The sequence below is a fragment of the Macaca mulatta genome, chromosome 1, assembly GCF_049350105.2.
Source record: "Macaca mulatta isolate MMU2019108-1 chromosome 1, T2T-MMU8v2.0, whole genome shotgun sequence".
NCBI lineage: Eukaryota > Metazoa > Chordata > Mammalia > Primates > Cercopithecidae > Macaca > Macaca mulatta.
This window is the reverse complement of record NC_133406.1, coordinates 104,868,062-104,929,009: the sequence shown is the minus strand read 5'-3', so window position 1 is coordinate 104,929,009 and position 60,948 is coordinate 104,868,062. Positions and strand designations below refer to the sequence as shown.

Below are 60,948 nucleotides of genomic sequence, written 5' to 3'. Positions count from 1 at the left end.
GAAATGATGAGAGGAGTAGCAGAACAGAGCAAGGAAGCCAGTGTGACAGAGAGGTGAAGGGATCAATGCCACAAAATTAAAGAGAACATGGGGGTCAGCTCATTCCAAATCCCCCACCAGGAAGTCCCTATCAGGAGGGGAGGAGGAGCTCTTAGGAACTGAACTGGGATGCAGCCCAGTTCAGTTAGAGAACATTTCTAAGAAACACCAGACCTCGTCTCCTTCCGGGAGCGGGATCCAACACCTGGCCAGACATATCGGTGCTAAACAAAAGTGCACTGGGGGCTGATTTTAAATTTCTTCTTTATTTAAAAAAAAGCATTTTTCTGGGTTTTTAAAACTTCTCCAATACATTAAAACTTTTTTACCGCCACACAGCACTTCTTTCTTGCCTCTTTCACTTCTGCTCCTAGTGTTGTCTGCCTCCTGCAAGACCCAGATGAAACCTTTTCAATGGGCAAGATCTGAGACTTGGAGCTGGAGGGGCTGAAGGCCTGAAGGAAGGTGGTTACTGGTCAAAAGGAGAAGTTCACTTGCACAAAAATATAAACTGGGGAGGATGAGACCAGCACATACACGTATGGATTGATCTACAATCCATATAAAAAAATATACCGAAATTGTCATTTTACATTTGCAATATTATACAAAATAATATATATTTTTAAAACAACACATACCCACCTACACACACGTGCGCACACACACATACACACAAGGTGCTAGTGACCCCTCTGTGCTTCTGCTTGTGGGGACAAGGGTATCAGTAGGCAAAGATGACGTGGTAGGTGACCTGGTGGCCATTGTCCCAGGCATAGAGCAGACGGTCCTTGGGGTTGTAGTCTATCTGGGTTGTATAGGAATACTCATTTTCAAACAGCAGCCTGGGGACGATCTGTGTGTTGGTGTGGGTGTCGAAGGCGTAGGAGATGTTGGCGTTCCGCTGGTTGTAGCTGTCCACAGCGTACAGCACCCCACAGATGACGAAGCAGTTGCCATAGAAATTCCTCCGGAGCCCCGTGCGCCATGTGGTCTCTTTCTGTGTGCTCAGGTCCGCGGCATTGAGCTTACTCAGGACAATGACCTCCTGGCTGAAGCCCTCGTCGTCCAGGGCTGGGTAGATGAGCCATAGGCCATTCTCGTCCACAGCAAAGTCCACGTCTGAGTGTCCCTGCCATCGCCAGGGGGTGGCCTCCTCGTAGGCCACATCATGCAGCATGGCCCAGGCAGCCACGTAGCGCTGCTTCAGGTCATACTTGATGATGTTGCGGGTGAAGGCGCGATTGTAGTAGAAGGCGCCATTGTATACCACGTGGCCTGTGCCGATCCAGCTGTACGGGAGCTTGTAGGAATTGCTCCAGCGACCTGCAGGTGGGGAGAAAACAGGAGGCTTCAGGGTGGCATGGCAGAAGGTGGGCAGCCCATGTGATTAAGTGAGTGATGATCAACGAGGGGTCTGGAAACCCAGGTTTGTGTCTTGGCTTTGCCACTTTCTAGCATCCTGTAGCGTATCACTCAACCTGTCTGTGCCTCAGCGTCCTCATCTGTCATAGGGAAGTGACAATTCCCATCTACCTCTTTCTTTCAAGGATCCAGGAAGCTAATATACATGAATGTGGTTCGTAAATTGTCAAGGGCTATGGGAAAGGGAGGCGGTCTTCTGGACTGCAGGTCTTCCATGTCCCAGGAGCTCGGGAGGAGGGGAAGAGCTGAGAGGCAGAGAATGTGAGGGAGTGGGGAAGGGGGACCGCTCTCCAAGGAAAGGTCCTTTAGTCATCAGAAGAAAGTGTCACCTTCCTAACTGCCATTACCACCCAAAGAGGCCCGGCTGTGATAAAAACAGAGGACGTGGGGAAGGGAAGGAGCCACCTGGGTCGGATCTTTATCACGCACCTTGTTTGAAGTTCTCCAGGTTCCGGAACTCTACCAGGGTGTTGCCGTAGTAATAGTTGGTTACGTAAATCCGCTCATCCTTGGCCAGGGGGTCCTTCATCCAGGCCCCTTCATTCCGCCCGTATGTGTTCTGGGTGGTTGGCCCCGTGATTGTGGAGAGAGTGTCCTTGCACCTTCCTGGTGGAGAAGAGGCAGATGGAGGTTTTGGGCTGATCTAGTGATGCCTCACCCCTTAAACCTTTACTGTTCCTCCTATTTAGAGTCTGGACTCCATGGCAGGCTTTAACAGCTCTGTATAACCTGACCCCAAACATTTTTCCATACCATCTCCTGCTACTCCCCTGATCCACCCTACACTTGACCCTACACTTGAGCCTCCACCATGCCCATCTTTGGCCACCTTCACACCACCATGCTTTGCTCCTGTTCTGACTTCTTAGTCCTATCCTTCAAAGACCTAAGATCCAGAGTCCTTTTATGACACCATGCCCTCCTCTGGGGACCTATTCTATTTTATTCCATTCAGCTCTCAGGGTATCATGAATGCTGCTCTCTTACAGAGCATGTCATCCTGCATCTCCACAATGCTTGTGCTTCTCTCTCCTCCCTCCATGCCCACCCCCCAACTGGAGTGTAGGCACCAAGGGATGCGGGAATGTGGCTTTTCCTTATTACATTCTCGGTGCTCAGAACACAGTATCTGGCTTGCTGCAGGCACCCAAACGTCTGATCACTGGGTGAACATGCAGCATGAGAAGTACGGCCAGAGGAGAGGACTCTACTGGGTGTAACCAGGAACTCAGCTCTGCCAGCTGCTGAGCCGCTCCAGGCTGTGGGACTAGCCCTAACAGAGCAATGGCTATTCATGTCCCTGAGGCCCACCTGCTGTCCTAGAGAGCTGTCCCCAAGCCTATGCCCTTGTCACTACTGGGAGCAGGATGCCAGGGCTCCCTGCTGAGGAATTGGTGGGCAAGATACCAAGTTCTTGAATAAGGAGCTGACTCTGGGTATAGAAGCCTCCTTCAGAGATCAAGTCGGCCACGATGGGACAGGAACTCAGCAATATCCTTCTGAGTGGCTCTGGACCCGGTGCCCAGGAGAGGTCCTAAAAGGCCACTGGAACTATACTGGGTTCTAGATGAAGTTGACAGTCTGCAATGCTCATATGCAGTATTATTATTGAACATAGCCTTGAATGATAGTGAAGTCACATGTGACTACTAAGGGCATGTGCTCTTCCTGTCTTCACACTTGTGGATTATGGAGGAGGTGGGAAGAGGGCAGTGGAAGGGGGCAGTGAGAGAGCCACATGAATCTTACCCTCACACAGCTTCTTTACCGCCTGCTGGCAGCTGGGGCCAGCAGAACCCCTGCCCCACCTGCCATCAAGACTGACGACACAGATGGGTGATGAGAATAATTGGTCCTTGACACTCACGTGGGACAAAAGTAACAAAGACCCTACAGTTTGGATTCCAGAGTTCTCTAAATTCTAGGCCACCCTCATTTCCAAACTGTTCCAATCCGTTCCATCTATTCTGCTCCCCACGAAGTGGACTGAAGAAGGAGTCTAAGCCCTGTAGCTGACAGGACAGGGGCAAGCAGCTGGGTCCTTGGCCCTGGGTCTGGGGCAGCTGGGGGTGGAAGTGTCATGAACACTGTTTTGCAGGCAGGCCCCATAGCTGGGTGCAGTTGGCAGGGTTTAGGCAGCTCAGTGTGGCGTTTATTAGGTCCTGATCTGACGGAGCGGGGAGAGGTTCAGTCTCCATAAGACAAACAAAAGAATCTCCCTGTCAATGCCTCATTCCCCCAGAGCTGAGCTCATCTGTTCAAGACAATAAAATAGAAAACTCTGACTGAGCCCTGGCAGCGGAGATCTGATGGAAAACCTCTCATTCCCTGGATCTAGGCAGGGCCCTGGCTGCCAGTGAGGACGCCACGCTCCTTCTGCACTGAGGTGAGCCTTAGCATGCCATCACTGGGCAATCCTCTGCCCTGGCAAAGCTCAGAAAGGACACCAGTTCCCTGTCCAGAGGCACCCCTGGCTCATGCCCCTAAGCCCCACAGATAGACATGAGGTGAGGTGTTTTCTGTCCGGGGATTGCCATGGCCACACCACCTCTCTGACCAAACATAGAAATTGCAGATGGACTCTTGAAAGCCAGGACTCATCTGTGCAGCTCCAGCAGCCCTGAAAATCCCTGCAGGGTCCCGTCTCACACCGAGGCTTTGCAGTGGCAGGGCCCCAATGCTGGGCTATAGATGTGCCCCAGGCTTGGGCCAGAGGCCTGGCTCTGGTTTTGGCCCAGCCACCAACTCCAAAGTCTGTGTTGCCACTATAATGTCAAAAAGTTTTAATCTCTTCAGAAGTAAAATGATTGTAATGCATTCCCTGCCTCCTTCACCAGAGTGCATGGAGAGTTCCCTCTGAAGATGATGTGGTAGGCTGAGTAATGTCCCCTGGAGGGGACAAATCCCTGGAGCCTGTGACTGGGACAAAAGGAAACAAAGGGGACTTTGCAAATCTGATTACATAAAAAAATTCTGAGATGGGGAGACTATAGTGGAGTATCTGGGTGGTCCTATTGAATAAATACAGTCACAAGTATCCTTATAACATGGAGGCAAAGGGAGATTTGACCACAAGAGAAGGGGAAGCAATGTGATGAAAAAAGCGAAGACTGAAGAGATATGGCCACAAGCCAAAGAATGCTGGCAGCCACGAGAAGCTAGAAAAGGCAAGAAACGGATTCTCTCCTTAAGCCTCTGGAAAGAACCGGCCCTTCTGATACCTTGATTTTAGCCCTGCAAGACTCATTTTGAATTTCTGGCCTCCAGAACTGTTACAGAGTTCATTTCTGTTTTTAGCTACTAAGCTTGTGGCAATTTGGAGGCATAGGAAATGGATAGAGATGGAGTCAGCTTCTTGGGTTAGGGCATCCTTATTTCTGTAGGAAGAGGCGAGTCCCCACTTGCAGCTTCATTGTCCTGGTACTAGAACCTCAGGCTGTATTTTCACATGCCTTCAGAGACAGTAAACACTACTGCCCTGCGGACAAGCCCAGACAGGACAAATGCAAACGATTTCAGAGCATCTGAAGACAGGATCAAGGGAAGAGGTCAGTAAACCATGAGACCCAGACACATCACTGTGCTCTGAGAATCTGGGGCAGCTCAGATGCTCCCACACTTGGCAGTAAACCATCAGCCTTGGAGAGAAGACACTGCATGTTGACAACTCTTCAAGGGGGATGACAGAAAGATGGGAGAAAGTTCAAAGGAACTGCAGAGAGGAGAGTGCAGTCTGCATCGCATCTTAGGTTTCCCCAGAGTAGGGCTGCCAAGGATGCCAGTGACGCTGACATTTACTATGCACTTTCTATGTATTCCGTCATTTAACCAACAGTCCTGGGAGGCAGCTGGCCCTGTTTCAAAGGTTACCTGGGTCTGAAAAGAAGGGGTCCTTCCCCTCAGCATGTAAACCTCCTCGAATCTCAGCATTCTAAAAGAAATAAATCAGCAAGCAAGAGCCTTCTCGGCCCTCCCCAGCTCTCAGCTCCGGTGCTCACTTGGCAAGCCTCCCCAGTAGGGTCCTTAGGGCATCTGCTCCCCGACCAACCTCGTCAGCAATGCCTCTCAGCCCCTCAACCCGACTGCTGCCCCTCGGGGTGCTCTCCAGTCCTCTTATTCTAGTCAAGCCTCTGCTTTTTGCTTGGAAACTGAGGTAGCCACCCTCTGCTCCCGCCGACACCCAGCCACCCACCTCAGAAGGCGTTTCCTTCCTCCCTCGGCTTCCACTACCACTCTCTCCTGGTCCCGCCTGCTTGCCTGGCCTTCTCCAGCTCTTTGGCTAGTGCTTCCTCTTCTGCCTGCTTTCAAATGTCACCCTCTGGAGTTCTACCTTCAGCCTCCTCTCTCCTCATTCCTCCTGCAGACTCAGCTCCTGCCGACAACTCAGCCCAGGTCCTGATTCTGAGCACCATGAATCCATCCAACTACCTACAAGGCGCTTTCCTTCTGGGTGTCCTCCTGGCTCCTCAAACTTAAAGGACTGAAAATGGAAATCATTTGCTTCAGTTCACGGCTTGCTCCTCCTGTATTTACTGTCCCAGAGAAAGCCATGGTATGCCTTCCACCAACTGAGCCAGAAACCTAGGTCATCCCTGACATCCCCTTTCCCTTCACCCACACTCCAACTCAGCACTGAGTAACATCTTGACCCTGATCCTCCACCTGTATGGCATAGTTCAGACCTTACCACCTCTTGCCTGAATCACTCCAATTGCTCCAGTTGGTCTCTCTGGCTCATCTCTGCCCCATCTCTGCCCACTTCTAACTTATTCTCCCCAGTATTCCCTGGCTGCTTTTCCAAGATGCACATCTTCTTAAACCCTTAATGACTCACCATCTCCAACCACCACATGCAGCCCAGAGTCCCCATCCTAGCACATCAACCCTTCCTGCATCACCATTCTTACTTGTTGTCATCTGCCTTCATTCAGAGGTCTCAAACTCAGATGCCTACACGGGTCAGGCAGGAACTGAAATGATGAGTCAGGCTGAGTGTGAGACAAAAGGTGGCAGAAGACACTGTGGTGAACTGGAAGAGCTGACCTGAAGGCATTCAGACCCAACATAAAAACACATCTTAGGATGAATTTGGCCCTCAGGCTGTCAGCTTGAGATCTCTTGCCCATACCTAGCTGCTTGTATTCACCATAGTTGCCAGGGCTATGGTATTCACCATAAACCCAGGGCTGGCCTTATGGGCATATGATCTGTGCAATCACAGAGCACCCTTGCTCAGAAGGGCTGCCCTTCATTTAATGATCTGCTGTCGCCATCTTGAACATCTTTTTTCACCCTCGAACTTGTATTTTATGTGAAGTCTAACAATGCAGCCTGAGCGTGAGCAGAGGAGAATGCAAGATATGTGTGGTCACCTTCTTTGTCCCCCACTTGCATATAGGGTTTGCTATGCCTAATGAGCACAGAATTGCAGGTAGACCCACTACATGCCTGAGTTCAGTGAGATTCAAAGTGAGCACAAGGTAGGTGTGTTGCCTCAGAGGCCACATTTTCCATTTGAACCAGATCGTGCTCCGAAAGCAGAAAGAAGGCAGTGGTGTTCTAAGAAACACAAATGGTCAAGGAACCCTATCATATTCTTTCTTGTGTTATTTCCCTGTATTAGACAACAACTTATGCTGAAATTGATACAGAAGAAGAGGGAAGGATAGGGCAACTCATAGTTCCTTTTCTTTTTAGTCCTTCCTCACTCAATAAGCTGAAGGCAAGGAGTGCTGTTAAGATGTTCATATATCAAGTAAAACAAAAACAGATGAGTTAGTTTTCTGCAGTGTTTCCACTATTCTAATAAGAACAAAATACATATGTATGTAGGAGCTACAAAATACGAAATGAGTCATTTTGGTGGATTCTGCATAAAAGTTGAAAGATCTTATATTTGCATTTAAAACTGACATTCCACAATATAAAGATGAATGGTATAATTCATGCTAGTAAATTAAATTTTTAATACAGGCATACCTCAAAGATATTGTGGGTTTGGTTCCAGACCACTGTAATAACGTGAATATCACAATAAAGTGAGTTTCATAACTTTTTTGGTTTCCCAGTGAGTATAAAAGTTGTGTTTACACTATACTGCAGTCTATTAAGGGTGTAATAGCATTATGGCTAAAAAAATGTACATACTTTAATTTTAAAATAGTTTATTACTAAAAAACACTAATGATCATCGAAGCCTTCAGTGAGTCATCATCTTTTTGCTGGTGGAGGGTCTTGCCTCGATGCTGATGGCTACTGACAGATCAGAGGGGTGGATGCTGAAGGCTAGGGGGCTGTGGCAATTTCTTAAAATAAGACAATGAAGTTTGCTGCATCAATTGAGTCTTCCTTTCATGAAAGATTTCTCTGTAGTTTGTGATGCTGTTTGATAGCATTTTACCCCATAGTAGAACTTCTTTCAAAATTGGAGTCAAGCCTCTCAAACCATGCCACTGCTTTATCAACTAAGTTTATGTAATATTCAAAATCATTTGTTGCCATTTCAACAGTGATCACATTGCCTTCACCAGGAGTAGTTTCCATATCGAGAAACCACTTTCTTTGTTCATCAATAAGAAGCAACTCCTCATTCATTCAAGTTTGATCATGGGATTGTAGCAATTCAGTCCCATCTTCAGGCTCCACTTCTAATTGTAGTTCTCTTGCTATTTACACATCTGCAGTGACTTCCTCCACTGAAGACTTGAACCCCTCAGGGTCATCCTTGAGGGTTGGAATCAACTTATTCCAAACTCCTGTTAATGTTGATATTTTGACCTCTTCCCATGAATCATGAATGTTCTTAATGATGAATCCTTTCCAGAAGGTTTTCAATTTACTTTGCTCAGATCCATCAGAGGAATCATTATCTATGGCAGCTATAGCCTTATGAAATGTATTTCTTAAATAATAAGACTTGAAAGTCAAAAGGACTCCTTAATTCATGGGCTTCAGAATGAATGCTGTGTTGTCAGGCATGATAGCATTTATCTCCTTGCACATCTCCATGAGAGCTTTTGGGTGACTAGGTGCATTGTCAAAGAGCAGTCAGATTTTAAAAATAATCTGGCTGGGCGTGGTGGCTCACGCCTGTAATCCCAGCACTTTGGGAGGCCGAGGCAGGCAGATCACTTGATGTCAGGAGTTTGAGACCAGCCTGGCCAACGTGGTGAAACTCCATCTCTACTAAAAATACAAAAAAATTAGCTGGGCATGATGGTATGCGCCTATAATCCCAGCTACTCAGGAGGTTGAGGCAGGAGAATCACTTGAACCCAAGAGGTAGAGGTTGCAGTGAGCCGATATCGTGCCACTGCATTCCAGCCTGGGTGACACAGCAAGACTCCATCTCAAATAATATTAATAATAATCTCTTTTTTCTGAGCAGTAGGTCTCAACAAAGGGCTTAAATTATTCAGTAAACCATGGTGTAAAAAGATGTGCTATCATCCAAGCTTTGTTGTTCCATTTATAGAGCACCGGGAGAGTAGATTTAGCATCATTCTTAAAGACCCTAGGATTTTTAGAATAGTAAGTGAGCACTGGCTTTGATTTAAAGTCACCAGCTGCATTAGCCCCTAACAGAAGAGTCAGCTTGTCCTTTGAAGCTTTGAAGCCAGGCACTGACCTCTCCTCTTTAATTATGAAGGTCCTAGATGGCATCTTCTTCCAATGGATGGCTGTTCTGCCTACACGGAAAATCTGTTGTTTTGTGTAGCCACCTTCATCTATGATCTTAGCTAGATCTTCTAGATAACTTGCTACAGCTTCTACATTAGTACTTGCTTTTCACCTTGCATTTTTACATTATAGAGATGACTTCTTTCTCTAAACCTCATGAACCAGCCTCTGTTAGCTTCAAACTTTTTTCTGCAGCTTCTTCACCTCTGTCAGCCACCACAGAATTGAAAAGAGTTAGGGCCTTGCTCTGGATTAAGCTTTTGCTTAAGGGAATGTCATGGTTGTACTGTTTTTCTATCTGGACCACTACAACTTTCTCCATATCAGCAATAAGCCTGTTTCATTTGCTTATCATTCGTGTGTTTACTGGAGTAGCACTTTTAATTTCCTTCAAGAACTTTTCCTTTGCATTCACAACTTGGTTAACTGTTTGGCACAAGAAGGCTTTCAGCCTATCTCAGCTTTTGACATGCCATCCTCACTCAGCTCTGACATTTCTAGCTTTTGATTTAAAGCGCGGTGGCTCAAGCCTGTAATCCCAGCACTTTGGGAGGCCGAGACGGGCGGATCACGAGGTCAGGAGATCGAGACCATCCTGGCTAACACGGTGAAACCCCGTCTCTACTAAAAAATACAAAAAACTAGCCGGGCGTGGTGGCGGGCGCCTGTAGTCCCAGCTACTCGGGAGGCTGAGGCAGGAGAATGGCGTGAACCCGGGAGGCGGAGCTTGCAGTGAGCTGAGATCCGGCCACTGCACTCCAGCCTGGGCGGCAGAGCGAGACTCCGTCTCAAAAAAAAAAAATAAAAAAAAAAAAAATAAAAAAATAAAGTGAGAAGTGTGGGATCCTTCCTCTCACTTAAACACCTAGAGGCCATTGTAGAGTTATTAATTGGCCTAATTTCAATATTATTGTGATTAGGAATTACAGAATAGGGAGCTCCAAAAAGCAGGAGAGAAACCAGGGAATGCCAGTTGGGGGAGCAGTCAGAACACACACAACATTGATGGATTAAGTTCACTGCTTTATATTGGTGTGGTTGGTGATGCCCCAAAACAATGACAATAGTAATATCAAAGATCACTGATCACAGATCATCATAACAGATACAAAGAAAAAGTTTGAGATATTGTGAGAATTACCAAAATGTGACACAGAGACACAAAGTGAGCACACAGGGTTAGAAAAAGGTGCTGGTAGACTGGCTTGACACAGGGTTGCCACAAACCTTCAGTCTGTAAAAAATGCACTCTCTGTGAAGCACAACAAAGCAAAACACGATAAGATGGGGGCACGCCTGTTTCTTTACTTAAAATAGCATGGAATAGCAAATAAAAAACACCATGAAGGAGAGAGAGAGACAGCGAGAGAGGCACATACACAACATGAATGGAAGAAGAGGAACTTTATATTTACTACTTTGCATGGCACTTTTACCCTGCCTTTTGAACACAGGCCCTATGTTGTCATTTTGCACTGGGCCCTGGTGCTCTTGTTGGCTCTGGTTCTTCTCATTGCAATGCCCCCTTCCTTCTTTGCCTGGCTAATTTCCCCTCATGCTACAAGACAGTTAGGCCAGCACCTCTTTTTGGAAAAGGGTCCTGGGCTGCCTCAGTCTCCCTCTGTGACCCACTGTGGCCTGTGCCCTCCAGTGCTCACCACCCTGGTTGAAGTCATGTGTCTGTGTCAGTCTCACATACAAGCTGTGCAACTCCAGGACAGGGCCCCTGCCGTATCTGTCTTTGCATCCCTGACACCCAGGGCACTCACACATCCTGAGTGCTCAGCACTTAATACTGGGCCAAATCCGAGTATTGTTTCCATGCTTAGAGCCCTCTCTACCTCTTTTAGCATCGAGTCCCTACTTCTCACGTCCTTCATCATCAGGCCCCGGCTCCCTACTCTGGAATTCCATCACTCTCCCTCATGTGTCCCTATCTGTGCTGGCACACTTGGGCTGCCTTCCATTCCCTGCCCACCTCGGCCCATGCTCTTGGCTCTGCCTGGAGAGTTCTTCTCTGCCCTCTGAGCCTGGTGAGCTGGGGAACAGCCTCAGAGAGGAGCCACATCACAGAAGTGATGCGACGCCCCTGGACAGTGTGCATCCATTGCCGGCCACACTTCCCACCTGCTCAGCCACTTCAGTCACTGCTGCCTCCCTGAACCTTTGGGAAAGTGACCACTTCTTGCTCACTTTGGATCTTTGCAGCCGAGCACGCTGTAGTGCTGGATGAATTATTAATGCTAGTTGACTCTTTATCCTTATCAAGAGGCTTAGACTTTAATCCTTTACCACCTGCAAGGATATATTTTATCCATTTTATATCCTTATTTCTAGGGCCAGAGGCCCCTGTGTTATACAATGACTGGATTCCCAGTGGTTTGAGGGAGTTGGATTAGCAGTGTCAGCAAAGAGACTGAGACCAGTGGAGCTGGGGCCGGGGGAGCTGCCTGTCTAGTGACTTAGAGTCTGGGCTCTGCAGAGGCTCTGGAAGCTGCCCCAGCCCACGTCAGCATCGCTTTCCTTGTGCTGCCCCAGACCAGCCTCCCTGACACGAGACAGGCAGGACTGGCCATCACGCCCCATGGTCAGCGCAGCTGGCCAAGCCTCAGGGTGGTTACAGTCATCTGCTTTGTGGGGGAGACATTCTTCATAGTTCATGGTATTTCCTAGATTCAAATAGGAGCCAGGCTCTCTCTGGTATTGTCATAAACTGACTGTCCTCTTTGTCTGCTGCTCCTACCCACCCCCCCCCACTCCAAACCAGCCCCTTCTACAAAATGCATCAGGAATTGTAGTTGCAAAAGTTTGGGAATCTGCAGAGCCTTGGCCACGTGGCAGTTTCATTTCGCTGCAGTAGCCTGAGCTATTCCCAAAGCCAGGGCTGTCGGGAGCAGAAGCATCTTCTGGGATGGTACCAATCCTACCCAAACCCCGGCTCCAATTACTGACAACATTTTTCCTCTCTCTGCCCTAGAGCTATACTATGGCCAAATGCTTTGTTTGCACAGCCAAAAATAAATTCTGATTTACTTGTTTTTGGATTTTTTTTGAACATTTTATAACTATCCTGAGAATAATGGTAGACATTTTAGGACATCACAAAATCAGGATTGGAAACTATGGGATAAAATCTTTCTTTTAAAATTAGCCCTGTTTACAATCACATCTTAAATAGCTCAAAAATCAAAATTACTGGATTCATCAAACAGCAAACAAGCTTTCCCAGGTAGCAAATCAGTGGCCCGTGTCTATTTCAGCCAAAAGCTTTTTATTTTACTGATGACTGGGAGATGTCAGCACATCACAGTCTTCCTTGGCCAGGCACAGGCAAGTCAGGGGTCTGCAGAGAATGTTAGGGTAGGAAAATCCCATCCACACCAACAGCAGCTGGAGGGAGGCACTTGGCAGTGATAAACTATTGAAAATAATTCCCAGAAACAAACTTGTCAAAGTTCCGCATTGCCTAGACAGCCAAACCTTTCTTCTTCTCTGGGCCACCCCCTCTTCTCACCCCTTGGCATTTGAAGAACACACTACATCTGTGTCCATGTCTATTTCTTCTGTAGTCAACATATGAGGTGAGAACCCCAGCTCCTCCGAAAAATGCCACGGGTTAGTCTTTAAGCAAACCTTCCATCCTCAGCATGAGGATGCTATTCTAGTTAAACAGAATATTGAACAAGAGAAAATGTCATTCCTGGCCGGGCGCGGTGGCTCAAGCCTGTAATCCCAGCACTTTGGGAGGCCGAGACGGGCGGATCACGAGGTCAGGAGATCGAGACCATCCTGGCTAACACGGTGAAACCCCGTCTCTACTAAAAAATACAAAAAACTAGCCGGGCGAGGTGGCAGGCGCCTGTAGTCCCAGCTACTCGGGAGGCTGAGGCAGGAGAATGGCGTGAACCCGGGAGGCGGAGCTTGCAGTGAGCCGAGATCCGGCCACTGCGCTCCAGCCTGGGCGACAGAGCAAGACTCTGTCTCAAAAAAAAAAAAAAAAAAAAAAAAAAGAAAATGTCATTCCTACCACCAGGTAAATGGCTGCTGGGACACCAGGCTTCTCTGGGCATCAGCATCTCAGTCAAGCTACTGGAGGGGGAAAGAGTTCTAAGTGTCCCTGAAAACAGCAGGAAAGCCTGCTGGTGGCAAAGCCCTGGGGGAGGCAGTTGGGGACAGGCTGGGTTCTGGGACCCAGCTTGGTAGGTTATGGAGAGAGTGGATACCTCACTCTTGGCTAGCAAGTCACCGAGGGAAGAGGCTCCCAGGTTGGCAAACACCATTGCCTGATGGCATGCAAGGTGTGTGGGTCCTACCTGCAGCCTGTCTTCACTGTTAGCATTCTGGAAAACCGTGGTACGGGTGACAGGGGCCAGATTTCTAAATATTTGGAGGGATGTTCCCACTCACCCAAGGGTGACAGGAAGCTGAAATGGTGAAGTATGGGGGCCCGGGGAAGTTCACTCCTATGGCAGAGGGGGAGATGGAGTGTTGGGCTCAGGGCCTGTTCTCAAGAGCGCAAAGGCCAGGCTGTCCAGAGCTGGTGCACAAGTGGCAGCCTCTGCTCTGACCTCAAGGCAGTCTGCAGAAATACAGCAGGACCCCCGCTTCAGAAACGTAAACATTCTCTCCTGCTCCCACCCTCACCTCTGAGGCCCAAGAACTGCCTTCTTGCTTAGCTTCCTCCAGGCAAGCGTTCATGAGATTTTTCCCCAGGGTCCATTTTAATGGGCTATTTCACTGCTCTCATTCTGCCATTATTCTGAAACTTCCACCCAATAAGAATCCATTGCTGTTTCATGACCTGGTAAACTTCCCGCAGAAAACCATAGCATATACTGAGACCCAGAGAAGGCAGAGACTTGGCCAAAGTCACACACAGTTATCAATGGCAGAGAGCAGAGTGTCTGACTCCCGGCAGGTGCTCCTTCACCACCCTGTCTCTGGCAGCAGCTCGTACCTTATGCTGAGGAGGGATTGGGAATGAGACTGCAAGGGCAAGAAAAATGGGAGATGGGAAAGATCCGTATAAGGCAGGCCATATCCTCTGTCAAATCAAGTGTATTTTTCAACAAACATCTGATGAAATTATTACTCAATAGTGTTATTTTTCAGTCATGATCAGTGGTGATTTAATGAATGTTTGGTTTAGTTCTTTCTGGAAGAGACATTTATAACTAGCTCCCATTTTTCCTTTTGTAGTTGCCTTTTTTCTCTACTTTACTATTTCACTGCTCTGAGTTCTCTTGGGCCATGGAGCTCCCAGGCACAGAATAGGGCTGCATTCTCCATGCTTCTGGAACATACCTTGTTCTTTTAGACCTAACAGTCAGGAGGCTTCCCTTCTCTGCTTAGAAGACTCCTCTTCAGGCCGGGTGCAGTGGCTTACGCCTGTAATCCCAACACTTTGGGAGGCTGAGGCGGGTGGATCATGAGATCAGGAGATCGAGACCATCCTGGCTAACACGGTGAAACCCCTTCTCTACTAAAAGTACAAAAAATTAGCTGGGCATGGTGGCAGGTGCCTGTAGTCCCAGCTACTCAGGAGGCTGAGGCAGGAGAACGGTGTGAACCCAGGAGGCGGAGCTTGCAAAGAGCCAAGATCGCACCACTGTACTCCAGCCTGGGTGACAGAGCGAGACTCTGTCGAATCTCAGCTCAAATGACACCTCCTTAGATAAGTTTCCCCAGCCTTCCTGGCAGCCAGGCCAAGCTAATATTCCTTCTTTCTTTCCTCTGTTTCTCCATTCCTCTGCTACAGCACTTGTCACATGGTGCCATGATGTTTCTATGCTCTCCACGAGTGGGGTTCATGATTTTGCACTGAGGCCCATTGCACTGGCTATTCCCCGGCTCTCCCTCTGCTACAAATCTGAGACTTTTCCCCCAGTAAAAACCCTTTGTTCTTTTATGACTTGGTAAACTTACCACAGAAAAATTCACTTATTAATCACTGGATACCCCAATAGCCATCACAAAGCCTCATGTATGGAACGCCCTCAACAAATATTTATAAAACTGACTCCTGAAGCCAAATCTTGGCTCCATTAATTTATATATCTATTTTAGGAAAAAGAGTCCCACTCTTGCCACTGGCGCAGTTTCAATACATAAACCCTAGATGTTAAAGCTAATCGGTGGTCAAAGGCGTCACTCCATTTGCCATAAAGAACTTTGACCATCTGGTCCCTCCGTCTCCTTTCAACATATTTCCAGACTCAGCCTTTTACCTGAGCTGATCAGGAGACCAAGGCCAGGTACAATGAACTTACCTATGACATTCCGGATGTCATCTTCTTCTTCGGGGCTCAGCGTGGGGCTGGCAGGGGTTGTTCCCTGCCCAGCAGGAGCATCTTTCCCCAGCGAGTCTGTTCTGACTGTGGTGGGAGGCACTGGGACTGTGTGCACAGCTTCCATCAGTGCCTCCCTGGGAGACGCTGCTGGAGGAGCCGGGGCTGCTGGTTGCTGGGTGGCTGTGTGGGCCACGGTGGTGGCTGGTACCTGAGGAGAAGGCCGCAGGACTGACTCCCTCGTGGGATCTGGAGACACTGAGGTTGTTTGGAGTGTTGCTGAGAGTGGTTCCACTGAGGCACGGTTGGCAATGCTAGGAGCTGAGGTTGAGGGGTCTGGCAGGGCCGAGGACCAGGGTACGATCCGAGCGTTCAGGTCAGTTGTCACAGCAGTGCTGTGTCCCTGATGGGTGGCTGTGGGCCTCTGGGTGGCACTGGTCATCAGGTCATTGTGTCTCAGGAGCTGATCTTCAATCAGCAAATCCACTCCATTGTCACCGCTGAAAAACTCATCTTCTGTGAAACAAACACAAGGTTCACTGTGGCACGGGAGAGAAACAAGCTACAGATGACAAGAGCACATGGCAATGGGCAGGTGAATTACAGGGTGCCTTTCCTTAACACGATGGCCTGACTTAGAGAGGGGGCCTGGCTGGGATTTCAGAAGAACGTGGACAGGAGCACAGGTGGAAGGACGTTGAATTTCCAGGAGGTTTCTCTGAATTCACTGCAGCCATGCTCCCCCCAGGACTCACTGGCAGGACGCATCGGGGTCCTAAACCCTGATGGCTGGGAGTAGGTGAGTCATCTAATCCATCCATCCAACACATGTTTATGGAGTATGGATAACAATAGCGAGCAAAACAAGGATCCTTGACCTCATGGAGCTTCTATTTAGTGGTGGAGATGCTAAATAATAGACAGGATTGTGCAATTGAAGGTGCTATGGGGAACAAAAAGTAGGGTAAAGAGGGTCAAAAAAGCTAGAAGGGAAGGGAAACTTGCAGAGAAGAATGAAGTGGTGAGGATGAGACTCACTGAGCTAGGGAGATGAGCAGATGCCTGGAGGAGGTGAAGGAGTCAGTTGAGCAGCCATCAGGCACAAAGATTCCAGGGGTGATTAACCACAGAGCAAAGGCCCTGAGGCAGGACATGTGTGCAGTGGCCCAGGAGCAGCGAGGTGGCCAGCGTGACTGAAGCAGAAGTGAGGTCAGAGCGAGGACAGGCACTGGGCATGCATGACTACAGGCTGTGTGTGGAGACATGAAATGGGGGAGGCTGCAGGATTTTGAACAGAGATGGAACATGGAGAGGCAAACATTTCTTACAGAGGACACAAAGAGCTCTAACCACAAAAGAAATAATTGGTAAAATAGACTTCATGTGCTCATCAAAAACACCATTAAGGAACTAAAAATGCATGCCATAGGTAGGGATAAAATACTTGCAATACATATGATGGCAAAGAACTTGTAATCAGAATATGTAAAAAACTCCCACAAATCAACAACACACACAAAAAAAAGACCAAAAAGCACAGTTAAACATGGGCAAAATGATGATGCCAGCTACTGGGTGGAGAATAAACATAGTGGAGGCAAAGGCAGAAGCAAGGAGACAGACAGGAGGCTGCTGCATCAGCCCTGATGGGGAAGGACCCGCTCAGACACACAGGGGAGAGGGGAAGAGCTGGGGCCTGCTGGGAGTGCTGGGCAAGGAAAAGAAAGAAGAGAAGAGGAGGAGGAAGAGGCGAGGAGGAGCACAGGAAGAGGAAGAAGCCTAAGGAACCAAGGTAAAGGTGATGTGAAAAGGGGTTGTCTCTCTTCCATGAAAAATGAAGGACAGAGATTGAAGGGGAGGTCCTGGAGACTCAGACAGGAACCTCAGGGCCCCTGGAGGGAGGAAAAAGTGGCTTGTGGCTCTAAGCCAGTCAGTGCCCCCAAGCCTCAGTTTCCTCACTGCAAACGGGGAGGACTGGACTGGAGGGCATTGAAGTCCCTTCCAGCCCAGCCACGCTCTGCCATATGGTCTTCTTCAAGCCCCGAGAAGTTAAGTGACTTGCCCAAGGCCACTCAGCGAGCTGTGAGGAAATGCAGTGACAGCGCTGGATAACAGGGCCACAGCAATAATCAGAATGCAGGAGGGGCGTATGGCTCCCAGGAAGTCCAGCCCCCCATGGTCCAAATGGTGACTCCCTCCCTGCCCTGCCTCTGGGGCTACCATGTTGACCCCAACTCACGCTGCTCTTCAATGTCATTCTCTTCTTCAGAGACCTTGGCTTTATAGTAGGTGATGCCCCGGATGACGGTGGGCTGGGAGGCCGGCCGGCCTCTCAGGTGGACCTGCCTCTGCAGGGGCCGCTGTGACCTCACCACCTCAGGCGGAGCCAGGGGTTGCTTCTGCAGAAGCTCGATGGAGTTGATCTGCTGGGACACGGTTTCTTCCTGCAGAAACCGCTCTTCATACTGCTCCTCAGAGGGGACACAAGGGAAGGTCAGGTCACTGGTCAGAGAGGCAGTGGGCAGGTGGGGGCAAGGCTGGAGCCAAGGCTGTGCTAATAACAGCAACACTTCCGAAGAGCCAAGCACTGTTCTAAGTGCTTTATACGTTTACATATGTCAACTAATTTAATCTTCTCATCAGTTCCATGAGGTAGGACCTATTTTTATCATGATCATTTACATTTCAGGAAACTGAGGCACAGAGAGGTTATATAAATTTCCCACAGTCCCACAACAGGTAAGTGGTAAGGCAGATTGAAGCCAGGATGTCTGGTTCCAGAATCAACATCTCTATACTTGACGCATACTGCCCAGAGAATTCAGTCCTCCTCTTGGCTCTGGCCTAGGGATACTGGGTGACTTAGATCCGGTATAAGTTGTTTTGGGTGAGATCCATGTGAGGGGAAGGATGCCTGGGCTGGGACATGAAGCCCAAGGACCAGGATGCACACTGCCTCAGGATGAAGCTTGTTACAGCAATCAGAATGGACTTCCTAAAACACATGTCACCCCAGCCCCCAAACCCTTCCTCCTGCGTACAGAATAAAGTCAAAAGTAAAACTGATCTTGATCTAGCTCAGCATTCTTCTCTCTTGTTGCGTGCCCTGCACCCCATGCCTTAGGTACTCCAGTCACTTGGCTGACTACTGAAACTCTTGGCTCTCCTGAGCCACTGGATCTATGTTCAGCCTATTTTCTCTGCCTGGAAAACCATTATACCTCCTTCTCCCATATATCTACTTCTCAAGGCCCAGCTAAAATTTCAGGTCCCCAAGGAAATACTCCTGGACCTTCTAATTCAGAATTAATCAATCTTCCCCAAGCCTCATTTTGTGCTTTATGGCAGAGATTTCTCACTGACTACCCAAATTCCCTGCCCTCTTGTTCCTTACTAATGAAGACCTGGTTTTATGGGAGTGGGCATGGGACTGAATTCTGGCCAGTGGGGTATAGGAAGAAGTTGATGGGATGTGCATTTGGAAAAGTTCTGTATAAGGGGGGCTGATTCAGCTGGGAGGCGTCTTTTGCTCTCTTCCTCATTTCTCTGGACTGAAATGTGGACAGAATGGCTGGAGCTGAGCAGCCATCTTGTGATCATGAGGGGATTTTGAGGATGAAAGTCACTAACAACATCTTGGAGCTAATCATGCCAGCCCTGGACTGCCTGCCTCCAGAGTTTCTTTTACGTGAAAGAACAACAAATATTTCTATTGTTTAAGGCACTGTATTTGGGTCTCTTACCCAAGCCAAACACAAGTCCTAAAGAATACAAGTCTGTGCTTCTGCTCTAGCGCCTCTCCTAGCCTGCTTTCCACAGGCACTATTTAGGGATGTTGCTATCTCTGCAGACTATGGGAATCTGAAAGAAGAAAGACCATTTCTTGTTCATCTTTGATTCCCCTGGATGGAGGCTCCCTAATATCTGTTAAATTGAATTTCTGAATCATAACAAATCCCAAAGAATTGTCTACATTGGTAACTACTTGGCATTTGATTTTGTCAAAACAAATGATGCTCGCATGGCCCGGTGACTGGGCATCCGGATGGCGCTGTGAGAGTGCCCCATGACAGCTCTGATCGTGTAGATGGACCACTCTGTCCTCCATAGAGCTGCTGCCCAAGGAGGAGCCCCTGTGTCCACAGTGTGGCAAGATCTCTGGTGCTGTGTCGGTCTGTCCAGTCAGATTCCCTGTCCAGGATTATAATCACCCACCTTTGAAAGCAAAGGACCTTGGGCATACGACCTGTGAACTGACTGTGTTCAAAGTCAGGGCCACCCCACAGGTGGGTCCAGCTGCTTTGGTGGCTCCATTAGAGAAGTGTGGAAGCCTGAGAGGAGTGTGGCCCAGCCCTGCTCTCCCCAGGACTCCAGTGGCTGAATAATGAAGATGCAGCTTCCTGCAGCCCCCTAAACCATGAGGTCCCTTCTCAACCAGGGGGAGGTGACTGAGTTCCCTTTAATCTTGTAATTCTAGGCCTGGTCGAAGCCACCCAGAGAGCAGAGCCCATGTGGAAACAAAACCTGTGTTCCTAGATGCCCAGTGCCCCGAGGCAGGGCAGGGCCTTTAGCCACTCCGTGTTGGCTGTAGGAACCCGGCCACCATGGCCAATGTGCTCCTTTTGCACAGGAAGAAGCAAACCAAGCTCTTGCTTTGATCTTTACAATTTGGCCTGGAAAAAGCCCTGAATCCTCATTACCCCCAAGGACACCCCCAAGCCTGTGCCTGTTTTCTCATGACAAGAGAGTTCTGGATGGCACAACCGATGGGGTTGTGTATATCTCTCTCCCTAGCACACAGTGGTGACTGACTCCTGAAAGGCAGGGGACACCCTTCTGCCAGCCTCCCCTGTCTGCCCAGAGGAAACAGGCCAACTTGCCCAGCTGTGCCTGGGGCAGCCCCTACTCCTGCTCCTTGCCCCTCCCTCAATTCTCTGTTCTTGCTGGTGATGTAATCTCCACCTGAGCTGTAGCAGGTATCTGGTTGGTGGAGATGATATTTTAATGGATACCTATTATGGCCATGTCCTTTGTATTATTTTTAACCCTTACAACAATGGGGAAAGTAGATACCATCATCCACATTTTACAGATGAGGAAACAGAGGCTCAGAGTCGTTCAGCAATTTGGTTGAAAGTCAATCAGTTCAGTGGCTGAGAAGGGCAGTTCTCAAGTCACACAACTCAGGTCAGCCCCAGGCTGCCTGCCCTCAGAGCCTGCCTCTTCCTTCCATTAAGCCTCTGCCTGCAGCTGTGACCACAGGACTAACTTGCCTGCCATCCAAAAACTTGCCTGCCTCCCCTAGTCCTCCGGGTCGTGGTCTGGCTCCCACCCAGCAGACTTGGGAGATCCCTCATTTCCCATTAGGAAGAGCTGCTCGGCAGGCTGTCAGGAGACCCTGGCCACAGCCCATGACTCAGACACTGAAGCGCATCTAATTACTGGACCCTGGTCTCCCTCTGCATTGCAAAAGCAGGTTGTCATTTCTTCGCCACAAACCCCAGGAACTGTCTTTAATTCCAGGCTCTCAGGGAAGGGTGGGAACTGCAGTGCTTTCTCCCAACCAAGGAGATGGAGCAAGACCATGGACAGCCCTTGCCAGAGAACATATAATTTCCTCGGATCCACTGGCGACAGGCTGCGTTGGGTGGCAGCGGCCCCCTCCAAGCTTCAATTTCCTTTCTCTATGAATCCAAGAGTCTGTTGTATGACTTCAGCTCCTGGAGTCGAATGTTCCCACTCCCACCTTGCTCTCTCCACTCTCACCCTGCTCTCTCCATTCCCAACCCTGCCCCCAGAGCCCCATGCCAACCCCTCAGGCAAGGACCATCTTAGAGAGAAGCCCTCAACAAATTACCACTTACCATTCCAAGAAAGCTCTGACATAATCTACAGGAACCCTAAAAATAAACAACCAAACCCAGTGCCCCTTCCACCCGCTTTTTGGCATGGGGTTCACTAAACAGAGGGATGGCAAGATCCTGCCTTGGGGCCTCCTGCACCACTTCCCCTTTCTGCCCCACCGTCCTTGTGGGGAAGGATTGTGCTAACTTCAGCAGCGTGATGAATGGGGACTGCAGGAGGGGAAGGGACTTTGCTGAGCAAGGAGAAAAAGGGTTTGGTGTGTTTGATTTGGTTTTTGCTGTTTGCCCTCAGGAATTCTGAACTGAGTTCCCGAACATACCACATAATGTGTCATCAAGACGACAGATGCATTCTTAAGCTCAGCCGACTGGGAAACTGGAAGCCAGAGCAGGAAAGGGACGTCTGGCTCCGTTGGGCAGCTGGGCCGCTGATGCCAGGTGGGCTGAGATAAGAGACACTGCGCCCAGCTGTAATGAGTGGGAGCCATCAAGTTCCCTTCCAGCCCAAATGTTTTCTGGCTCCTTGGTTTATGAGCTCAGACCCACTCAGAGATGACCCACCAAGCAGACTAAACACTTGCTCAGTAGCCAGCATGTCAGGTACACCCAAAAATGAGAATCAAAATAATTTTTGAAGAAATATGATATTTCCAAAAAAGCACCAAAGTAGTCATCATGGGCAAAGCTAGAAAATTATCGACCTTTTTTATATCTATTTTGTGGTTTGGAATTTTTATTTTGAGTTACTTATTGGGGAGGGTGGAGGCACCGTACTCTTTTCAGGGCTTGTTGCCTCAAAAGCCCCAATCTGCCTCCAGTCCTGCCTTTGGAACACGTGGGCCTAAGATCCCCAAACCCAGCTGCTGCCTGCCTGGCACCCTTTGATGAACTACCCAAGAGTTTCAAGCCCACATACCCAGCCTTCCTTTCTTTCTTATCTAAATCCTTAATGGCCCAGGCAACACAGTCCTGCACAGCAATGCTTCCCAAAAGTTCTTCACGTCACAGCATACAGAGAAACCAGCTCTGGGGCTCCAGCTGTCCCAGGCCCTGCTCAATCCACACTCAGAACGACTCCCCGAAGCTGAGGGGATCCCTCAATGGCCCACCTGGAACCCACCCCCCAGACACCAGTGTGTCACATCTCTGCCATCTACCATCAACCCCTGGTAACCAGTTAAAATCAGCGAAGTCTCTCTTAAATGCTACCATCCCCTGGCTGCCCAATGACCCCTTTTACAATACCTGATCCAGACCCATCTTGCTAATAGTGTGCCTTGCTAATAGGACTCTTCAAGTCCTGCCACCAAAACTTACCTGTTTCCTCTTCCTTTTGGACTATCTCCCAAATTTATGCCGATTTCTTGCACAACAATTCAGTAAATAACCCAATACATTAAATGGCAGCATTTAACCATTAGTACATAAACATAACTTAGTAGTAATTGGAACCAAAAGAAACAGGCACCAAATGGGGAGGCATTTTTAAGCAAGCAGGTCTTTCGGTATCACTCAAATCACATTAGACAGTGTTCCAATCATGGGTAACTTTGTGCTAGGAACACAATTGGGTAGGAAGAAACAGAGGGTTGAGACCCTTTGCCACCACTTCCCAACTGAGAGAGGGAGACCATGCCCACAGCTGGATCTGTTTCCTTATCTGTAAAATGAGGATATTGATCTCTGTCCGGCCTGCTTTTCTAGGGCTGTGATGATAGGCACATGGTATAAGGATGAAAATATGTAGTAAATTACAAAGTCCCCTATAAATGAGGAGGGAGGAAATATAATTTGTTTCCAAACTGGGGCATTTTTGAGAGTAAAAGAGGGTGCTATTAATAACCATGCCAGGGCCAGGTACGGTGGCTCACGCCTGTCATCGCGGTGATTTGGGAGGCTGATGCAGGAGGATTGCTTGTGGCCAGGAGTTCCAGACCAGCCATATTTACAAAAACTACATAGCAAGACCCCATATTTACAAAAAATAAAAAGTAACAAATTTTTATTACCAGGCATGGTAGCATGTGCCTGTGGTCCTAGCTAAACAGGAGGCTGAGGCAGGAGGATCACTTGAGCCCAGGAATTTGAGGCTGCAGTGAGCTATGATCACAACACTGCACTCCAGCCTTGGTGACAGAGCTGGAACCTGTCTCTAAAAAAAAAAAAAAAAAAAAAAAAAAAGCTATGACAGCAGGAATAAACCAGGATGGTCCCAGACAAGCCAGCATGCATATCTTCCCTATTTACAAACACAAGAGATGTTCACAAAGGTGGGACATAAGATTGTGAAAAAAAATAGGGGCTGGGACTCAGACTCAGATTTCAGTCCTGGCTTCAATACTTGCTGAACCTCTCTGGGCTTCAGTGTGAAGTAAAATGGGGTCAACTGCTCATCAAATCTACAGAACCTGCAGAACTATTGTATGGATGAAATGAGCTCATCTCTGTTAAAAGTCTGAAGCCTGAAAAGTTCTATGCAGGGAGAGATGCTGGTATCACGCTTCCAGGGCTTGTGATCAGAGGCCCTTGGAGGCTGGGGCTGTACCTCTGGGTGGGCGTAGGCTGCCGCCGCATCCCTCTGCAGGGCTGAGCGGATGTCTGGCATGCTGTCTAGGATGTTTTCAGAGCAGTTTTCTTTGCCTCGCTTATTTATCTCAGTTTGAATTTCTTCCATGTCCTCTTTGATTTGTTCGTCTTCCTTGGTGAGGTTTTTAGAAACTTCCTGAGAAGGAAAAAAAAAGATGATCCATTAAAGCACCCGAAGACAAGCAGGAGGCAGCTAGCAGCCATCTTCACTCAGAGCACATAGACACAACAGACAGGCTGAGAATTCATCCAACAAATGATTGGGGCTAGAGAGTGTGCCCAGCCTTGGGCTGAGCACTGGTACCAAGTCCCCTGGCAGTATTTCCAGTTCAGCCCTGGGATATCCAACTACAGGAAATATTGCCCAAACTACCATAGCTTTTCTATTAACAACATTGCCAAGTCTCTGGGCCACCAGGACACCAGGCTCTTTTTCTGTCCTTTGTATATAGTCCACCCTTACTCAGTGTTGAAGAACATTAAAGAATTCCATTCACTCGCATCCCATACATGTGAACCAGTAGCTCAGTTAATGAAAGAGGGGCTTTCTAAGCAATTTTGGAAGAGGTGGCCAAACAAACAAACAAACAACAGCAACAAAACTACTCCGCCTTTTTAATGAGCACAAACCATTCCCTGGTACTTTAAAAACATCACTTACATAGAAAATTGATAGGCCCACTTCAAACTTTCCTATTTACCCATAAAAACAGTTTCACTAAATGACCCCTCACTTGGCAAATTAGCCATGCTCCAGACCTGGTTCATACCAGAGAGGGTCAAGGCTACATTTCAGTCAACCAACACTGGTGAGTACCTCTTGAGTGTCTAAGTGTAGTGCTACAGAAAGAAAGGCTTTAAGTATCCTTGGGGTTCTGGACCTGGGTGGGGTGGGAGAGATGTCAACTATAACTAGAGACGGACAAACCATGTCAAGTTCTGTAAATGCCAAATGTGAGGGTTCCTGAGTTCAGAGCAAGAGGAGAGTGGAGGCGTCCCAGGTAGCTTCCTAGAGAAGGTGAACACTGAATGGGATTTAAATCAAGGAAAGTTGTCGACAGCCTTAGAGGTGTCCCTTCTCCTCTAGTTATTTTTAAAGAGATTTGACTACATTGAGATCCAACTTTGGCCCTCATACTAAAGTTTCCATGAGCAGCTACATTTTTAAATGTGATGTCCTCCGTTGGGCCCTGTTTATGAGGTTGAGGAAGCAACAACGTAAAATACAGGATGTGTTTGCTTTCTATCTTTCTTTACCTAACAGACACAGGAAGTGTAAAAGCTGACATTGCCAGGCACAGCTCTGCAGCCTGGTGGGATGCTACTAACATCCTAGAGGAAAGTCCCAGTGGTGCAGAACCAGGGGACGTGGGTATATCCAGGCAGTGACACCCAGACACCGCGGCTTCAGGGGCTCCTACAGGGGCTGCCCAGAGAAGCCCAATAGGTGCTTGTTAAATGAACCTGGCTCCCGAACCATCAGCCATGCCATTCTTATGGCATTTCGTTGCATGCCAGATCCTGAGCGCTGGAAGGGCTCAGTGTGTTCCATGGCACTTAGGCTAAGCCAGCCTCTCTAAATTGCACAGAATTAACTGTGAGAGCTAAATTCCATGAGAAAGAGGTCTTGTTTTAAGAACGCCCAGAATGAGTGATCTTCCTGGGTGCACAGTCACTCCTGATAGGTGTTATCTATCAGGAGGTCAAGTGTAATGGGTAAGAGCATGGGTTTTGAAGGAAACTGGTTCACCCCTCCATGCTGTTATTGCTAGATCTGAGATCTCAGGCACATTACTGAAACACCTCTGCTTCAGTTTCCCATCTGTAAAATGGGGATAGTACTAGCACTTTTCCTATAGGTTGTTAGGAGGATTAAGTGAGTTAATATATATGGATGTGCATGAAACATACCGGACTAAGTGGCTGTTATTTTTCATAGGATGTTACAGCTGGAATGGACCCAAGAACTCATGCCTAACCTTTCCTTTCACAAACAGGAACCTGAGGCCCAGAGCAAGAACGTGACTTGCTCAAGGTCACTACCAAAAAGTGACAGAGTGGAACCAGCACCCGGTCTCCTAGCCCTTGCTCCTTCAGCTCACCTGTTGGATCACTAAGAACACCAGGAGAGGATCCTGGCACACATACAGCTCTCAGCAGCACCAAGCATGCCCAAAAGCCAGAGAATACTTGCAGTTTAGGTTCAGGATACATGACAGGATATGCATAGATGCTGAGAAATACAGAAATGTTGGACTCTCATAAATCCTCACTATTCAAAGTGTGGTGCAGAGTTCAGCAGCATCAGCATCACACAGGAGCTTGTCAGAAATGCAGATTCCCAGGCCCGCGCAGACCTGCCAAATCAGAATCTGTATTTTAACAAGATCCCCAGACGCTCTGTGTACACATTAAAGTTTGAGAAGCACCGCCTTAAGTGGAGAAAGCTTGGGGCACAGCTGCTTGAAAAGTGGACAGAAATGTGTGAGAAGGTCTGTTTTATAGGAGCTGAGTTCCTTCTGGGACTGATGGGAAAAGTTCCTGGCCCCTTAGTGGAGTTCAAGCATTTCTGTAATCCATCAGCACCTGCTGAGAGCAACACCTGTGGATGCCTTTCCTGTAGCTCTCACAGCCTAAGACAGATCACCAAGCCCAGCAAGTGCAGGGATTCAATGTGTTACCTTTTCATTAAGGCGTTCATGTGCTCAGTGCTGCACTGAGGGTTCAAGGGTGAGCAAGGCCACTGGGATCCTGCCCTGGTGAAGGTCACCCTCCATGAGGGGTAAATAGGCAATAGACAAAGAAATAGACAAGAAAATATCAACGAGTGAAAAGTGCTCTGAGAAACTCTGCCAGGGTGATGTGACAGATGCAGGCACTGACTCCTGGGTCAGGTTGATAGGTTTCTCTGAGGAGCGGACTAAGGAGTGTCCACACCTGCAGCCCACCACTGGCCCCAGGACTCTACTAAAGGCGCTGATACCTCTGGGTGGACTGGCTGGCTGGGCCTAAGCATCCTTATTATTTGACAGAAGATCTCACTAGATTCCTAAACACCGTGCATCAGTGGGTGTGGCACGCTCACTGTGAGGCAAAGGGCGCCCTCCCAGGTCTTGGGGTTTCTAGGGCCCTAGGGAGCCCCCCTTCACATTGGTTTATAGTCTCCCATCCCCTTTCGGGTGTCAGTGAGGAGTTGTTATTCTGCATTTCCACAGAGGAGAGTTTTAGGCAAGCCTGCCCTGAGAACCCAGAGGAGTAGTACAGTTTATTCCCCTCACGGGAATGGCAAAGCCCGCCAGCCGCCTGAATAAACAAGAGGCTGGCGGTGGCATCACCCCATTGGCCTGCAAGGCTGAGCCAGCTGGTGTCCCCCAGGGCAGCAGCCACAGCTGCCCCTCCTTGGCCACCCCCAATCAGCCACCTCTAACCTGGGGGTGCTGACCCTCAAGAGCTCCCCACCTCTCCCTGGGACTCTGCGCTCCTCACACCAAAGGCCTTTGGTGAGGCAATTCTCAGGAGATGCAGGGGATGCCACCTGCATAGGGTACCCTCGATTCTGCCCTGGGGGATAGGTGAACCCCATGATCTCATGCCTCAGGCTTTTCCCCCTGGGACAGCTGCAACCATGACATTTATGGTGTGTGCAACTTGGCTCGTGGGCAGTGCTGGCAATGTGGCAGAGGAGGCGGGAATTGCACCTATCTGGCAGAAGCAAGTGTACCCATGGCCCCTGCCAAGGATCCTGGCACAATGAAGAAGAGGGAAGGGAAGAGGGAGAAAGAGCAGATAGATAGAGGGCTGGGACAGAAGGCTGGACACAGCCAACTGTGGCAATGAAAGATTTGGGAACTTTGTCCTCATGATTTCTTGGGCCAGGCAGAGCCAAGGAACTGAGAGGTGTTCATAGAACAAGTGCCATGTGCAGGACTGGTATGCAGTTGGGCACTGGAGGGTGCCTGATGGGAACAGGTGTCCACTGGTGCCACACTGCCAGATGGAACAGGCGTCCACTGCTGACTTCAGCCAGATGCACACACACCAGAGGGACAGAATGTGCAAACAAGGCAGGGACCCTTGGCAAAGGGGAACCGGATGCAGGTGGAGTTAGGGGTGCAGCCATCAGTCAGCCCTAGTCAGTATGGCTGGTGTTGTGACAAGCCACGGAGGGCCGGCACAACCAGATGTGTAGACTGGTGGAATGGGTATGAAGGACACAGACTGTATCCTGACCTTGTCCAGCTCTTAGACACGTGTGCATGTGCCTGGGTGAGACTGTGTAGTGGCTTAAGCCAAAACCTTGGGACCAGGGGAAAGATGACCATGGGGCAGAACTCTGGCAGTTCTCTGTGGTCTCGCTTTTACAACCAGAACCAGGGACAGGGGTGTGTGTAGGGGAGGGTCTGGCTCTGGAGATCAGGTGTAAACCCACACCACAGTCATGGCCTGCTTATATAACCACATAGGGCAAGGGATGAAACCTCTCTAGGCCCCAGGTGGAAAAAGAAGGAATGATGACACCTACCTCACTCAGGCTTGGCATGGAGATGGATGAGGGGCTGCATGTGGTACAGTGCTGGGCACAGAAATCGAGCTTGAGGCATGCGGGTGAAGCTGGAGTGGAAGGGACCCTGGGGGTCTCCATAGCAGATATGCAGGTGGAAAAGGAAAGGGAAGCTAGGGTTTGGTATGGCTGGCGTGGGGAGGAAGGTAAGTACCCAAGGCTGGTGTGCTGTAGAGAGACACGTTAGACAGCTGTGGGAGTAGACGAAGCCAGACTGCAGGTGGGCCAAACCCTGGCCCCAAGTCACACAGCAGGTGCACACAGCCACATCTAAGGAGGCTGCACAGGAGGCCGCCTGGTAGGTCCTGTGGGCATCAGGATTCCCTGGCAGATAGCTGGATGTGCACAGGGCTAAGATCCAGATGGCAAGCCCAAGGGCATATGGGACATAGTTTCTCGTGGGAGTGAACTGAGCAAGTGTGAGGGTAACTGGACCCAAGGAGGGAGGGCTCGCAGTTCCCATCAGCTCACCATGCTCACCCTTTGCGCCATCCAGGAGACAGCTAGGACCAGATGGCCTGGGACAGCCACCCCAGCTGACAGCTGTCTCCTAGCCCCTGGTAAGAATGCTGGGGAAGAGAACAGCTGGAAACAGCCGGCGCTCCTGATGGCAGGACGGGTGGGCCGTGGCCTAATCCCTCCGACCACAGCTGATGGGAGAGACAGGCAGGCCTGGGTTCAGGGAGCCACCAGCTGCCCCATTGAACACTCATCCAACCAAACAGCTGTGGAGCATCTGTCCTACATCAGGTGCTGGACCAGGGCCTGGGAAACAAATATGACTTGACCCAACTTGCCCTTAAGAAGTCCAGATTCAAACAAGGCAACAGCAAGACGTCCCAAGCCTCTGGTGATGAATTTCTGTATTAGGGATAACCTTACCCCTTAAAATAGGGCCACTCGAGCCATGCACGCCTGCACATCCTGGCAGCTCTAAACTGTGTCTAGGCAGACAGATGGAGGGCTGACACTCGCACTCTAAGTCTCTTTAGCCAAGAAGAAAACCTTATATCCCACAATGGCAAATTAGATTTGAAGTATATACAACCCCAGGAGAGGTAATATATTGGCTTTAACTCATATTAAGATGTAAATTGAATTAAATAGCGTTAGGGCTGAAATATATCTTAGAAACACTAAATTCAACCCTCTGCCTTTTCACGTATGAGGACACTGAAGTCAGGCTGGGTAAGCAGTGCCCCCCCTCCCAGCCTTCACTTGAGGAAGAAGAGTGAAATGACTTACAGCAAACCCCTCGGAGAGAGCAGATTTGATCAGGAGAGAGAGTGAGCCCTGGGGGTGTCTCGACAGGGGTGGAGGGTGGGAGGAAAGGGGAGGCTTGGAAAGAGACAGCTCCCCCAACTCACAGCCAAGTCTGCACAGATGAAAATTACGTTTTCTTATTAGCCGGTGAAAAGATATATCCACCAGGGTCAGGAATGCTTCTTTGATCATGCCTTTCAGTCCAGAAACACAAAAGCCACCAGTGCTTTAGGTGTGGGGGAGAAGACCTCAGCAATGCCTGTGCCAGTACATTCTGGGGAGCAGGCCAGTTCTGGGTCTGGTAAATCCATCGTGGACTTAAATCTTCCTTGGAGGCAACATTATCAGGAGAAAAGGCTTCAGCTGGGACACAAGGTTCCCTGGTGCCATCTATGCTCATGGGTGTGGTTTGCAAATTCCAGCAGGTAGATTGGAGAAAAAGGAAAGAGACACACACCAGAAGAGACAAGGCAGAAATCACACTATGGAAAGCTTACAGGCATGCATCTATTTTAAGAGCATGGGCTATGCACCCACACATATACAAAGGCGCACGTGTACATAAGCATTTCAAGCACTTATAAACACTTACAAGTATCCTGCAGCAAGGTGGGGGTGGGACATTTCTTCAATAAAATTTGCAAATTTTACGGAAATGACTGAAACCAACTAAAGCTTTGATGCTGAAGATTATTTTAATGATCTGTCCCTCTGTTTGTCTTTTTCTCCACTTTAGTAATAAATCTGCCCCTGGAAGCCGTATGTGCTGCTCGGGGTTGAACACCATGCCTCTAGTCCTGCTGCCTTCAGAATCCACCTTTAGGCCTGGGCAGCCTACAAGTCTTTGGGTCTCTGAGTGCACTCGGAGCTCGGATGAAGTCTTTTCTTGAGCTGAGTGAGTGCCACTGCCAGCTCTGTATGCAATGAACAGGGCTTGCCTTTGCCTTTGGAAATTACAGATTTTCTTTATAGACTTCTAACTCCTATATCTTCAGATACTTATGTTCTGTGCCCACCCACCCCTCAACTCCAACATATACCCACACTTCCTGCATGCCCTTCCCCTTCCCAGCCACTCACAGGAAAGAAAGGTCAGTTGGGGTCTATGCTGGACTGCTGACCACCTTGAGTGTTTCTTGTTCTTGGAGCAGTTCTAAAACTGTTTTATGAGGTTTCAGACCGCCCCCAGTGAACTGGAAAGATATTTTTGGAGTTAAGTTTCTAGAACACAGCGAAATGATCCTACTAAGTTATACCCTCCAAATTGACAAAATCTGCAAAGTCTGACAATACCAAGTGTTGGTGACGATGTGTGTAGAACTTTTTTTTTTTTGAAACAGAGTCTTGCTCTGTTGCCCAGGCTGGAGTACAGTGGTGCGATCTCAGCTCACTGCAAGCTCTGCCTCCCGGGTTCATGCCATTCTCTTGCCTCAGCCTCCAGAGTAATTGGGACTACAGGTGCCCGCCACCACGCCCAGCTAATTTTTTGTATGTTTAGTAGAGATGGGGTTTCACTGTGTTAGTCAGGATAGTCTCCATCTCCTGAACTCGTGATTCACCCACTTCGGCCTCCCAAAGTGCTTGGATTACAGGCGTGAGCCACCACACCCAGTGTGTATAGAACTTTTATACCCTGCTGGAGGGAATGTAAACTTATACTACTACTTTGGAAAACAGTTTGGCAATATCTCGTGAAGTTGAAGATAAGCATAACTAATGCTTACCTTCTAGTTCCATTTATCTAATGTACCATAGAGAAATGCAGGCACACATGCACCAGGGTACATGCACAGGGATGTTCATGTACAGGAATGTCCATGGGGCTATTCTCAATTATGAATGCAGAAACTGGAAACAATCCACATATCCATCATCAAGAGAACAGATAAATTGTAGTATATTCATACAATAGAATACTACACAGCAATAAAAATGAACAAACCACAAGACACAAAAACAACATAGATAAATATTAAAAATACAAAATTGAATGAAAAAAGCCCAACACACACACACACACACACACACACACACACTTCTGTAAGATTCTATGTATTTAACATTCAAAAAAGGCAAAATGATTACATTTAGGGACGCATCCTTCAATGATGAAACTATAAAGAAAAACAAGGAAGATGCTTAACCTAAAAGTAAGGATAAAGGTTCCCTTGAGGGAAGGGTATGAGTAGGAGAGAGCATGTGGGGGCCTTTCGGGGTGTTAAAATTGGTCTGTTTCTTGAGCTGGTTGGTGATTACATAGGCATTTTGTTCACAGTAATTTTTTAAACTACATTCATTGTTTATACACTTTTCTATGCCTGTGTCATTTTTCATTGTTTAAAGCAAAAGCTTACCCAAAATCATTCCACTAAGCAGAGCTGCTCCCAGAGCTGATTTTACCAAAAGGTAAACTCAAAATAGTTCAGATTCCATTTCTCTCTCCTTCCTTCCTCTTTCATCTGCAAATGAAGTTTCCATTCCTACCTCCTCCTATATACTTAAGGTGGAACTGTGGCTGTAGCCCATAAATGTGTGCTTGCTTATACTGCCAACCATTGATCTAACTCTGGGCAAAATGCCTCTCCAATCTGACCCCTTTTGTCTTGTCTGACCTCCAAAGAACTCCCATTGGGACTCAAGAATATTCAAGGACCAGGAGCAGATTTTAACTTCCATTCCTCCTGCAGAACCGAGCTGGAGAGGGAGTGTTTTTTCAATTTACCCAACATTCTGCCTTTTCAATTACTGCAGACTCCAGACAGTCAGCTGGCATGAGCCTTGAGACAAACTCGAGCAAATACAATGCGCCACTATTCGGGCACAGGGGCCCAGATCCATCTGAAGACTACTGTCACACTTCAGCACCCTATCACCTTAGCCTCTCTAGTTGGGGAAACCTCCTTCCTGAACTCAACTTTAATCCTGTTTAATGGGACTATGGGATATAGTCACAGTTCTGCCTAGAAATTCCCTTGGAAGAGCTATTGTTTGAAGTTCCTGTTAGGAAAAACTGATGCTTGCAGGGCAGATGGCAATGATTTGAAGACCCTTACAGGGTTGATTAGAAAGAGCCCTGGACCAGGAACCAGAAGGCCCTATACTTCCTAGCACTGTGATTTTGGCCAAGTCGTCTAATTTCCTTGATTCTCACACTACCCAGGAACAAATGGACTAAATGTATATGGAATGCTTTACAAAACATAATATGCTATATAAATATAAGGGATTATTATTATTAAGATCCAATCTTTGCTACTAAACATACCACAGTTTTGGCAAGGAGATACTCTCACTGATGTAACTAAAACTGTTTTTTGCAAAAACCAGGTCACTGTGTGACTATATAGATGATACCACCCTGCTGGGACAGTGGTACTGCATCAAATTCACCCATACTTCCTCCTGAGCAGGAGGGCTCAGATGTTGGACAAGGCTGTAATGAGACTGTGATCCTTGGACAAGCCCAGCCCACTGGCCTTCTCAGAGACTGAGCACCTGACCTTAGCCTCCAGAGCACTGTACTCTCTCCCCAAATCTATCTTTCTCAAGCTGTGTTCTCCAGGCAGAATGGCAACTGTTTGGCTGCCAAGGTCAGGTGAAAGCAGAAGAGGTTGCTGTTGCTCCTGTCCCTATAGAAGAGCAATCCCTTTCTTAAAGGGGCATTGCACATTTGGATGGTTCTGGGGGCCTAGGAAAACACAGGCACCTCCCAATAGGGGACCTTGGTTTAATTCCTTTTGAATGCATCTGAAAGAACCAGAAAGTGGTTTTAACTAGGAGGAAGAGTCCGAAGCCTGCATGAAGTCCATTGGTAGTGGGATGGTGCTGACCATCCACAATGTCATCATTCCAGCTGCTAACATTGAGGAAGGAGATACTCAAGATGCCCAGGGTCCTAGTTCTTTGAGAGAACCCCTTGAAGAGAGTGGCAGACAGCAAGGAGGAGGCTGACGCAGTTCTATTGGCCACCCTGATCTGTCTACAAATTTCAGGATCCAAAACCCTGACCCCTCTCATCAGACCTCATAACTGATATGATTAAGGACCTATCAACCCTCCCAGAGCCAACAGCCATATTCAGAAAACACCTCATCATAGCATTGAAGGAGTGGAAAAGGAACTGGTATTCACTTTCTGGGAAAATTTTTAGGAGTGGAAGGAGAGTGCTGAAACCGATCCTTGTAACTTCAATGTTTCATCATCTTTGTGCCAGCTCTCTTGGCAAAGTAATGTAGGAATGTTTGTCTTCAATCTCTCCTTGGTCAGAGCCTTGTTTAATTTAACCATTTCAAAGCATTTTCATACTGATTAGTGTACTTTGTATCCTCTCAGCAATCATACGGAGTAGGCAGGATACTATTCTCACTGTCCAGATGGAGAAGGTAGGACATGGCTGCTTGGCAGCTCAAACAGAAAGTAAGGAACTCATCCTGTCCTGACTCCGACCCTGCTGCTCTTTCTGCCACAAACTACTACATCTACTAATCATAGATCAAAGAACCTTAGCTCTTTCATGGTATTCCCCCAAAAGTCCACTTTTTCTTAAGGAATATTGATACGTTTACAGTCATTGTGCTATTAAATTTACCACGTACAGTAACGCTGTAAACATTAAAGAAATAGATTTCCACTCAGAGCAGCAGCTCTTTGAGTCACTGTTTCAAGTATCAGTCCAAGAACCAGATGCGAGTCAATGAAGCGTATCCATGAAGTTTCTTACTAGTAATGTTGAATAATGATCGTTAGTTACTTTTTGGGTGACTAAATGATTTCTCATCTATATGTTAAGGCATCACAGCAAAAAGACTGTCAACATTAATACAGTATCTGTAACAACTCCCTGTTCCCATCATCATGTCACACACCACTAGATGAAAACCATAGCACCACCTGTACAACTCCCAGAGCCCAGTCAGAATAGTATGGTGTCTTTGTCTATGAAAATTGCATGACTTGTCCATTCATCCTGGGCATGACTAGTCTGAATGCTGAGCAGGGAACATTACTTATTAGTAATCATTTTTATGTCTTCTTCCTCTAAAATGAATTTCACATGGATTCACACACATAAATGCAGGAGTATGAACCAGAACAGTTAGAGAAGTTAGGAACCATATACGAAGGAAGGAGATGACTCCACCTTAAAACTGGAGGTAAGATACTTATTGTACCTTTACATTTCATTGAGTTGTGAGGTCTCTGGAAGTCAAGGTAAAAATGGAAAGACATTGATTATATGATTAAGAGGATTTTATAGATGAAAAAAAGAAGGTACAGTATTGGCATTTCTACTTAACTGATTTTCTTTGTCACCAACAATTTGGCATAGTTTTGGATGAATCTTTTATGTGCATTTTCCCTTTCATAGAATAGGATGGGTTAAGTCTAGTCAGCACATGTGTTAGCTGAAAATTTACTGTGGGATGTTTGGTACACTTTTGAGCTTGATCAAGAGAAAGATATGGAAACCAGAATCTTCCTTACCTCTTCTAGTTTATCCACTCGCCCCACCAGTTTGGTGGTGACTGAATGTAGCTTCAGGAGATCCAGGCCATAGAACGCTCCTTCCAACATGTCTATGATTGTGGAGAGCTATGAAACAAGGCAAGGGGTTAGTCCAGGGCTGGGGCAGACAGACACAGGGCAGTTTCCTTTCAGATCTGCATGCTGGGGGCTCAACAGGAAAGTCACTAGCCAGGAATTGAGAGGTTGCCACGAGAAACACATTTGTGTAGGCAGGGATGTAGGCAAGCACAATGGTGTATGTGCATTCTGCCTTCTGAAATGTTTGGGTAAGAAAATGGGAGAGTCCTCTAAGAACAAGTAAACCTGAGGTCTAGACCTCTTCACAAACTGTTTATACCTCTTTTACGAAATCTGTCAATTGCATTGACATCTGTCTTTCCTACTAGACTGTGAGCTCCTTAAAAGTAGTGTCTCAATAGCAAAGACATGGAATCCACCTAAATGCACATCAATGACAGGCTGGATAAAGAAAATGTAGTATGTATACACCATGGAATAATACGCAGCCATGAAAAACATGAGATTATGTCTTTTATGAGAACATGGATGGAGCCTGAGGCCATTATCCTTAGCAAACTAACACAGGAACAGAAAACCAAGTACCACATGTTCTCACTTATAGGTGGGAGCGAAATGATGAGAACTCAGACACAAAGAAGGGAACAACAGATACTAAGGCCTGCTTGAGGGTGGAGGGTAGGAGGAGGGGGAGGAGCAGAAAAAATAACTATTAGGTACTAGGCTTAGTAGCTGGATGACAAAATAATCTGTACAACAAACTCCCGTGACGTGAATTTACCTCTATAACAAACCTGCACATGTACTCTTAAACCTAAAATAAAAGTGAAAAAAAGAAAGCAAGCAGTGGCCATGTATCCTTCATCTCTGCTTCCCCAAGATAGCTGGCTCATAACAGGTATTTTTATTGTATAAACACTCAACAAGGTGGCTCTACATGTCAACACCTTGAGGATATGCTTCTGAAACACTCAACTTCATTATCTACTAAAGGCTCTGAAAGACATCAACAGGTTCTCCTTAGCACAAAATGCTAAACTGACCCTGGGGTAAAAGAGGACTCAGTGTCCCATCTTTGAGACTCTTGCTCTATGGCAAGCTGCCATAGTACACCCAGCCTTCTCAGTTTTTATCAATACCGTCCTGCCTGCTAGTACAGAGGCCCTGGGAGGAAGGTGGCCGAGGCTCTGGCAGCACTGAGGTCATGCAGAGCGCAGGTGCCAGAAGCACTTTACATGGTCATCCATTCATTCATTTACATGGTCATGCCTAGCTGAATGTCTGGTATTGTGCCAAGTACTTCCCAGTTGTTATCTCATTGATCCTTATAACCCCACCAAGTAGATGTTATTATTCCCACATGTTATTCAAGGAGCTGGGGGGCAGACACGTTAAATAACTTAAGTGGGATCACACAGTGATGATTTGAACCCAAATCCGTCTGACTCCAAAACCCAGCTTGTTCCACTACCCAAGGTTGCAAGGGAAGTGGGGGTGCAGGATCAGAAGAAGCCCTCAGCCAACCCATGGGGCTGCCTAAGTGGGGCCTGAGCTTCCCTACCCTATAGACCATGAAAGGATCACAGTTTGATGACCCAATCTAGAGCAGGCCCCAGGCCTCTCCTTCCCTAGGCCAACCCAGCCCTTGCGCTAAGGACCAAAGACTTACTCGCATTTTTCTTTTGCGTTTTTGGGGTGTGTGCTGGGCTGACAGTAAATTGTGGCAGCAATTTTCCTGAAGAACACTGAGTTCTTTTGGCCAGCTGGGCCTGGCAGCTGCTCCCAGGCCCAGCCTCTCTGGCTCCATAAGGAGGGGCAGGCACACTTTGCTTGAAGCATCTCCCTTATACACCAGAGCTGAAAAGGACAAGTTTGCCAGGACATCAACCTTGATCCACACACAGCACTCTAGGGACCAGGCCTGACCTTCTTCAAAGGGTTTACAATCTTCAACCATGGCCCTGCCAGACTTGTGGGTCTCAAAAGTGCCCTCTCATCCAAGGCATTGCCCCATACCAGGTCCTACCTTCAAGTCCTGGCTGTCCACCTCCCGCAGCTTCTGGAGCCTGAAGTCTCCCTCGCAGGGATTGAGGGCAGATGGGGGTGCGACACAGGCACACTTGCAGGACGAGCCTGAGGTGATGGTTTCCACGGTGTAGAAGTCTTCCTTCCTGGAGGCCCCCGCATTGATCCTCTGGCAGGCATCCCGGCCCAGGGGTCTCACCACACACTTGCACTGACAGTCCGAGCCCTCAGACATAGCCTTGACCTTGTCATAGTCCCCCAGCAACTAGATACACAGAAAATGGGTTGGGGGCGTGCAAACACAGGTGTCAGTCAGCCTCCAGAAGGGGGCTCTCCATTTACTTAGTCAAACGTGCTGCACTAGTCAGAGACCTCAGACAACTCTGAACCATGGAGCCAATAGGTCATCGAGATGCAGTTTGCTGACTGACATTTCCTTGAAGGCATTCAGAGTTCAGCTCTCTTCGTTTGTCTTAGAAAGCTGTGCCTTTCTCATGGGGACTTAGCTTTTCATTATTTAAAGGAAAAAACAGATGAGCCCTGTCATTTGTCCAATAGCCTTTGTTTTCGATTTCTTTTCTTTTTTTTCTTTTTCTTTTTTTTTCCTTTTTTTTTTTTTTGAGACAGAGTCTCGCTCTGTTGTCCAGACTGGAGTGCAGTGGCGTGATCTCAGATCACTGCAACCTCCACCTCCCAGGTTCAAGTGATTCTCTTACTTCAGCCTGCCAAGTAGCTGGGATTACAGGCGCATACTACCATGCCCAGCTAATTTGGTATTTTCAGTTTCACCATGTTTGCCAGGCTGGTCTTGAACTCCTGACCTCAAGTGATCCACCTGCCCTGGCCTCCAAAAGTGCTGGGATTACAGGCATGAGACACTGCGCCCAGTCAGAATCCAGGTGTAAATGTAAAAAGGAAAAGAAGAAATTGGAGAGATTGAAAAGTTGGTATTCAAGTTTGAAGACTACTGGCATCTCTCATTCGTTTATTCAACATTTATGGAGTGCCTACTAAGGACTCTGAGGTGCTGTGAAGGATAAAGAGATGGGCCAGACAGAGAGCCTGCTCTCAAGAAGCCTGCAGTGCAGGAGGCATATAAATAGCAGTCACACAGAGAGTGATAAGTGCCCCTGAAGAGGCAGAGAGAAAGGGCAGTGGGAGCTAAGAGTGGCTCCAACTGGAAGCCAGGGAAGACTTCTTCGAGGAGTGGCATTTAATCTGGGCCTTGAAGGATGGGTTAGATGTGGAGAAAGGGAATTGAGAGGAAAGAGACAGGTCCAGAAGTCAGTAAGGTTTACTCAGTCTAGGAGTTTATGCTTCTGAACCCAAACCCCAGGCCAAACCCAGGAGAGCAAACTGGCAGCACTTGCTGCTTTTGCAATGCTAAACATTTCCTTCTGGGCACATGCCCCTGCCAGCCTCCCCAGGCAGGAAAACACGCAGCAGTAGGCTTTCTGGAGCCCCAACCCTGGGGACTTGCTGGGAAAAGGCTCTTATCTCCCAATCCTCTCCAAAAGGCCCTACATCTCCAAAGCCAGGGCTCCCTTCCTAGGCAAGCAGAAGGGTTCCCTTCATTTGACTAATGATTCCGGTAGGCAAGCATTGAGCTTGTTTGAGTGGAAATGTTCCTTGGGATGCTGTCTGGGGGGAAGAAGACTTGTAATGTTTTCCTTGCAAAGGTTGAGTTTCTTCTAATACTAATATTTGCTTTAGGGCTGTTGTCAAATACAGAATGGATCAGTGGAAGAAGGTGGTGTAGTTAAGGGTGACTTAAGCGGCTGTTCTTTACGGGTTGATAGTAAATTGTGGCTGTCTGCTCTTTGAAACTCTGCCTGGATTCCTACATAACCCTGCTCTGAGAACCCTGGGTGGATTCCTTCCTTTCAGGAGGCTCGGGTTTCAGGAAAGTTTTTGTTGATAGTGTTCCAGAGCCCCAGTGTGAGAGATTTTTATGTCTTTTCAATTTAGAGGTCAGTGGGAGGTAATAGGTGGGCAGAGGGCATATATTAGCATCATTATTAAAGGAAGAGTGAAGAGGCTAGTGTTTGATAAATCCCAAATTGCAGCTGATTATTCTCTCTACAGGAAGGAGACAAGGCCCAGTCCTAGGGCTTGGTGGAAGTGAAGGTACAGGCAGTGCTGGAGGATCCTTTCTCAGACATCCCCCATTCTAAGGATTCTGGTGACACTCACCACACGTCATCATGCCGGCTCTGGAGAGCACAAAATAAACACTCCAGAGAGAACTACCCCTTACAGACATGAGATCTGGGTTGAAGACTGTCAGAAGCCCTGGCTCTACCTTTGTATCTCTTTTTTTTTTTTGAGACGGAGGAGTCTCACTCTATCACTCAGGCTGGAGTGCAGTGGCCCGATCTCCACTCACTGCAACCTCTGCCTCCCGCCGGGTTCAAGTGATTCTCCTGCCTCATCTTCCCAAGTAGCTGGGACTACAGGTGCCCACCACCACGCCTGGCTAATTTTTAGTAGAGATGGGGTTTCATCACATTGGCCAGGCTGGTCTCGAACTCCTGACCTTGTGATCCGCCTGCCTCAGCCTCCCAAAGTGCTGGGATTACTGGCCTAAGCCACCCACTCCCGGCCTACCCATGTATCTCTTTATCTGTAGATGGGTATTAGGGTGTTTTGAAGACTGAGTCATAAAAAACAAGTTTAAGTACTTGGTAAACAGACACTTTACAAAGCCCACTGCTATCATGGGTTACTCGTGCCCCCACTGACCGTCTGCCCCAGCTGCCTGCATCTGCATTCCCACCCTCCCCTCCCAATAAACCCCGTTATGTTCTCAATCTCTCTGTTTGAGGGTCACCTCACATTCACCACATGTTTCTGTTCTGACTTCACCCCATGCTCCCGCCTGGTGTCTCACCCTCTGCCATAAAATATCTCCCGATGGGATATGCCATCTGCCTCCTGGTCAACATATCCGCCTGTTTTCACATTCCAATTCTGACAAACAGCCACATAGACAAGAGATAACTTTTCACAACCCTGAAACCAAAAACAACTTTTTTTTTCTTTCTTCTCAAGAAGTCGAGCTGCATCTTCCCTTCCTTCATCTCTCCTTTCTCCTGATTAAAGACCCTATGATTTTGAGAGGAGAACTTATATCCTTCCATTAAGAAAATATTCTGATACATGAAAATCAAATGCCCTTTCCATTGGTAATGGAAGGAAAAACAGCTGCCCTTGAACACTTCAGCAAGGACCAGCTTCTGGCTCTCACCACCATTCAGGGCAAGAAGAGCGGTCGTGGCACTCGGCATCCTACCTGAGATAAAACGTTCTCCTGGTTGTCCGCCTCGTTTTGCAGAATCTCGTCCTCCGTAGGCGCCACTGTCTGCGCATCTGGGGGCTCGCTTGTCCCTGTGGGGACAATGCTGGACACCCAGGCCGGAATCACAATCAGAACGAAGTAGAGAACTAGCAGCCGAGGCTTGGCCATGAGGGGCGCGATAAGAGGGTCCTCAGCCCCTTCAGAGAATGGCTGGGGCGGGGGGTCTCGGCAAGGACTTCTGCGAGAGGGTGTCCTAGCTAGAGGCCGAAAGTGGCTGCTCAGAGCACCTTCTAAAGCTGGGTGCGACTGAGCGGAACGGGAGAGTGCGCCCCAGAGACTCTGGGCATCTCCTTCCCGACGCGGGCAGCCCTCGACTGTGCAGCCCCAGTGGAGAGTCGGACGCAGGGAAGAGGGGAGGCGGGCAAGGGCTAGCTGAGTGCGTCGCCCGCAGGAGGGCTCAGGTGGCTGGAAGGCGTTCGGACAGACGCCCGCGGTGCGCGCCGGGACGGTCGGCGGGGAGCCTCGGGGAGCACAGGGACCTGGCACCGGGCGGGCAGAGGCGGTGGCGGCGCGGGCTGCGAAGGCTGCTGGGCTAGGGAGCGGCGGAGAGCTCGCGCGGAAGGAGGGCGGAGCCTCTATTGTGCCGGGGCGGCGGAGATGCAGCCAGTGACCGCGCGGAGGAGGAGAACCGGGAAGCGCACAGGGACTCGGGCGGAGGGGGACTCGGGCGGAGGGGGACCCGGCGGACCCCGCCCCCGCTGGGGCTCAGCTGCCGCGCGCCGGCTGGGGGTGACGTCGGAAGGGCTTTCCTTTCCTTTCATCTGATCGCAAGTGAGTGGAGAGAAGTTACCCTGAGCGGCCTCCCTGAAGTCCGGGGGTTTGCCCATTCTCGCCTAGAAGAGCGACTTTCCATCGCAGGCACCCAGCCCTCGCTCCAATCCCGAGTCAGTTGGGGATCTGCGGCATCCTCCTTTTGCACACCTGGGGCAAGGAAGAAGGCGCGTTTGTTCCCAGGCATTTCTTTTCCCTTACTTAACTCTGGGCGAGTTCTCGGGCAGCTTTGAACTTAGCGCCGTTGGTAGCTGCTTGCCTGCCACGGCTTTAGAACCTAGTAATACTTCCACCCAGAGGAGAATCATTGAATTCCTTTCTGGAGTGTATCCTGAGTTGTGTAAACATTGAAAGTCAGAGGAATGACTGTACATCTCCGACACTCTCCGCGAGTCCCCATGGGGAAAGCTGCTGCCTGATAAATGATTACCAAAGGGAACAGCTCTTCCTGTCTTCCTGGTTAGGGACAAATCTCCTGGTCTCTGTTACCAGATTATCTCTAAGAGAGGGTCCACTTTCAATAGTGTGCAATTATGTTACTATGTCCCTCAATTACTGAGGACAACCTTTTATAAACCTACAATGAAGATTAGCAATATGTGAATTTAAGGAAGGGCACTGTGCCATCCTGGACAACTGTCACTCGGAATATCGAACAGAGTCAGGCCCCTTCAAAGGATATTACGCACCCTTGGGAAATTCAAGCACCTTGCTTCTTATGCTGAGGAATAAGGGTTGTAACAAACTAAGGAGACTAGCGCATATAAGTAATAGTTGACGTACGTGTAATAATAACCCCTATTAATATATTTTAATCTTTAAAAAACTCAGCTTATGGACAAAAATTCAATGCTCTGGGTGTCTGGGTTTGTGGGGACGTCATGCACACACTCTCCTCTGTGTAAGCTATCAAATCTTTTCTGAAGCTATATGGGGATAAACATTGATAAAATGCAGTGTATTTGATTGTTTGTTTGTTTGAGACAGAGTCTTGCTCTGCTGCCCAGGCTGGAATGCAGTGGTGGGATGATCTTGGCTCACTGCAACCTCCACCTCCCGGGTTCAAGTGATTCTCATGCCTCAGCCTCCAGAGTACCTGGGATTACAGGTGCATGACACCATGCCCGTTTAATTTTTTGTATTTTTAGTAGTTGGGGTTTTGCCATGCTGATCTCGAACTCCTGGCCTCAAGCCATCCATCCGCCTTGCCCTCCCAAAGTGTTGGGATTACAGGGGTGAGCCACTGTGCCCCACCGATAAAAAGTAGTTTTAAAATTCAATTAAGGGGCGGAGTGTGGTGGCTCACCCCTGTAATCTCTACTAAAAACACAAAAATTATCCTAGCCTGGTGGCATGCACCTGTAATCCCAGCTACTCTAGAGGCTGAGGCAGAAGAATCGCTTGAACCCTGGAAGCAGAGGTTACAGTGAGCCGAGATCTGCTACTGCACTATAGCCTGGGCTACAGAGCAATACTTGGTCTCAAAAAAAAAAAAAAATCAATTAAAGTAAACATTGAATGTTGGCCAAGTGCAAGACAACAAACTAGGTTGCTATACATTTAATGGGAAGATGAGATAGTTCACGTCTTACAAAGTGGGGGTGGGAGTCAGGAGGTAAGCAGAATAAGCACTGAAATTGTGAGGCAGAGTAAGAACATATCTCATGGGGTTTAAATAAGGAATAGGTCACTTCTAGTGGAAAGGTCAGTGTGAATTTCGTGAAAGCATGATACTGAAGATGACTGCGATGATGGGAAGTTTCAACAAAGCAGTGGATAAGGCAACATGATGCGGTCGGGGGTCGGTGGCAGGGGAGAGAAAGAGAGCATTCTGGGCAAAGACATAATCCTGAATGTGCATATTCGCATTTCAGAGGGCTGCTCACTTCTCAGGGCAGCCTTCCTTGACTCCACCACCAGCATAATTTCTCTGTTAAATGCTCTCATAATACCACATACCTCTTTTTTATAGAAACAGGAAAGATGGATATTTATACTCCTTTGTGGGTTGTTTGGGGGGTGCCTGTCTTCTCCACTAGATTATAAATTCGAGAGGGCAAGGACCTTGTTGGTTTTGCTCACCATTACATCTTCAGAGTTTAACCAGTGCCTAGAACAAAGTGGACACTAAATAAATACTGGTTGAATGAATGGGAACTACAAATAGTTCAACTGGGTGTAGGCTCAGTTACCTTTATAAATACCATCTCTGTATCCATTAGGGTGCATTTGACTGCAAGTGATAGAAAATCCTTCTAGGAATGTCTCAATCAAATACACATTTATTATCCCACTCTAAGAAGACAAGGTTGGCTGTTTAAAATTTAATTCAGCAACTCAGTGATATCAGCGAGGACCCAAGCCCTTTCCATTTTCCACTCCATTATTCTTACAGCATTGGCTTTTTGACCTAGTCATAATTGATTTAAGCAAGTTCCAGCTACCCTTGTACCAGACATTCAATTTCCCAGTCTCCTTTACAGCTAGGGGTAACCACCCAGACAAGATATTTTGCTTCCTCATAAAATAAACAAATAGAAGAGAGAACCTTTCTGGTGCTACTCTTCCCCGACTTCTTGTCTTTGATTGTGTCTTTGACCGCAGTCAACGTGTTATAGAACCAACAGGTTCTTATGTCTGCTGCACAGTAACAGGCCACTTACACTGTGTCAGCAGGGTTTGCAGCAGAGAAAGAATTTGATGATTGCAGGGCACCAAGTCAGGAGATGGGAGGAGACCCTTGAATCCATCTCTCTGGGAGTTCTGGGCTGGGAGTTTTAAGGGGATTGTGGAGAGTGAGGGGTTAAAAAATTGAGGTAATTGATTGGTTGGGCCAAGGGGATGGAACAAAGTTCCATCATCAGGATGTGGAAACTGCCTTCTTTGGTGAGTCAGGATCTCATGGGGTCCTTCAAACCAGCTGAGTCATTAGCTTCATCAGCATGCAGGATCCAAAGGAGTATCTCAAAGGGAAAACATAACGTTTCATAATGTTCAAATTGTTTTCCATAGAACAGTTAAGGGACACTATAATCTTTTTTTTATATATATACTTTAAGTTCTAGGGTACATGTGCACAATGTGCAGGTTTGTTACATATGTATACTTGTGCCATGTTGGTGTGCTGCACCCATCAACTTGTCAGCACCCATCAACTCGTCATTTACATCAGGTATAACTCCCAATGCCATCCCTGCCCCCTCCCCCCTCCCCATAATAGGCCCTGGTGTGTGATGTTCCCCTTCCTGTGTCCAAGTGATCTCATTGTTCAATTCCCACCTATGAGTGAGAACATGCGGTGTTTGGTTTTCTGTTCTTGCGATAGTTTACTGAGAATGATGGTTTCCAGCTGCATCCATGTCCCTACAAAGGACACAAACTCATCCTTTTTTATGGCTGCATAGTATTCCATGGTGTATATGTGCCACATTTTCTTAATCCAGTCTGTCACTGATGGACATTTGGGTTGATTCCAAGTCTCTGCTATTGTGAATAGTGCTGCAATAAACAAACATGTGCCTGTGTCTTTATAGCAGCATGATTTATAATCCTTTGGGTATATCCCCAGTAATGGGATGGCTGGGTCATACGGTATTTCTAGTTCTAGATCCTTGAGGAGTCGCCATACTGTTTTCCACAATGGTTGAACCAGTTTACAATCCCACCAACAGTGTAAAAGTGTTCCTATTTCTCCACATCCTCTCCAGCACCTGTTGTTTCCTGACTTTTTAATGATCGCCATTCTAACTGGTGTGAGATGGTATCTCATTGTGGTTTTGATTTGCATTTCTCTGATGGTCAGTGATGACGAGTATTTTCTCATGTGCCTGTTGGCTGTATGCATGTCTTCTTTTGAGAAATGTCTGTTCATATCCTTTGCCCACTTTTTGATGGGATTGTTTTTTTCTCATAAATTTGTTTGAGTTCTTTGTAGGTTCTGGATATTAGCCCTTTGTCAGATGAGTAGATTGCAAAAATTTTCTCCCATTCTGTAGGTTGCCTGTTCACTCTGATGGTAGTTTCTTTTGCTGTACAGAAGCTCTTTAGTTTAATTAAATCCAGTTTCAGCTTTCTACTTATGGCTAGCCAGTTTTCTCAGCACCATTTATTAAATAGGGAATCCTTTCCCCTTTTCTTGTTTTTGTCAGGTTTGTCAAAGATCAGATGGCTGTAGATGTGTGGTATTATTTCTGAGGGCTCTGTTCTGTTTCACTGGTCTATATCTCTCTTTTGGTACCAGTACCATGCTGTTTTGGTTACTGTAGCCTTGTAGTATAGTTCGAAGTCAGGTGGCGTGATGCCTCCAGCTTTGTTCTTTTGGCTTAGGATTGTCTTGGCAATGTGGGGTCTTTTTTGGTTCCATACGAACTTTAAAGCAGTTTTTTCCAATTCTGTGAAGAAAGTCATTGGTAGTTTAATGGGGATGGCATTGAATCTATAAATTACCTTGGGCAGTATGGCCATTTTCACAACATTGATTCTTCCTATCCATGAGCATGGTATGTTCTTCCATTTGTTTGGGTCCTCTTTTATTTCACTGAGCAGTGGTTTGTAGTTCTCCTTGAAGAGGTCCTTCACATCCCTTGTAAGTTGGATTCCTAGGTATTTTATTCTCTTTGAAGCTATTGTGAATGGGAGTTCATTCATGATTTGGCTCTCTGTCTGTTACTGGTGTATAAGAATGCTTGTGATTTTTGCACATTGATTTTGTATCCTGAGACTTTGCTGAAGTTGCTTATCAGCTTAAGGAGATTTTGGGCTAAGATGATGGGGTTTTCTAAATATACAATCATGTCATCTGCAAACAGGGACAATTTGACTTCTTCTTTTCCTAAATGAATACCCTTGATTTCTTTCTCTTGCCTGATTGCCCTAGCCAGAACTTCCAACACTATGTTGAATAGGAGTGGTGAGAGAGGGCATCCCTGTCTTGTGCCAGTTTTCAAAGGGAATGCTTCCAGTTTTTGCCCATTCAGTATGATATTGGCTGTGGGTTTGTCATAAATAGCTCTTATTATTTTGAGATACGTTCTATCAATACCGAATTTATTGAGAGTTTTTTAGCATGAAGGGCTGTTGAGTTTTGTTAAAGGCATTTTCTGCATCTATTGAGATAATCATGTGGTTTTTGTCTTTGGTTCTGTTTATATGCTAGATTATGTTTATTGATTTGCATATGGTGAACCAGCCTTGCATCCTAGGGATGAAGCCTACTTGCTCATGATGGATAAGCTTTTTGATGTGCTGCTGGATTCGGTTTGCCAGTATTTTATTGAGGATTTTTGCATCAATGTTCATCAGGGATATTGGTCTAAAATTCTCTTTTTTTGTTGTGTCTCTGCCAGGCTTTGGTATCAGGATGATGTTGGCCTCATAAAATGAGTTAGGGAGGATTCTCTCTTTTTCTATTGATTGGAATAGTTTCAGAAGGAATGGTACCAGCTCCTCCTTGTACCTCTGGTAGAATTCGGCTGTGAATCTGTCTGGTCATGGCCTTTTTTTGGTTGGCAGGCTAGTAATTATTGCCTCAATTTCAGAGCCTGCTATTGGTCTATTCAGGGATTCACCTTCTTCCTGGTTTAGTCTTGGGAGAGTGTAAGTGTCCAGGAAATTATCCGTTTCTTCTAGGTTTTCTAGTTTATTTGCATAGAGGTGTTTATAGTATTCTCTGATGGTAGTTTTTATTTCTGTGGCATTGGTGGTGATATCCCCTTTATCATTTTTTATTGCATCTATTTGATTCTTCTCTATTTTCTTCTTTGTTAGTCTTACTAGTGGTCTATCAATTTTGTTGATCTTTTCAAAAAAACAGCTCCTGGATTCATTGATTTTTTGGAGGGTTTTTTGGGGACACTATAATCTTTTAACAGGATCTATGCGATTCTGAGGCAATAGGTACAGAGTAACTGTGAGGAAGCAGGTCAGAGAGCAAGTAGACTTCATGATTACTGCTGAATGTGCTACGAACTTGGTTTATTTTCATTTCTTCCCTTCCCTTCTTCCCTGGTTAATTTCATAAAGTTTATAGGGGCAGTTTCAAAAGTACCAGGAACTGTGGCCATCTTATGACCATGAGTCCTTTCTCTTATCTAATAAAATATATTTCCTTTAAAGTCTCCTTTTAATGTTCAGTCCTACAGTCCTACACAGAATATGTCTAAAGACTTTTCCACAGAGAGTTTTTCATTCCTTTCACTTAAAGATAAATAGTTAAGTACTGGCCGGGCATGGTGGCTCATGCCTGTAATCCCAACACTTTGGGAGGCAGAGGCAAGTGGATTACTTGAGGTCAGGAGTTCAAGACCAGTCTGGCCAACATGGCAAAACCCTGTCTCTATTAAAAATACAAAAATTAATTGGGCCTGGTGGCACACACCTGTAATTCCAGCTACTTGGAAAGTTAAGGCAGAAGAATCATTTGAACTGGGGAGGCAGAGGTTGCGGTGAGCTGAGATTGCACCAATGCACTCCAGCCTGGGCAACAGCACAGACTCTGTCAAAAAAAAAAAAAAAAAAAAAAAGTTAAGTACCTTCTAAATATCCTCTTTCTCAACATCACTAGCCCACTTTCTTCATCTTTATCTCCATTATATTCAACTGTTTCTCAAACCACATGGCCTTCCAAACTCTTCATTATTTTGGTTATTTTCTCTCTAGAAAGACTCCAGTTTGAGTAGATATTAGAATCTATTGAAACAATTTGTTCTTTTTTTCTGGGCACTGTTCTTTTATTAATGCAGCCTAAGATCACCTTAGTTTTGGCAGCCACATTGCACCAATGACTCACACTGATTTATCTTTTAAGTGTAGTTTTTTCTTTATTTTTATATGAATTTTTTGCTGGTTTCCTCCATTCTGTGCTTTCCAGCTATGTTCTTTTTTTTTTTTAACCCAAGTATAGGTGTTTACATTTTTACTGTAACAGTGTGATGATTTTGGCCCATTTTTTCATCCTGTTGAAATATTGTTGTTTTTGCTTTTGTCCTGGTTTTGCATAATTTCCAAATTCACTAAGCATAGTTTCCATCTTAATTCAAATGATTAATTTTAAAAAGCCATCTTCCTTCAGATAGGGCCATATTCTAGAGCTCTGCCTCCTTAATAGGAAAAGTCTCTCCTTATTGATGTTAACTGTTTTGGTGTGTGACTGTTCAGGCAGTCATGGGTGTTGGTGCCTAGTCCACATGTCTTCATCATGTCTACAAGCATTTCTTGAGAAGCTTTTATCACTGTCTTCCGGAAATCAAGATACACTGTCCACGGCATTGCTTCTACCTGCCTGTCCGGCAACCTGATCTCATGATTCTGCAATGAGCTTGGTTTGGCTTTAGCAAATTGGGTTAAATGGTTTTTACTTGTGTTAAACAAACAAACAAACAAACAAACAAACATAGCTGTAAAGCACAGGATAGAGGAAACTGGCATAAAATTCACATAAAAATCCCCACATCTTTTGCTCAGAGCCTATGAACTCCATGTCACTGGATCCTCACATCATGGTGTAAAATAAGTCTTGCTCTCCCTGCTTCACAGATGAAGTCATTGAAGCACCAAGACAGTGATATGTATGATGGCAACTCTGTACTGAGTGCTTCCTATGTGCCAGGTATCATTTGATGGTCAGAAATTCCCTGAGTCAGTATCATTTCCTCTTACAAATAAGGAAACAGGTTTAGAGAGGGACAGACTGTGGAAATGTTCCAAGAATTGGGTCTCAGAAAGGTGTAAGTGTGCCACTTCGTCTACCTTAGATGTCTACCTGGACCTCACCAGTTGTGGCTGGCTAGCAGGTTGTTGAATTCTGGGGATCCCTCAGCGACCACAACCACCATCCCCCATGAGCCAGTTTGCATCTGGCAAGAGCATCTGTTTTCCCGTTTACCTGGGAGCCTCCTGACTTTGCTCTGAAATGTCTGTCTGTTGAAAATTAAGACTTCATTTGCCAGGTGGGGCCAAGGTGGCTAGAAATGGCCTGCCACCTTTGTGTGTAATTGAGAAAATGCACCTGCCCCACGGCAGCAGAATCAAAAAGCAAGGCAAAGTCCCACGAGCAACATCATTCTGCCATCTCCTTTCTCTGGCTCGCTGCAGAGTGGGAGCTGTGCCAGGGAACTGCCATAAAATGCTGGAAAGGAATGATGGAAAGCACAACTGAAAATGGGGTCTTTTTTCCCGTGGTCACCCTGCTTTGCTGTTTTCCTGGCTTCTTATTTTGGCTCTGATCTTCTACATTCTCTCTCTCCTTTAATTCAGTTTAATTCATTTATTGAATATATATTATGAGCCAGGCACTCTGTGAATTGCTGAATACACAAAGATGAAGATGATAAAACCTTTGCCTTCAGGAGCTCATGTTATAAAGAGTATAAATGTTTGATCCTGGGGAAGGGTACAGAAGAGTATGTTTTTCCTCAAGACATTTTAGCAAAGAAAAAAAGTTTTTTCTTCTCTGAATTTCCCCAGTTTTAAGAACAATTTGCATTTCCTCATACACCAACCATGGCAATTTCTTTTTATTAAACTAAGCTTTACATAATAAAATTTAAGGTTAAAGCTAATTGAAGTGAAATCAACTCAGGTATCGAGTATAATATCTACGTGCCAGGTCCTGAGTTGGACACTAAAGAAACATGAATGAATAAAACATTAATAATAATCAATTCAAGATAATATTTCAACGATCTCACAGTCTCCTGAGAGAAACACATAAATGGACAAGTACCAGACAGTGTGGAGGCCCACTGACAGGATGGCCAATCCAACTGTCTGTGGTCACCCAATCCAACTGTCTGTGGGAGGAGAGTGGTGTCAGGGTGCTCTGGGGCACCTTCCAGAAGGAGCAAGAGTTTGCCAAGTAAAGGACAATGGTGCCAGAGGGACAGGGGAAATAGGAAAGTGGGGTCAGGGAAAGAAGGTGTGGAGGAGGAGAGAAGGGCATTCCAGGCCAAGGGGACCAAAAGGACTGGGATTGCAAGATACAAACGTTGTGATGTGGGTAGAGGCTGGAGTGTAAAATACAAGACAGAGTGAGAGGAAATGAGGTTGGTGAAAGAGAGGCCCAATCGTGGAGGCCCATATGTGCCATCCCAGAGAGCTGGGAGTATGTCTCACAGGCACTGAGGGGCCATTGAAGGATTGGGGGCAGGAGAGTGCCATTGTCGGACTTGCAGATTAGATGAATGACTCAGGTGGTGAAGAGTGGACAGAAGAGAGAAAGGCAGAGCAATGGCTGCAATTCCCTGCCTGCAGACCACTTGGCCTCCTGGAATGGCTCTGCCTGAGCCAGAGCCCTGTGCTGAGTGGGTCATTGCTCTGACTCAAAGGGAAGCTCCCTTGCCCTCTATAATTGGTGATGCCTAAGGGAGGGATAGGTAGGCAGAGACTCTTTGCCTTCCCGAGGAATTTTCCAGCGCTGCTACATGGCACAACTCCAGGGGATGTCATTCATATCCTAGTCCCTGTGAATGGGGCCCCTGAGAATCATGCAAGGCATGTCTGGCAACCACTGAATACTGTCCTGGGACAGGTCAGGAACATTGCATAGAGCCCATTGCTTTCTACACACCATGATCTCTCTCTCTCTCTCTCCCTCTCTCCTGGTTCTAAGAGACCTCCGTGCTCAGGGCAGCTCCTACACATGATGCTTTTTCAGGGCACTCACACACCTTCCCTGCCTTCTCACAGAAGCCCAATAGCCCTTTAATAGGGCTAACGAGTTCTGCCTTCAGTGATGAATCTTCACATGCAGATACCCCTGGAAGAGGTGACTCCTTGCCTTAAATCTATACCAAAGAGTAAATAATAGGCCCCTTCCTAAGAGCTGGTTTTGCTAGAAAAGTAGCAGTGAAAGACACTGGGAAGTTAAAAGGCCATGTTTATGGGACAACCCCAGAGAGGCAGAAGTAGAGAAAAGGAAGACCTGGCCCATGCATTACCACCCCTTAGACTTAGAATTGAGGTCTAAGGGTTCACATTTATTCCTGATCAACAGGGATGAACAGAAGCTGGTTGAGGAAAGGCTGGGAGAGGAGTGTACCAAGCAGAAGTCTAGAGACTAGAAAACAGTGATGAGTTACTGGGAAATGCAAGCTCAGTTGGAACACAGGAGTCACAGCAGAGGGAGAGAGGGGAAGTAGTGAGCAGTTACAGTGGAGGGCCAGATCACATGAGGCTTGTGTATGTGCTGTGGAGTTTGGAGTTCAAGCCAAAGGCTATGAGGAGAGAGACACCAGAATTGTGGTAAGCAAGGGAGTGAGCTCTAGTAGGTGGCCCTGGCAGTGGCATAGAGAATGAATGGGAGGGTCAGGCTGAAGTAGGGAGACCTATTTGGAGGCTGTTGTAGAAATCCAGGCATGGATGGGAAGGCTTTGATAAAGGCAGTAGCATAGAGGTTAAGAGAAAGGGGTGGGTATGAGATATACCACAGAGGTGGAATTAGTGACTTTCTGGATATGGAGGTGAGAGAGGGGAAGGATGTTAGTTAGGATTCCTGCTTGTAAGTTACAAGCAACTTTATATAGATTAAGGGAAAAAAGGTGTTGGGGGTAAAGGAGATTTTATTATAAGGATGTAGGAATGTCTCACAAAACCCAAGTGCTCTAATGTCCCTGGGGCCATCAGAGGCTCATTTGAACCTAGGACATCTCTGGTCCACACAGTAGACTGAAGGTGCCCAGTCAGAGTTACTTGAATATTGAATGTGGTTAGTTTTCCTTCTCAGGCCCAATTCCAAACGCCCAGGGAATGCCTTTTTCTAATATGGGTTAGATGCCCAGTCCTGAGCTAATCAACTAAGGCAGGGGGCAGGCGGACAGGTCACTTGGTAGAAACAAAGTGGAAAGAGGGGCAGTTTCAGGGAGGAGCTTCTACATCAGACAAATCAATGGATGTCCACTCTCTCCTATCCCATTGCTGGCTGGCTCTCTGTCTCCTCCTACTTCTGAAGATGTACTTAACATAAATTAATCATGTTATAGGAAAGAAAAGTATCTCCCCATAAGAGACAGCCCAACTTAGTATCTAGGAATGGCAGAAGCAAGTCTTCTGTGTGCCTGTCCCTCCAGGTGATATTTTTTCTTACTGCTGCTTGGCTTGTTCTAATCCAGATGTGATGTCTTACCATCCTACAGCCAACAGACCAAATGGTAAATTTAACTTGGTCTGTATACACACAGACGTCAGCTTGCTATAGATATTTCACTTGGTAGATTAATCACTGAAAATATTTAGTCAACACACCTGCTCATCCATACATTCATATATTTGAATATGAAATTAAATTACATTCATGCACCCCTCCATCCTATGGGGTACATGAATGTAACTTAATTTTAGCCTTGTCAGGCAGCCTAGAGCCATGGCGGAGTCTGGGATGTAGGGTCAGACAGACTGGCTGTGGAATCCTGGCTCCGCCATAACCACTGCTGTTCTTGGGCAAGTCATTTCATCTCTGTGAGCCTCAGTTTCTTAATCCTAAAGTGGGGATCCTAAAAATATTCACCTCTGCTTACTGGTGCTTACTGTTCACCACATGTTCCTTTCTTTATCCTTTTAGAAATGAAACCCCAACCCTCAATTGGAAGGCTGAAAATAACAAAGAATGTAAAGATCGCAGAAGGCTTAACAAAGGGTAAATCTTAGATTTAGCATCCAGGGGAAACCTGGACACTATTATGAAGGTGAAATCTTACTTGGGAGCAAGAGAGATGATTCTAGTCTCAACTTTGTGGGGGCTTCAAACCACAGACCCAGGTTCCGATCTCAGTGATGCAACTCATATGGTAGGGAATCTTGGGCAAGTTGTTTTTTTCTAAGCCATAGTATTCTAACAGTACTAGGTTGTTGTGGAGATAAGAGATGTATGTAAAAATGTCCAACCCATTGCTTGCCCCATTCACAAATACCTGTTGAATGTTGAGTGAATTTTAAAATAGTAATGATTTATTAGATAGAGATAATTATAATTATGCCTGTTTCAGACTCACCAGGTGAACTGATTAGGACCTCTGTCTGCACCTCAGTTTCCTTATTTGAAAGAGGAAACTTTATCATTTTTACTATTCCTTCCATCTAGTGATTATGATTAAAGTAGCTGAGCTTCTCCCCACCCCACCCTTTTTGGGATTTTGCTTTGTTGCAGGGACTGAACTTTAAGCAGAAAACTTTCTAAAGCCTGAGTGATTCCTGAGGTGTTCTCAGAGATGGGTCTGTGGAGCCAGCTGCCAGCCCCTTGCTTTTATTGGCAGGGCAGCCAGGCATATCTGGTGGCTGCAGCTGCCCAGGGAGTTGCTGCCTGGAAACCCAGAGAGTGGGGAAGACTTTCTCTGGAGGACAGTCAGCACCGCCTGACGCAAGGCAGTGAGCAGAGTGAGGCTGGCAAGGCATCCCTGGCCTGATGCTGAGTTCTGAGTAGAGACCCAAGGGACACCTCACTTTAGACAGGAGGAAACCCAGCTATGTGCTCTGAGAGCCAATGCTGCGGTCCAGAGACACCTAAAATAGCAGCAACACGATTGAGAGAGGGCGGCACCGCCCAACAGTTCCAGCTCCTGCTGACATTTCTTATTCTCCTTTCTCTAAAAAATTACTTTCTTCCTTTTGAAAACCCAACTCAGGGTGTTCCAGTGAATCTTGGGAGCCCCCCTCATCTCTCATCTTCCTTCAACACTTTGATTTCACCCTGCTTTCCTCTTATTCTCTCTTCCTTCCTTCTCTCAAGGAAAAACAATTTAGGGCTCTGTTACACAAAGTGGTATATGTGGTTCCCGAAAGACCACCTGCTATTCAAGCTCTCCATTTCTTCACAGGAGCTTTTTGATGTTTTAGCTCCACTTCTTATTGACCTAGAAATGTATGCCCAGAACCACACGGCTTTTGCATAACTCTAGGGGAACCCTACAATGTGATTTGTATCCCTTGGGATTAATGAGGATTTGAACACTGCTATGGGCCGAATGTCAGTCCCCAAAACTTCATGTGGAAACTTAATCCCTCTGTCCTCATGAATGGATTAATGTAGCTATTGCTGGAGTGGGTTCATTATTGAGGGAGTGGCTCTGTTATAAAAGTGAGCTTCCTCTGGCTCTCTTTTTCTGTGCTCTCTCTGTCTCTTGCACTGACTTCCACCTTCTGCCTTTCTACCATGGGATGACCATTACTAGATGTCGGTGCCATGCTCTTGGATGTCCCAACTTCCAGAACAGCAAGCCAAATAAACTCCTTTTCTTTTTAAATTGCATAGTCTGTGGTATTCTGTTATAGCAACAGAAAATGGACCAAGACAAGTACCTTGTATAGCCCTGTACAAGCATGTCATTTCATCCTCACAAACATCCTGCAGTGTAGATGTTGTTACCCTTAGCTTGTGGATGAGGAAATGGAAGCAGACAGCTGGACTAATTGGCTCAAGGACAAGTATATACAGTTAGTAAGTAGCAAGCTAGCTTTGGTCCCAGGTCTGTGTGATTGCAAGCTCATGCCATCCATCACACCCTATCCTGGAACATTTCGCTTTTTAAAACCTGACTTCAGCCCCTCACCCGCATGCCTTATCTCATTATAGAATTCCATGCTTAAGGCTCTCCAACCACTTACATGCAAAGTGGAGCGAACAGCTTTAACCAACCAATCACAGATGCAGTCACGGAGTGAGGTGTCCCAGAGCTGCCACACCAGCTCTGTGCACTTGGGAAGTAATTGACCTCTCTAGGAAGTCATGAGCCCCAGTTTTGTCTATTTGCCAAAACAATTGGTTGGACTGAGTGATTTTCAGGGTGGTCTCTTTTAGCCCTAAAATTCTGAATTCTTGGGTAAAGCCAAGCAGCTTGATTTATTGGTCCTTTGTAGTGTATTCTAGAACACAACTGTCTTAAATGTAGCTCTCCGCAGAAAATGGCTGTTTTGTCTGTTTTCATAAGGCCATCAGTCACTGTAGAAGATGTTGAACATTTGAGGTGTAAGAAGGATAGACATTCTGTGCTTTTCATGCCACATTCCTCAACACCTACACATCCTGTGTTTGCATAAATTATAACATGGTGATTGCATAGCCATTGTGGGCAGCCTATACCTCAAAAGTGGGTGGGAGAGGAGTGGGGAGCAGGAGGGCTGCCCCAGGGCTTACTGCCAAGAGAATCTGGCTGGTCCGGTTTGAAGTGGTGAATCACTTCCCGTGGAGCACGTGTCCTGGCCCAGGTGGCAGGAGAAACGGTCCTGGTTCCAGACCTGCCCCTGGCTCACTCTGGGATGGGAACAAGCTAAGCAGTGATAGAACATTCACCACAGCTCCACTTCTTGAGTGCCTTCCATGCAATCTCACTAATTCTCCAAGCATTGCTGGGAGACAAGTGCAGTTTTCTCTATGTTAGAGATAAAAAAACAGAAACTCATAAAGTGTAAGCAGTTAGACAAGGCCACAGAGTCTGGTGGCCAGTGCTTTTGAACACCAAACTATATTCAGGCTCCCTTAACCTTTTCATCTGTGAAGTGAGGGACTTGAACCAGTGCTTTCCAGCATATGACATGCATACTTCTGGGGGTACTTGAGACTATTTTAGGTGATGTCCAGATATTCACTTTTAATTTTAATGACTGTTTTTCATTTTAAAAGGTGTTAAGAAAAATGTAACTCAAAATCACACATTTAGGATGCACACAAATATAAAAGGGAATTGATTTAAGCTCTATTTAAAGAAAAGTCAGTCCAGTTGATAAGGCAAAAATGGTGAGGGTGAGGATATTCACAAATGCCTAAAGTTTGGGGATTACTAAGTCAGATAATATGCTCCAGTGTTCTCTGGTTCCAGCAGGACACAGCAGGACCATGGCCTCCCTGAGCCTTCAGCACAGTGTCCTAGCTCTAGGGCATTTGGGATACAAACAGGGAGAGAAACAAACTGTCTTCAGGAGAGTTAATTGGTCAAGGCTCAATTTATCCTCTTTCTAGTATCTCTCCCTTCCTTTTACATCTCCCAGGCATTTAAGGCTTTGATGTCGACATATTCCTTGAGTAAGTAGTTTGGCATAAATTGCAAAGTGGTTGGATGCAGATGTATTTAGTTAGGCCAGCACAGTGATTTGTTTGTTTTTAATTTGTGAATTTGAATGTCTTTAGGTTGGGCATGCACTCTAGTTTGCACAGACTTCCCCTCTCCTGATATTACCTACGGAAACTACCTGAAAGTATATGAGTTTGTGACTCTTGGCTTAGGACTTTATTTCCCCAAGGTCAAAGTCCTTAAAGGCCTGAAGAAGTAGTTCTTCAGGGCATTGAGCTTCTAGAGAGCCATCAGCACTGTGGGATTTCTAACACACCTAGAGTCTCTAATGCATGTGGAGTTTCTGGGCCAGCCCTGCAGAAGAGAGAAAGTCAGGACAAGAGCCCAGCCAAGAGACTGCAATCTGCACAGCTTTTTAAGATTCTTTGGTAGCTCAGTGGCTGCTTTGCAATTTTCAGACTGGGAGTATGGTGACACCTGGTGTCTGGTGTCATTCTTCGAATTCGGCAAGTCCCAATCTGAGCTCATCATTTCCATCCCCAAACTAGCTTCTCCTCCTCCCTCTTACTCCCCTGTTTGAGTGAGGGCAGCCACCAGGCTGGAAACCTCACACTCATCATGATTTCTTCTCTCTCTTTTCCCATACCTCATCCCTCGCCAAGGACTCTCAGCTTGATTCGTGTTAATTTTATATATTTCACCCCTTTATAGCTCATAAGTTCATCTTTCCCAGTGCAACTATTTTCTAAGAGTTCTTATCTACACATTACTGCCAGGTTAATATTCTTAAAGTACAGTTCTGACTGCACTACTTCTTTGCCAGAAGTCAGCAGCTCCGCACGGCGTTCTGGATAAAGTCCAACACCTCAGCTTGCCCATGACTTGGCCCTGGGCTATCCACTTTGCGCTATCCCTGTGCTCTCCAATCAGGCTCCAGGATTTCTTGAAACTCAGGTTACAGCTTCCACCTGCATGGACCATTCTTTCAAGAGTTTTGGTTATGAAGAGAAATGGAGAGAAAGAGCCCAAAAGAGAAGTGGAGAGGAAGAACAAATGGTAGAGGAGATGATCCAGAGAGGGATTTTATTTCCATAGACAGATGTGATTTGAGCATGAGTAGAGGCAGAGATTAAAGGGCCCACTGATGAGAGGTGAGAGATATATACTGGCACCCACTGAACACTTTTTATGGGCCAGAGACGCAACTCTGTTTTACACAGATAGCACATTTGATCCTCTCAACAACCTTACAAAGTAGGTGCCATTTTACAGATAGGGAAACCAAGGCCCAGAGAGAAAATGTATTCATCTAATAGCTACAGAGAAGTAGAACTAAGATGGGAAACCAAGCCATTCCACTTCAAGCCTGCTCTCTTCACCATTTCGTATAAGAAAGAGGGAATGACAAGCAGAGCAAAGTCCCTAACGAGGTGGGAGGAGGAGTAATTCCAAGCATGGGACGGGATGGTCATCCACCCGCCTCACATGGGAAGAGGAACACCTCTTCCCTGAGCAGGGGAGAAGTAGGGTGGGATGTGGATGATGCAGTTTGACTCACAGATGGACAAAAGCTGTCGAAAATGTTCTTGCTAACAGTTTTCTGTCGAGAATTAGAAAGAAGTGGTGGGGTAGAGCTTGAGGAGAGTGAGGGGATTCTAAAATAGTTGCTCTGGGGGAATGAAAGAGGAATTGTAAGGACCTGGAGTCAGCATGCCTTGTGCTGAAAGCTTGCTCAGCTGAAGTTACAGACCATGGATTTGTACAGAACTCAGGCACACAGTTGTGTGAGTTCTTGTGTCTCTTCTGCTACTAATTCTAGGTGTCACTCACACACTGTCTCCTTTATTAAACATTCCCTGATCTCTTAAGCTGGTGGACTTTCCTTTAAGTTCCCAACAGCAGCCAGATGTGGTAGTGCATGCCTGTTGTCCTAGCCACTCAGGAGGCTGAGGCAGGAGGACTGCTTGAGCCCAGGAGTTTGAGTCCAGTCTGGGCAACATAGCAAGATCCCACTTTCTAAAAAAATAAGTTCCCACATCATTTTGACCCTTTTGCAAGATCCTTGTGTTAATATATCTTGTATTATGGTTAGATGTGTATACTTCTGTCTTACTACATTAAAGGCTCTCTGATGGCAAGGATGATGTTATACTTGTTTTCTTTCTTTCTGCTCTAGTACAGTATATTGTATTATAGTTGCTCATTAAGTGTAGAGTCATTTATTGGTTGACTGTTTCCCTCCAGATGGAGCTATTTCTTTTATTTTTCCTTTTTTATTATTTTTTTCATCTCTTACTATCTGTCTGTGCCCCAGAATCTCTCTTTTTTGCTTTTTCGATTTTTTCCTCCTCACTGAAACTCTCAGGTGACTAATGGTGGCTGTGGGCACTGCCTTGCTGATCTGGGTTCTCTTGAGGCTGACTGTGCAGAACAGTTCTAGAATAAATGAAGATCAGGTAACAAATAGAGATAGTAGTGCTATCTGAACAGTCTCTGGAGTATGTGACTGTGCTTCTTATTGACATAGGGACGCCTTGACTAAAGTGGGCCTGAAATGGATGAAAAGTTTCTGCAGACAGAAATGGTAAGTAATTTAACAGCGTTACACAGGGGCCTATGCAGGGGCCCCATACCACCCACATTTCTACCCAGTTCATTTTTTCTGGATTTTTCTTTCTTTAGATGCTATCCTCAAAGTGCCACAGCATGAACAGGAGACTTGTCTCACAGAAGTCAACAGTCGTTGAGGAGATGCACGTAGACATGAAGCAGAGCCCCCGTGTGGTGGGCTGCAGACTGCTTCCTCCAACCTCCCTGTCCCATCCCCACACGAAAAGATACCCAAATCCTAATCTCTGGAACCTGTAAATGTTACCTTATTTTGAAAAAGAGTTTTTACAGATGGGATTAAGGATCTTGAAATGAGGAGCTTATTCTGGTTTGTGTAGGTGTAGCCTAACTGTCATCACAAATGTCCTTACAGGAGAGAGGTAGAGGGACATTTGATACACACAAAAGAGAAAGCAACATGAAGAAGGAGCAGAGAGAGGTTTGAAGATGCTTGCCTTGAAAACAGGAGTAATATGTCCCCAAGGCAAGGAAGAGATTTTCCCCTAGAGCCTCTAAAAGGACTGCAGCCCCCTTAACACCTTGATTTTGGTCCAGTGAAACTGATTTTGCACTTCTGTCCTCCAAGATTGTGAGAGAATAAGTTTCTGATGTTTTAAGCCACCAAGTATGCAGTAATTTGTTATAGCAGCCACAAGAAATGAATATACCATAATACCACTAGAAAGACAAGCCATTCCCTGATAGTAAGTAACTGACGGGAGGCATTTTGCAGAGTATATTGTAAGAGAGAAAAAATCTTATTATCATTTTGGTTGTTAAAGACCTTGATGTTCAAATTATAAAAGTGATTTCAGACAAAGGCTAAAAAATGGTCACGCGGGAGGTAAGAAGGTCACTGATGAATAGATGACTCCCTCCCAGCACAGACCCGTATGGAGCAAAAGCAGCACAGGTCACTCAGAAGAGGATCGGCCAAGCCTCAATAATGCAAGAAAAAGGGAAATCCAGATTGTACCAGAACAGACACAACCTCTTAGGCATACGCAGTTACAGATTTTTTTCCCCACTTTCCTTATAAGGGAGGATTTAAAGTTAATATAAAAGAATCAAATGTTCAGTATTTATTTATGCTTAACTAGATATAACCAATTGTACTTTAGACTCATTTGTTGATGTGCATTCGGTTACTTTCAATTAGTCCTTATAACATGTTTATAATTTCCTGAGGAGAGAAACTTCTCCAGATAGTGTTATGGATCATTCTAGATCCAATGGGCCCCACCAGAGTGTAGCAATCGAACTTCTGTTGCTCAGAGAGAGTGAGCCGGGTGCACGGTGCTCTTTCAGAATGCTGCGTCCACCAGGCTTTTTCCAGGGTGTGTGGGCAATCCATTTACTAGCAGTAAGGGAAGGAGTAGCATGGTAGGTAAAAGAGTAGCAAGCTGATGGTTTCTATGAAAACAGAAATAAGGTAAGTTCCTTCTTTGTAAAAGGAAAATATAAAATCAGAAATGGGATATCTTCCTATAAGAAAAGAATCAACTTTACTTAAATGGAAACTAAGGAGGACTCCCTCTTCTGGCTGCAATGGAGTAACTGCTTGCAGACTTAACCCCACTGTAAACAACCAGAAAGTGAGACAAAACACATGAAACAATTTTCATACATTGCACAACAGGCAGCCCAGGACCATGAACCCTCAGAGAAAGGAAACAAACAAGGTGAGACTTAAGACTTAGCATGGTTTTCTGCCTGGAGGAACTTTCTGGAATGTGATGCAGGGATGGGAAACCCAGGAAGATTGTGGCATCTTCCTGAGTTAAGGAGACAGAGATCAGAGTTCAGGAAGGCCAAGGCAGCTTGAATATTCAAGGTACAGTGCCAGCAAGAAGGGAGTGAGATAGGTTCAGAAATGGGCAAAAGGTTTTGTCTTGAACCCTTGACTGAACACTAAGCTGTACATGTGTAGAATGAAACT

General features: G+C 46.7%; 1 protein-coding gene across 3 annotated transcripts; it reads right to left on the bottom strand.

Moving 5' to 3' along the window:
• Window positions 1-286: 286 nt before the first annotated feature.
• On the bottom strand, window positions 287-41,328 carry OLFML2B (olfactomedin like 2B). 3 transcript variants are annotated; one of them, XM_015114055.3, is made up of 8 exons: window positions 40,567-41,328; window positions 37,276-37,539; window positions 35,190-35,297; window positions 23,841-24,017; window positions 17,671-17,902; window positions 15,414-15,947; window positions 1,894-2,070; window positions 287-1,365 (listed from the first exon to the last, which is right to left on the bottom strand). In XM_015114055.3, exons 1-8 carry the CDS (start codon window positions 40,738-40,740, stop codon window positions 764-766), a joined length of 2,268 nt encoding a protein of 755 aa, XP_014969541.3. In that variant the 5' UTR covers window positions 40,741-41,328; the 3' UTR covers window positions 287-763. The 3 variants fall into 3 exon arrangements, with proteins under 3 accessions (XP_014969541.3, XP_001118163.3, XP_028682502.2); XM_001118163.5 differs by having other exon boundaries at window positions 17,671-17,896; XM_028826669.2 differs by having other exon boundaries at window positions 17,671-17,899; window positions 40,567-41,208.
• Window positions 41,329-60,948: the final 19,620 nt, after the last annotated feature.

Excerpts from the sequence above, each read along its gene's own strand:
- OLFML2B (XM_015114055.3), bottom strand. The coding sequence starts at position 40,740 with ATGGCCAAGCCTCGGCTGCTAGTTCTCTACTTCGTTCTGATTGTGATT. Across the intron at positions 15,948-17,670 it reads GAATGACATTGAAGAGCAGC|AAGATGAGTTTTTCAGCGGT; the intron begins GTGAGTTGGGGT and ends TTTGTTTCACAG. Across the intron at positions 2,071-15,413 it reads TGACATCCGGAATGTCATAG|GAAGGTGCAAGGACACTCTC; the intron begins GTAAGTTCATTG and ends CTTCTCCACCAG.